Source organism: Tamandua tetradactyla, chromosome 3 (genome assembly GCF_023851605.1).
Source record: "Tamandua tetradactyla isolate mTamTet1 chromosome 3, mTamTet1.pri, whole genome shotgun sequence".
NCBI lineage: Eukaryota > Metazoa > Chordata > Mammalia > Pilosa > Myrmecophagidae > Tamandua > Tamandua tetradactyla.
In genome coordinates this window covers 183,546,618-183,618,706 of record NC_135329.1, presented here as the reverse complement: position 1 = coordinate 183,618,706, position 72,089 = coordinate 183,546,618, and the positions used below count along the sequence as shown (strand labels likewise).

The 72,089-nt window shown below is 39.2% G+C and overlaps 2 protein-coding genes and 2 pseudogenes across 4 annotated transcripts; 3 read left to right on the top strand and 1 right to left on the bottom strand.

The window, feature by feature from the left end:
* Nucleotides 1-691: 691 nt before the first annotated feature.
* LOC143676520 (gamma-crystallin B) lies at nt 692-3,372 on the top strand. Of its 3 annotated transcripts, none has more exons than XM_077152017.1 (3): nt 692-700; nt 794-1,036; nt 3,097-3,372. In XM_077152017.1, the coding sequence occupies exons 1-3, from the start codon at nt 692-694 to the stop codon at nt 3,370-3,372; spliced, it is 528 nt and encodes a 175-aa protein (XP_077008132.1). The 3 variants fall into 3 exon arrangements, with proteins under 3 accessions (XP_077008132.1, XP_077008131.1, XP_077008130.1); XM_077152016.1 differs by having other exon boundaries at nt 794-1,042; XM_077152015.1 differs by having other exon boundaries at nt 794-1,045.
* Nucleotides 3,373-15,535: 12,163 nt separating this feature from the next.
* LOC143675851 (gamma-crystallin C-like) lies at nt 15,536-17,914 on the top strand (annotated as a pseudogene).
* Nucleotides 17,915-23,478: 5,564 nt separating this feature from the next.
* On the top strand, nt 23,479-26,034 carry LOC143676519 (gamma-crystallin F). The gene is made up of 3 exons (XM_077152014.1): nt 23,479-23,487; nt 23,569-23,811; nt 25,762-26,034. The coding sequence occupies exons 1-3, from the start codon at nt 23,479-23,481 to the stop codon at nt 26,032-26,034; spliced, it is 525 nt and encodes a 174-aa protein (XP_077008129.1).
* A 5,446-nt stretch (nt 26,035-31,480) lies between these two features.
* LOC143676518 (BAG family molecular chaperone regulator 2 pseudogene) lies at nt 31,481-32,114 on the bottom strand (annotated as a pseudogene).
* Nucleotides 32,115-72,089: the final 39,975 nt, after the last annotated feature.

The following is a 72,089-nucleotide window of genomic DNA, read 5'->3' as shown; positions in this document are numbered from 1 at the left end:
TTAGGGTCAAAGACAAGTCTTGAAGCCTGCTGTATGCTGATCCTTAGCTCCCTTTTTGTCACAGGCAAAAATGAACAGAAGTGAATCCCCAGCCTCCAGGAGCCAAGTCAAGAAACCATGGCACTCAGGCTAAACCCCAAAATAACAACCACGATGATCTCAGAATCTTGAATCTGTATAAGCTTTTCAGAGCACTTTCATAGTTAACTTTACTTGATTATCTTTTCTTTGTCTGCATGATCTAAATTTTACTTTTTAAAAAGTTTGTTTTTTTTAAAAAAAAAACATAGTTTTTTACCTATGTTTAATAGGTAAGCATAACATAGCATAGTTTAATTACCGCTGAGGATTCAATTGAACAGAGTAGGCTATAAAATAAAGTCATGGCAAGATAATTCACTCAAACTTTTGCTCGACTAAAAGAGTAAAGACTTTTCGCTTTAGTGGCAACAATAGCTTTAGTGAATTAGAACAACCCGAACCTACCAGAAAGAATGAGAGTCAACCGTTCAGCTCACCCCACTGACCAGAGTGGAGGTGGGGAGCTTGCAAATCCCCTTACTCACCAAAATGGGCCCCTTTTGTGTGATTTCCTGCGGAGGCAGCAGTCAGGGCTGCTATATATATATAGTGACACTCTCCCCAGTCCCAGACAGCACCGAGAGACCGTCTCCTGCTTACTCTCTCCAAAATGGGAAAGGTAAGTCCCAGGTACCTGCTGCTTAGCCTGTGTCCCGATGCAGCACCTGGATGGGGCAAATCACTTCATCCTTTCTTATCTTCCACTTTTTAGATCACCTTCTACGAGGACCGGGGCTTCCAGGGCCGCTCCTACGAGTGCAGCAGCGACTGCCCCAACCTGCAGCCCTACTTCAGCCGCTGCAACTCCATCCGAGTGGACAGCGGCTGCTGGATGCTGTACGAGCGCCCCAACTACCAGGGGTACCAGTACTTCGTGCGCCGCGGCGAGTACCCCGACTATCAGCAGTGGTTGGGGTTCAGCGACTCCATCCGCTCCTGCCGCCTCATCCCCCACGTGAGTGTGGTCCTGTTTTGAGTCTCTTTGGGAATGAAAGTCATTTAAAGATGTCATTAGTAGACCAAATAGTTCCAACTTAAAAACAGCCGTAAGATGTTTCGTGTGTGCATTCCTGGGAGGATGCGAAGCCATTTTTTAAAATCAATTCTGTCCTGTCATCTTTTAAACACCTGTTCCCAGATTTTTTTTTTTTATCTTAAATCTAATAATTAAGTCAAAAGACTAAATAAGAAAAAGCAGGACATGGCAAACCAAACTTACCATCACTTCAAGTTGTAATGTGTTCTTTCCTCCCAGACCATCAAGCTGGAGATCCAATATATCAAAATTTATAAACACAATCCAAGACTGTTTGATTTTTTCTAAAAAAAAAAAAAAAAAATGCTTTTGCTTGCTTTATCTTATTTTTCTATGTGATTCTTCTTCTTGGAGGGTATAAGCCCCTACATATGGTTTCTAGTTCTAATGTAGTGGTTAGTACTGACTGGCTCACTTAGAAATCAGGAAAAATCACAATCCAAAGCTGAAGCTGGAGATTCCGTATTTTCTGGGGAGTGTCTGCAGTGTTCTTGGGGAAGTGGAGTGTGGGAATCATGTGATATGTGCCATCAAAACAGAGCTTAATGAAGATGATTCTTGCTGCAGGGGGAAAATTAATAAATTAAGGGCTTCCCAGACAGGAAGCTCAAGAGTCAGATAAGTTGAAATCTGAACTGAAACCGAGTTTATAAACACAAAGATAAAGTGTCATCATATTTTCACAAGAGCTTAATAGCCCTGTCTTGTGTTATACCCAAAAATCAGTATGGTAGTCTTACAGAAAATAGCTAAATGGTGATTCTTTTTAACAAGTGATCAAATCAAGTGATTGATAATTAGTTTTCCAATGACTGCCACTCTTCTTCATTTAGAAGGGATTTCTCTAATAGGAAACCCTAAAGTGATGTGAGTTTTATTTTAAGCAAATCATAACGCACAGGGACCAGGAACTGGTAGATAGAAGTGAACAGCTACTGGGGCCACTAGATGTGGGCTGTTGAGGCCAGAAAGCCTCCTCAACTCTGCAACATGATTGTTCTGGAAGCAAAACTGGGCTGGAGATTGTTCTGGGCAGGAGTAGATAGGGACGTACAGGGTCTGGAACTTAATTTCTCTTTTGTAAATTTAATTCTTTTATTAAAAATTATATAATTAATCTTTAAATTATTAAATTATTTTAACAAATTAATAAATACATCAATTCAAATTAGTATACTTAAATTTATTTATTAAAAATGAATCTTTATATTTTCCAAGTTTCCTCTGATATTTTATGCAGTATTTTACAAATTAAGTACCCAGAACGTGTAGGAAATCAGCACATTGCTATAAAAGTAGAATTACTATGTTCCCCAAAGCATGGCAGGCTCAAATGAAACATGCATAACTGGACCCTCCAAGCAGAGGTGTATTTTCTTGCTATTAGATTTCTTCAGTGTAATTTAGCTTAACAAAGGATTGTATATATTCTAGCGGCATTTACAGTTCTTTCTTCAATCAACCCAAAATACATCCAAAATGTAGCCTCTTCTATGAGAAGAAATTGCCTTCCCACAGCATTTCCACAGCATTCACAATTCAAATGAGTTTTGGAATCAAAGTGTCAGTTTTCTCTGTTTTCATATAAAAGAAAGTGGAGAGAAAAACATGATAGATGTACTCATTTGTGGGGTTTTTATTTGTCTGTTTTCGTGAAAAAAGGTCTGAATGTAAGCTAGCTTAGAATTCTCAGCCCTCCTCTGATTTAGTGCGACCTTATGCTCTTTAGGTGCTGGAGTGTAACTTGGACACTGGAGTGTCCCTTATGAAAAAGAAACATCAAAGAAACAATTTAAAAGCTACCTGGTGGTTTAAAGTGACATTATTCACAGTGCAAGAAGTCACCACTTATTAAACTGTTTTGTAAATTAATTCCATTGAGCAACTTTTAAGATAATATATTTTAATTTATTAGAAATAGACCTGTAATTGATTTTTGTTCATTTCCTTTTTCTTTTCTTCTCTGTCTGCCACTTCAGCATGCTGGGACCTTCCGAATGAGGATCTATGAGAGGGATGACTTCAGAGGTCAAATGTCGGAGGTCACAGACGACTGTATCTCCCTGCAGGACCGCCTCCATCTCAGTGAGATCCACTCCCTCCACGTGCTGGAGGGTTGCTGGGTCCTCTACGAGTTGCCCAGCTACAGGGGAAGGCAGTACCTGCTGAGGCCGGGCGAGTACAGGAGATATCTTGATTGGGGTGCCATGAATGCCAAAGTTGGTTCTTTCAAACGAGTCATGGATTTTTACTGAATAATTATATTCTCCATTTTTCTCCTTTAGAATCAAATAAAATACTTAGTTTCTGGCAATAAGAGAGTCCTGTCTTTCATTCATTCTATGAAGCATGGATAGGCAATATGGCAATTGTGCAGACATAATAACATGCGTTTTTAAGATGGAAGCAACTTATGAGGAGAATGAAGTAGAGGATATTATTTCCAGCAATCTTTAATGATCAAATCATGTAGGTTCAAAGAAAAGCTTGATTTATTTTGGCTAAAGCCATTTTGGGGGTTGTCCTATAAAGACATATTTGAAGCTACAATGATGAATTAGTACTTATTGAAACACCTCAAATTGTCCCTCCAGGGACACCATCTTCTTTATGTAGTCCAAGTTTCAGCTGTTGAGGGAAGTGAAGAATCTAGACTCTAACCTTAATTCTGTAATCAAATTGACTCTACCACCTGATGCACTCATTATCTTTTTAATAGCCATTACACCTTTTCTTCCTACTCCATTTCCAATGCCATTCCTCCATGAGATTTCCAGTTCCAATATAATTTATTCTTTGTTATATGTGTTTTGAAGAAGAATTTCAAGTTATTCACCAAAAATTCATGAACTTGGGAAAATGCAACTTCATATCATTTTAATAGGAAGTATTATGACTATACATAGAAAACATGTTAAATGGAAAATAAAGAATTGAAATCTTCCAGAGAAGTACATTAAATTGTATGTGTGCCAGTTTGAAGCTGTTATGTATACGCTATATCCCTTAATCCTCATTCAATATTGCTTGGTGGGATCTTTTTTATTGTTTCCATAGAGATGCAACCCACTCAATTGTGGCTGGCAACTTTTGATTAGATGGTTTCCATGGAGATGTGTCTCTAACCACTCAAGGTGGGGTTGCTTACTAGAGCCCTTTAAGAGGGAGCCATTTTGGAAAAAGCTTCAGTGTGGACAAAGTCCACATAGCCAGAGACCTATGGAGATGTGGAAGGAAGGCACCCCCAGGGAAACCTTATGAAATGAGGATAGAAAACTATCAGCTGTTGCTGTGTGCCTCCTCAGCTGAGAAAGAAACTGTGAACATCATCATTTCTTTCTTTGGAGTTAAGGTAGCTTTATCTGGATGCCTTAGTTAGGACATTTTCATGGCCTTAAAGCTGTAAACTTGCAACTTAATATATTCCCCTCTTAAAAGCCATTCTGTTTCTGGTATATTGCATTCCGGCAGCTTTAACAAACTAAAATAATGTTTATTTTTTAGAAAAGAAAAAGGTAGCTGACAAAAAAATATAATGTAATAAATTAAAGAAATTAAAAATAGGAGTGTGAGGAAATTGGCTCAGAGGTTAAACAAGAGAAGGAAAAATGAGATAAATCTAAGCATGAAGTTTGAACCCAAACTGTATGCTGTAAACAATTATGTTAACTCTAGATGGGTCCAGAATCGCCTGCAGACTATCTAGCAGTCAATGCAGAAAGGGAAACAAGATCAGTTCCATGATTCACAGAGTCTACAAGAAAATTAAATTTATTATTCAGGAAAAGCATAATCATTTCCAGTACTGACTTAAGAGAAAAATTTATTGTGACTCCTTGTAAAAAAGATATCAAGTAGACAGCATCCTCAATAACATCCTATAGTAATTAAATGTACATCTTAAGGTTGTTTCTTATAAATTTCCTCAGAGAAAGCTGGTGGTTTTGAGTCAAAATTCACTTGATGTACACCTCTTCTAGTTTGCTAGCTGCCAGAATGCAATATACCAGAAACGGAATGGCTTTTTAAAAAGGGAATTTAAGAAGTTGCTAGTTTACAGTTCTAAGGCCGAGAAAACGTCCCAAATTAAAGCAAGTCTATAGAAATGTCCACTCTAAGGCATCCAGGGAAAGATACCTTTAGAAGGCCGATAAAGTTCAGGATTTCTCTCCCACATGAGAAGGCACATGGCAAACAGGGTCAGGCTTTCTTTCTCGACTGGAAGGGCACATGGTGAACACAGCATCATCTCCTAGCTTTCTCTCCTGGATTCCCTTCACGAAGCTCCCTAGGAGGCATTTTCTTCTTCATTTCCAAAGGTTGCTGGCTGGTGGACTCTGTTTCTCATGGTTATGTTGTTCTGCTCTCTCCAAATCTCCTGAATCTCCTGGCTTTCTCTCTTGTCGTTCTCTTTTATAGGATTCCAGTAAACTAATCAAGACCCACCCAAATGCCTCCACCTAATCCAGCTTAACAACCATTCTTGATTAAATCACATCTCTAGGGAATAATCTACTTACAGTTTCAACCATACAATACTGAATAGGGATTAGAAGAAATGGCTGCCTTCATAAAATGGGATTAGGATTAAAGCTTGGCTTTTCTAGGGTACATACATTCTTTTTTTTTTTTTTAGTTTTTTATTAATTAAAAAAAATTACAAGAAACACAAACATTCCCAACACATACACTCAGCAATTCACAATATCATCACATAGTTGAATATTCATCATCATGATCATTTCCCAGAACATTAGCATCAATTCAGAAAAAGAAATAAAAAGACAACAGAAAATATAACAAACAGAAAAAAAATTTCTACATGCCATACCCCTTACTGATCCCTTTCATTGATCACTAGCATTTCAAACTAAACCTATTTTAACATTTGTTCCCCCTATTATTTATTTTTATTCCATATGTTCCTCTCATCTGTTGATAAGGTAGATAAAAGGAGCATCAGACACAAGGTTTTCACAATCACACAGTCATATTGTGACAGCTATATCATTATTCAATCATCCTCAAGAAACATGGCTACTGGAACACAGCTCTACATTTTCAGGCAGTTCCCTCCAGCCTCTCCATTACATCTTGAATAACAAGGTGATATCTACTTAATGCATAAGAATAACCTCCAGGATAACCTCTTGACTCTGTTTGGAATCTCTCAGCCATTGACACTTTGTTTCATTTCACTCTTCCCCCTTTTGGTCAAGAAGGTTTTCTCAATCCCTTGATGCTGGGTCTCATCTCATTCTAGAGTTTTTCTCAATCCTTTGATGCTGAATCTCAGCTTATTCTGGGATTTCTGTCCCACACTGTCAGGAAGATCCACACCCCCTGGTAGTCATGTACCACACAGACAGGGGGAGGGTGGTGAGTATGCTTGCTGTGTTGGCTGGAGAGAGAGGCCACATCTGAGCAACAAAAGAGGTTCTCTTGGGGGCGACTCTTAGGCTAAATTTTAAGTAGGCTTTACCTATCCCCTGTGGGGTTAAGTTTCATATGAACAAACCCCAAGACTGGGGACTCAGCCTATAGCTTTGGTTGTCCACACTGCTTGTGAGAATATCAGAATTCAACTTGGGGAAGTTGAGTTTTCCCCCGTTCTCACCATTCTCGGAAGGGGACTTTGCAAATACTTTTCCACTCACTGATCAAATCACTCTGGGATTCATCAGGGCATCACCTGGACAAACCAACAAAATCTCATGTCCTATACAAAGTTCCATGCACTTAAGGTGTTCAACCAACTATCTACATAAGTTATATTAGGAGATGCACTAGTCAAAGTATAGATTTGTACCAAATAAACATTTTTTGCTTTAGTCCCACACATTAGTTGAAATTTTAAAATATTAAGTACCATCTATTTTCAGCACACTGCAGTAATGACATTCTTTTGTTCTTCCTCATGCAAAAACATTTTTAAAATTTGTACATTTAGTCACTATCACTATACACTCTAGGCATTCCTAGATTACACCATTTCAATCTTTGTCTATCTTTCTTTGTGATTTCATTTATGCCACAGCCCTCCTCCCTCTATCATTCTCATATGCAGTTTCATTCAGTGTTTTAACATAATTGTATTACAGTTAGGTAGTATTGCGCTGTCCATTTCTGAGTTTTTATATTCAGTCCTGTTGCACAATCTGTATCCCTTCAGCTCCAATTACCCAATATCTTACCCTATTTCTATCTCCTGATGGTCTCTGTTACAGGGAAATATTCCAGGTTTATTCATAATGTCAGTTCATATCAGTGAGACCATGCAGTATTTGTCCTTTTCTTTCTGGCTAATCATACTCAGCATAATGTCCTTAAGGTCCATTCATGTTGTTACACACTTCATAACTTTATTCTGTCTTACAGCTGCATAATATTCCATCTTATGTAAATGTCACACTTTGTTTAGCCAACTGTCTGTTAATGGACATTTTGGCTGTTTCCATCTCTTGGTAATTGTTAATAATGCTGCTATAAACATTGGTGTGTAAATGTCCATTTGTGTCTTTGGCCTTGTGTCCTTTGAGTAGAGACAGTATATAGATGGGTCCTGTTTTTTAATCCATTCTGCCAGACTATGTCTTTTAATTGGAGAGTTTAATCCATTAACATTCAGTGTTATTACTGCATGGGTGGTACTTTCTTCTACTGTTTTGCCTTCTGGATTTTATATGTCATATCTAATTTTCCTTCTTTTTACCTTTACTCATAGTCTTTCTACACTCTTCTCCACACCTCTCTCTTCTGTCTTTGTATCTGTCTCTAGTGTTTCCTTTAGTATTTCTTGCAGAGCTGGTCTCTTGGTCACAAATTCTCTCAGTGATTTTTTTGTCTGAAAATGTTTTAATTTCTCCCTCATTTTTGAAGGACAGTTTTGCTGGATATAGAATTCTTGGTTGGCAGTTTTTCTCTTTTAATAATTTAAACGTATTATCCCACTGTCTTCTCGCCTCCATGGTTTCTGCTGAGAGATCTGCGCATAGTCTTATTGGGCTTCCCTTGTATGTGATGGATTGCTTTTCTCTTGCTGCTTTCAAGATCCTCTCTTTCTGCTTGACTTCTGACATTCTGATTATTAAATGTCTTGGAGTATGTCTATTTGGATCTATTCTCTTTGGGGTATGCTTCACTTCTTGGATCTGTCATTTTAAGTCTCTCATAAGAGTTGGAAAATTTTCAGTGATAATTTCCTCCATTAGTTTTTCTCCTCCTTTTCCCTTCTCTTCTCCTTCTGGGACAACCCACAACATGTATATTCATGCGCTTCATATTGTCTTTCAATTCACTGAGTCCCTGCTCATATTTTTCCATTTTTTTTCCTATAGTTTCTGTTTCTTGTCGGATCTCAGATGTTCTGTCCTCCAGTTCAGAAATCCTATGTTCTGTCTCTTGAAATCTACCATTGTAGGTTTCCATTGTTTTTTTCATCTCTTCTACTGTGTCTTTCATTCCCATAAATTCTGTGATTTGTTTTTTCAGACTTTCAGCTTCTTCTTTTTGTTCTTTCCTTGCCTTCTTTATATCCTCCCTCAATTCATTGATTTGGTTTTTGATGAGGTTTTCCATGTCTGTTCGTACATTATGAATTAATTGTTTCTGCTCCTGTATGTCATTTGAATTGTTGGTTTGTTCCTTTGACTGGGCCATATCTTCAATTTTCCTAGTGTGATTTGTTATTTTTTGCTGACGTCTAGGCATTTAATTACCTTAATTAGTTTATTCTAGAGATTGCTTTCATTTCTTTTATCTAGGGTTTTCTTGCTGGATGAATTTGTTGTCTATCTGTTCTTTAACATTCCGTTCAGATTTATCTGGACCTTTAGCTTAAGTTTTGCTTAACAGAGGAGAATTTTTCAGTTCTTGTTTTCTTGTTTCTGGCCCTGCTTGTGTGGTGCCTTTCCCACACACACACTTAGGAGGGTCTACTTAGATATTATAGACCCCAGCCAGATTTTCCCAGACCAAACTGGCCCCCTATCAGGAGGAAAGAGTCACCTGTGTTGGTTTTCCCTGAGGGTGAGACCCAGCAGGTTGAAAGACTTTCCTGTGAAGTCTTTGGACTCTGTTTTTCTTATCCTGCCCAGTATGTAGTGCTTGTCTGACTGCAGGTCCCACCAGCATAAGATGATGCGGTATCTTTAACTTTGGCAGACTCCCTGCTGGCGGGGTGGTGGAGACAGAGGAGAGGTTGTAGGCTGGTTTTAATGGCTTCAAATTACCAAGCCCTTGTGTCTGAATTCCTTGATGGAGGGATTCCACCTGGGCGGGGCTTCACCCCTCCCCTGGGGAAGGCACAAGCTCCAGATAAGCCCCCAAAAGAGCTCGCTTCTGCCTATGCCTGGGGAAGTTGCAGCCTGAAAAGTCCTGCTACTGTATCCAGAGGCAGTCAAGCCTTTGTAGATACACAGCCACAAAAACCTCTGTTTCCTTCTCCCCACCCCCCCTTTTTCTGTCAGTCCTGCCCCCTTGGTGCTGGGGCAAAAATGAGCAACCTCCACTTTGATCAGGTTCATCTAAGCTGGGGGCCTATTTTTAGTAGTCAGAATTTCTTAATTAGTTCCTCAATCGGCGTTTGATTGTGCTCAGTCCCTGCTGCTGGTAAAGTCCTTTCCTTTCCCCTTTGGGAAGTGGCCTGTGGGGGAGGGGCGCTGGCCGCCGCAGCTTTGGAAACTCACGGTTCTGGGAGGGGGGGCTCGCAGCTGGTCCAGCTGGTCCAGACTGGGATATGCTGTGTGTCCAGTCACTGATGTGGCCCCAGGAGCTGTTCTGTACTGTTTCTGGTTATTTAGTAGTTGTTCTGGAGGACGAACTAAAATGCTCACATTGTTAAGCCGCCATCTTGACCCGAAGTCCCCCATACATCCTTTTAAAGCAACATAACACCATTCTTTGAGATACATATATGATGGCTCAAATCTCATCTCGTGGTGGGTGGAGCCTCGTGTACCTGCTACTTATAATCCACATACACTCCACGTCTCTTGTAATTCAGGCACCCTCCACTCTGAACTCCTGTGTCATCATTAGGTGGATCAGCCTGTCATCCCCCCTGCTCTACCCCTTTCAGGTACTATACTGTCCCAGACTGAGACAAAGTCCCTTCTCCTTTACAATGGAACCATTTCTCACATAAGTCATTGCTGTGGGTAGCAAACTTAATTATAGAGGTTCTAGGAGGACAGATATGAATTATAACAAATAGAAGGTATAGTTTCAAATTTAATACTAAATAGCCCTGCTCTACTTGATCGACAGGCTCCAACCTGTTACTGTTGTCTTGGCCTTCTTTCTCTTCCTCGCTATTAACTATACCCACACCACTATTCTCTTGTCATAGGGTCTCCTTCCAACCCATACCCTCAAGGCCTTGATATCTACTGCCCAAGTGGTTTATAAGCAGAGTATGCATAAGATTTGTGGCTCAAACTGGGTCATTTCTGAGAGTGAAAAGATGTACTATTAATAATTATGCTGGGACAAGGGGCATGAAGTGGAACTATTCCAAGTAAACTGGAGGATATGTCTATACTATATACAAAGTTTTTTTCCCTGGAAAAGAATCAGATTCTAGGATTATTTCATAGTAACTCTTCCTAAATTCCAGTTCTGTAACCTTTAAATGCCCAGAACTAGTTTTCAGGAAAGACTAGCCAATGTCCTCTGTTTTGTCAATAATAAGATATCAAGCATGAATCAGAAAACCTTGGAGTGCTGAATTTTGCACTATTTGTCTAGCAGGCATGAAATGCCAGTATTCAGACATGAAAATTATCCTGAAACACCTGAACTGGAAATTAGGGTCCCTGGATCTCTTTGATGTAGTCATTCTCCTTAAAAATTCGTTGCTTCCATCTCTGGAGTAGAGGCAAAGAGGATGGTATACTCCCTCTAATTCCAACAGAATGAGAAAGTCAACAGTGTGGAATTTCCTTGGATGAGACTATACCTGATCCAATCCCTAACTCTACCCCTTATACCATCACTTTATCCTCTTGCTAAAGTGAAAACTAGAATATCAAAGAGGCAAGAGAATCTGAGATGAAAGCAGCCTTCAAAACTGGACTGGGAGGAGGGATGCTTCCCCATTAAGATGAACCAAACACTCCAGATAATTTCATGTCAGTCTACACACACTATACTCAACATATACTATAGACACCAGTATTTCCTGGTTCATAAAACTAAGTTATACTCTGGTTCGTAAAACTAAGTCCACATTTTAAATCTTTTTCTTCCTTTTCTTCTTTAGTTCTCTTTTAATCTAAAACGTCTCTTGCCTACTTAACCTGAAAAAAAAGAAAAGGCCCACCAAGCAAAGAAACTGAAGTAGCAGTTATTTTACAAAGGAATGCCAAGAGCTGCTGTGTTAAGGTATGCCCTCAGAGAGTTCTCATTATGGTTTCCTCCCCAGTCTTCCTGCTCCGCTGCTATACATTAGATCCTGTTGCTAGTATTCGCCCTATTGCCTCTGCTCCAGAGCTTGGAAGTTCAAATTTTCTTCTCTATGGATTTGTCAAGGTAAAAGTGCCAATCACAATCACCTGTTGCTTAAACAAGAAGAGGTTTGCTTTTAACTCATGTCCTCTTACACACTGAAAAGTGCAAATCCTAAACTTTGATGTGTGTATGTCTGTTGCAGTGAGCATTTGAAATAGGCTCTGTGGATTACGACAATGATGAATTGTAGACTAGAGATAACATTCATTCACCAAGCATTTGTGGAGTAACCTTTAGGTGCCCATCCATTTTGCCAGGTAGTGAGAATACAAAAATAAAGATAGAATAGCCCCTGCCCGCATGGGCTTCCCATCTGTTTCCAGAGACTAACAAAGCAGAGCCTGTCTAAACAAAAATGTCTAGAAAAATTATGTGTAAACAAAATAATTAGATAAATGATAATTACCATTAGAGTGGTTTGAATAAGATGCTTGGGGAAAGAAAGAGCTAGTACTAATTCAGCCTGGAGAATTAAAAGGGGTTGAAGAAAATCTTCACAAAAGGAACAGCGCTTGAGTTGAACCTTGAAGAAAGGGTAATTTCTCTGGGTGAAAAATATAGAGCTGATATCTCAGTGAGAAGAATCAATATATTCAAAAACAAGAGAAATGTGAAAATAACATTGTATGTTTGGGAAGCTACTAATTTCCCAGTCAGTTTTGATAGGACAGAAAGTCTGGGGACCGAGGATGCCAGGTCTGCTGTGTCATGCTAAGGTATCGGTACTCGATTCTGGAGCCAGCAAAGTGTTTCAAGTAAATGAGCAGCACAACTTAGAGTGTTTTGATTTTCTAGTCACTCTGGCATCCTGGTGGAGTACAGTTTGGAGAAAAGCAAGACTGAATAGAGTCACGAGATGACTGAAAGTCCAGCTGAGGTGCAATGGGACCCAAGGAAAGCAGTAGTGGTGGGTGGTATGTAGTGGGCTTAGGGGAAAGGAGACAGATCTAAAGAGAATTGTTAGGACTATACCATTTTGAGACTAAAGTTCAGTACTATGCTCTTTCTGAATCCTTTATCTCTTTAATTGTCTCACCAGCATTGTCATTTAAGTGCCAGTATTTCTATATTTATTCTCTCATTATGTGCATATGAAATTTTAAAGAACAAAGAAAGAAACATAAAACAGAGAGTATTTCTGCCTACACATTAAAGGAGAATGTTGATGCAATCACTAGTAAAGAGTGGCTAAATGATGTTTTCCTGATTAAAAAATGAAGGAATAAACCACCAAAGTGTTATCCAGCATATGATCCTAGAACTATCTGTTTAAAAATACAGATTCCTAGAGTTTCTCCACATGAAATGCTGCAGGATCTTGCACAGGGGTAGGGTCTGGTCATTTGCATTTTTCATAAGCATTCCCCCAGGGGATTCTTATGTACACTAGTGTTTGAAAATAACTGAACTGGATGATTTCTAAAATCCCTTCAAAGTCTAGCATTTTATGATTGCAAAATTCCTTCACAGAGGAGAATTTTTCCAGGCATTTTTCAAAGGATTGTTCCAAATCGGCTGAAGCTATTCTTAATTATGTCATACTATTATTTACAATGAACACTTATGGAGTGCTCATTTGTACCAAGTATGTGCCAAGCACTTTATATACATAATCCCATTTCCTCATGTCAGTGTCCTTTAGCCAGAGACCACCAAGAACACACATTGGGTTTGTTACTTGTGAAATGAAGGAGAGCACACTCTATGGAGAAGCACGGAGTGTCTCAGAAAGAGGGTGCTATTAAAGAACCTGTTATAGGATTTGGGCTTTGATTGGGCAATTTGGTTGGGAAGGGTCTAAAAAATTAGGGTGCTCTCTAGATTAAATGTTATAAAAAGCAGGATTAAATGTTTTTTATAGGAAGGTGAGACTAGAATGAGGACAAAGTTGTAATTGCTAAAGAAATAGCAGTTAATCATTTGGACAGAGTGGGGGATATTTGGCATTTTCTGGGTGGCACATTGACTTTGTTTTTGTCTGTACTTAGACAAAAATATGAAGTGGCTTTATGTTGCTGCATTTCTTCCTGGCCGCAGAGTAACCTTGTATGAAATTGATGCTCTGTGAGACTGTTTATGTCTATTGGGAGAACAGCATGGAATAATGGGTGTGCCAGGCCAGTTTCCACATGTCAGAGGCTGTTCTTTTTTTTTTCTTTCTTTTTTTCTCATCTATCACACTGTACCCCCATGAGATAAATACCATGAAATAAACTAAGAGGTTATGTGACTCATCAAATTCATGAGCTACTAAAATGGTCATCCTGAGTTCAGAGCCCACACTCTTGCTCATGAAGCTGTACTGCCTCACTATTTGGAAAAAGATAAATAATCCATGAAGCAAAACACTTCTCAGCTTTGAATCTAATCACTTTAGAGACCTTTCCATTGGTTCCTTTCACCAGGTGAAGACGTCCAGCTTAAATGAAGTGCCTCCATCAGAGAGGATGTTAATAGCTATGTCTTAAAGCATCCGGTAAGGGCAGTCAAAATGACCGAAGATCAGAATATAGATTTGCATCTTGCAGTGGACTGGCAAACTGTACGAAGGAACTTTAAGATAGAGTGTTAAAAGATAGGTCAAGTCTACTTAAAATTTAGGCCTAAGCTCTTTTGTTGCTCAGATGTGGCCTCTCTCTCCAGCCAATATGATGAGCATTCTCACCACCCTCCCCCTCTCTGCGTGGGACATGACTCCCAGGGGTGTGGACCTTCCTGGCAATGTGGGACAGAGATCCTGGAATGAGCTGAGAATCAGCATCAAAGGACTGAGAAAAACCCTAGAATGAGCTGAGAATTAACATCAAGAGACTGAGAGAACCTTCTCGACCAAAATGGGGAAGAGTAAAATAAGGCAAAGTGTCAATGGCTGAGAGATTCCAAACAGAGTCGAGAGGTTATCCTGGAGGTTATTCTTACGCATTAAATAGATATCACCTTGTTGTTCAAGATGTAGTGGAGAGGCTGGAGGGAATTGCCTGAAAGTGTAGTGCTGTGTTCCAGTAACCATGTTTCCTGATGATGATTGAACAATGATATAACTTTCACAATGAGACTCTGTGAATGTGAAAATCTTATGTCTGATGCTCCTTTTAGCTACTATATCAATGGAAGAGTAGAACATATGGAATAAAAATAAATAGCAGGGGGAACAGATGTTAAAATAAATTCAGTTTGAAATAGTGGTAGGTGAAGGCAAGGGGTAAGGGGTATGGTATGTATAATCTTGTTTTTCTCTGTTATCGTTTTATTTCTTTTTCTGTTGCCTTTTTATTTCTTTTTCTAAATTGATGCAAATGTTCTAAGAAATGATGACTATGCAACTATGTGATGATATTAAGAATTACTGATTGTATATGTAGAATGGAATGATTTCTAAATGTTTTGTTAGTTAATTTTTTTTTAATTAATAATAAAAAAAAAAGATAGAGTGTTCCCTGTGGTCAATGCCTGTGGCATTCTGCTTCCCCGCAACATCTCTGAAATCGTGGGGCACCTCTATAAAGGCATACATTTTTTCCTGGAAAATGCACCCGACATCAATGAGTCATTTGTGTAGAGACATGAATTTCAGTTCAAAAGTTCAGAAAAAGCTAAGAATACAAATGAAATCAACTCAAGATGCCCATCTGAACGGCACATTCAAGACAGCATTAGAATATACCAGAGAACGAGGGCAAAATCTACGATTATTTCCACTGCATGCAACATGTTCAAGGGCTCTGTGAATCCTCTTACTCGCCACGGCAGCAGCCATCCTGCTATATATATATCCACTGCGGCCGCGGGTCCTGTCCCACCGAACTCACACCATCCCTATCAGCCATGGGGAAGGCCAGCAGAACACAATCTAGTTACAAAGAACAAAGTGGCCTACATACAAAGTCTATTGGGAGCAAAGGGTAATAAATGATGCTTCCTTTGCGCATCACCTTCTAAGAGGACCGGGGCTTCCAGGGCCGCTGCTACGAGTACAGCAACGACTGCCCCAACCTGCAGCCCTGCTTCAGCCGCTGCGACTCCATCCGAGTGGACAGCCCTGCTGGATGCTCTCCGAGCGCCCCAACTAGCAGGGGTGCCAGTACTTCCTGCACCGCAGCCAGTACCCCGACTATCGGCAGTGGTTGGGCTTCAGCGACGCCGTCCGCTCCTGCTGTCTCATTCCCCACGTGAGTTCAGCTTAATTTTAATCATGGGCCCTGAGTGTTCCACTGTATTTATGATAGGGTTTAAGAGGGAGGAGACGTTTTCCTTTAAACCCACCTAAGGCTCCTGCAGAAGCATAGATAGGTAAATGCCCAAAAACAACAGAGATTAGGAGGAAGAATTCACTTAAGTGAAGATCTGTTTTTTATTTCTAGCTTTCACTACCATAGGATCAGTCAAATGTGGTCCATAACAAATGTAATATACTAATATGATCTAAAATAAAACTTGCAAATCAGGAATTCGTTAGGCATAAAAAGTATTTCTAACAAGTTAATTTTTACCTGTAGTAAAGGAATTTATAATGAATGAATTAGGTAGGTTCCACTGTGGACTAGTAAGAATAGAAAACTCTATTGTTAATATTGGTTCTTCAAAGATAGTGTCCAAGTTTGGAAAAGGCACTTCTCCTTAATCTGGAAAATCAGTTGGATTTTAATTCCACTATGGAAAAAAAGTTTAAAATCCTACTTTCATGGCAAATTGAATACGTATGTCTAAATTTGGTTTGATTGTTTATTTTTAGGGAGATAATACTCAAATTAAAGACTACTACTCAAAATGAATTATTCACATTTTCCCCATATGTAGGTTTTAGCTAACTCAGGGAATTAGGAATCGAGATACTTGAGTTATTGATGGATTCAGCAACTCTGTCCCCTCCTCCCGCCTCATCCCCCACGTGAGTCCGGCTTCATCTCAGGACAGAGACCCTTTGGGCATTGAGTGGATAGTTAACTATTGGGGTGTGATTATCGGGAGTATTTGGACAAAAGATAAGCTATTGTGAATTAGTTCCGTATAGCTTGTCCTCATCCCATAAAAAGCAAAGCGTTACCCAGATTCAGTCAACAAATATTCATCAAGCAGGAATGTGTGGGCTGCCCTGGGAATGTAGAAGACATAGGTTTCGTCCCCGAACCATTTACACTGGAGCTGTAGAAATACCACTAAACAGAAGAAGAAAAAATTAGGTGCTAAGTGTGAGGTAGTTACTGAGGAAACAGGAGTTGGAAAGCAGGCTTTTGCAAGGGTAATTTTTAAAAATCTTTTTCCTTTTTTGGTCCCCTTACTTTCACATGTTGGTTTCTCCCAATGTATTCAAATAAAAGCACTTTCCCTCAAAACAGAGCAACATGTATACATTTATACATGTACCACACATATTTATTTCATGCATGTGTTTTAAAATTGTGGTTCATGAGAAATTAGTCTGATTTTCCCTTCATTTTCCTCACTCATTCATTCATTCATTAACTAGTTTTCCTCAATTAATGAATAAGTCACTTTTGCCTGAGAGACTTAAGGTGTTTTATTATTTAATTTTGCTTTCTACAAAAACAGATTCATTTTGTTTTCAATTCATTCATTTTCTACAAAAATCCAGATTCATCCTGATTTTCCAAGATTTATTTTAAACTCAGTGATAGGCCATTCATTTCATAAGCTGACTTCATTGTTCAAACGTACATCCTTGAAAAATTAAAAACACTTCCTTGAAATGGTAGAAATAGCAATAAGTTGTAAAATATTTAGGATTCTCTATGGTACTTCACACTGAGCATAGGAGTCAGCTCGTCCTGGGAAATATTTGAACATATTAAAGTGTGAGATCTCCTTCTGAATTCTTTCAGTCATATTTTATGACCTTGAGAAGGTACTGAACCTCTGCCCTTGGAAACAGGGATTTTATAGATATCCAGAATGAATAGCTTCTTACCATATGTTTCAAAATGACTTGAGCCAGTTTTTACCAAGCTGGACTGTACGTATGTGTTGGAATCATGTCATGATTTTTTTTCTCCTCTTTCCATCCCTGGTGTGCCAGACTGGCTCCCACAGGATCAGACTCTCTGAGAAGGAAGATTACAGGGGCCAGACGGTAGAGCCTACTGAGGACTGCTTCCGCCTCGGGTAGCTCCGCTCCCTCCACGTGCCAAGGGCTGCTGGGTCCTCTACGAGATGCCCAGCTACAGGGGAAGGCAGTACCTGCTGAGGCCGGGGGGCTACAGGCGGTTCCACGACTGGGGGGCCACAGAAGCCGAAGTTGGCTGTCTGAAAAAAGTCATGGATTTTTATTAAAATACGGTCCCCTTCATCATTTATTAACCAATATTTTGTTTCCCTGGCACTTTGTTGTTTTTTTTTCCTTTTGTCCTACTTTTATATGTATATATATGTATACAGACATGCACACAGACGCACACACAAGATGCAAGTGGCAACCCAGATGTGTGACCCATAGACAACAAAGAAAATTCTCTTGATAGAAATATACCTTCACATTAAGCTGAACTTTATAGTTTGTAGGTCATTTTCATAATACATGATCTCATTTGACTCTCTGGCCAGTAAACAACTTGTTGCTTCAACCTACCCTATTAGAAATCTCTTCAGATTTCAGTTTTTCTCTGTGGCATGAGGATTCCAAAAGCCAATGTTCAGGACATACTTTTTTTTTCCATTTAAAAAAATATATTTTTATGAGAAATATACACACACACACACAGTTCAACCGTATTATACAATCAGTGGCTCACAATATCATCACATGGTTGTGTATTCATCACCATGATCATTTTTAGAACATTTGCATCACTCCAGAAAAAGAAAAAAAAAAGGAACTCATACATCCCATGCCCCTTACTCCTTCCTTTCATTGACCCACAGTATTTCAATCTACCCAATTTTCACCCTTTATCTCCCCCTATTACTTATTTTTAATCCCTTTTTTTCACTCATCTGTTCATAATCTGTTGTTCTAGTTTGGTAGCTGCCAGAATGCAACACACCAGAGATGGATTGGCTTTTAATAAAAGGGGATTTGTTTTGTTAGTTCTTCAGAGGAAAGGCAGCTAACTTTTAACTGAGGTTCTTTCTTATGTGGGAAGGCACAGGACGGTCTTGCAGGCCTTCTCTCCAGGCCTCTGGGTTCCAACAACTTTCCCTAGGGTGATTTCTTTCTGCATCTCCAAAGGCCTGGGCTGAGCTGTGGGTGCTGTGCTATGTTGCACTCTCTCATTTAAGCAGCAGCCAATTAAGTCAAACATCATTCATTGCAGCAGGCATACCTCCTAGCCGACTGCAGATGTAGTCAGCAAAAGATGAGGTTCATGTACCATTGGCTCATGTCCACAGCAACAGAACTAGGTGCCTTTACCCGGCCAAGTCGACAACTGAATCTAAGTACCACACCTGGATAAAGAAGCATCAGACACAAGCTTCTCACAATCGTAAAAGCTATATAGTTACACAGTCTTCTTCAAGAATCAGGGCTACTGAAACTCAGTTCAACCATTTCAGGTACTTCCCTCTAACCACTTCATTACTTCATGAACTAGAAAGGGATATCCATGTATTCCTGATATTCTCACCTCCAGGTTATTCTGTTTGAAATCTCTCAGCTATTGAAACTTTATTGTGTCTCATTTCTCTCTTCCCCCTTTTGATCAAGAAGGCTTTCTTATTCCCTTGATGCTGGGTCCCAGCTCATCCCCAGGAGTCATGTCCCATGTTGCCAGGGAGATTTACACCCCTGGGAGTCATGTCCCAGTTAGAGGGGAGGGCAGAGAGTGAAGCCACATCTGAGCAACAAAAGAGGTTCCCTGGGAGGTGATCCTAGGCATAATTATCAGTAAGAATAAGCTTTGCAGGAATAAGCTTCATAGGGATCAGCCCCAAGACCAAGGGTTCAGCTTGTTGAATTGGTTGTCCCCACTGCTTGTGAGAATATCAGGAATTTCCCAGATGGGGAAGTTGAATATATCTTCCTTTCTTCCCAGTCCCCCAAGCGGACTTTGCACATACATGTTTATTTTCTGTGCAAATTACTCTGGGATATTCTGGGACATCATACTAACCTGTACACACCAAAAAGATCTCACTCCCTATTCAAGATTCCATATACTTTATGGTGTTCAAGTAAACTGACCATACAAGTTAAATTAGATAATGTGTTACCCAAAATATAAATTTTGCACCAAATAAACATCTTTTCCTTTTATCTCACCCAGAGGGTGAAGTATGAAAATATGGGCCATATCATCCTTTACCCAGTATTCAAATTTACCTTAGTCCTATCCAGATCAGCTTCATTCATATCTCTAGATGAAGTCTGATCACTTTTTCAGCTTTTTAAACAGTTGCTGAATGGGGTAATGCTGATTTTCATAGCTTCAGTGCTCTGACTTCGAGTCTCAGGTGACAGGACCCACTTTTTATAAGGGATTCTAAGCCTGGGCACCATGATGGGCTTCAGAATATTTGCAAATCTCCTAAAATTATATGCAAAAGTTGAGTTCACAGATTTCTAGTCAAATCCTTGGCCACTGAGGTGACCATGCAACATTCTTCTAGCCACTGAAACATAAATGTAAGAATGCTGGTCAGGGAGGGGCAAGGGATAATTCTGGAAAAGCTTTACCTTCCTGAGGAAGAGGAAACAGCTGCCCCTGATTCCACAATTGCTGATTATTTCAGCCATCTTGCAACCAGGAGGTGACCAATATGAGGGAAAGACCATGAGAATTTCAGAGTACCAAAGAAAAAGAAAAAAGATAGAAAAAAAACCGGGTAGGCCACGGTGGCTCAGCAGGTAAGAATGCTTGCCTGCCAAGCCCGAGGACCCGGGTTCGACTTCCGGTGCCTACCCATGTAAAAAAAAAAAAAGAAAAGAAAAAGAATTTCAGAGTACCAGGAGTAAAAGAAACCCATTACTGTTTAATTCACTATAATTGAATGTTATGTTATTTGAAGCTCAATACATTTATGGTTGCTATACACTATATATGCATTTTTCTAGGAAGACTGTCAGAACTTTAAATGGAGACTTAAAGGGTTCCCTGATGCAAAAATGGAGGAAAAAAAAATTGAACAGTGAAACCATAACATGTTTTAGGCCTGGAGATCATGTAGTGCAGATAACTCATTTTATGGAGGTAAACCTGAGGTTCAATTCTAATGTCATACAGTCAATAATAGAGGTGGCAGTAGAATCCAGGACTCATCGCTCCCAAATCACTGATTTTCCATTATGGAATTAGGGAGATTCTTGTTAAAGTAATGACAGTTCTACCTTACAGATTCTTTGATGCAATTTTATTAAGGTACATTCACACACTATACAATCCATCCAAAGTATACAATAAATGGCTCACAGTATCGTCACATAGTTGTGCACACATCACCATAATCAATTTTAGAACATTTTCATTACTCCAGAGAAGAAATAAGAATAAAAAGGAAACCCAAAACATCCCTTACCTCTTATCCTCTTATACTACTGACCCCTAGTATTGATGTGGTACGTCTGTCACTGTTGAAAGAATATTACCGTTAACTATTGCACATAGTTTGCAATAGATACATTTTCCTCATACACCCCTGTATTATTAACTCCTCGTAATAGTGTTGTACATTTGTTTTAGTTGATGAGAGAAATTTTTATATTTGTACAGTTAATTACAGTCATTGTCCACCACAGGATATACTGTGTTATACATTCCCATGTTTTAACCTCCAGCTTTCCTTCTGGTGACATACATGACTCTTCCCTTTCCACTACATTCACCCACAATTCATTACTGTTAATTATACTCACAATAACATGCTATCATCACCTCTATCCATTTCCAAACATTAAGTTCGATCTAGTTAAAATTTCTGCACATATTAAGCAACCATTCCCCAATCTCTAGCCTCATTCTATATTCTAGATTTTATGTCTATGAGTTTACCTATTATAATTAGTTCATATTAGTGAGATCATACAAAATTTGTCCTTTTGTGTCTGGCATAATGTCCTCAAGGTTCATCTATATTTTCACGTTTCAGAATTTCATTCTTTCTTATAGCTGAATATTCCAGCATATGTATATACCAACTTTTGTTTATCCATTCATCTGTTGATAGACAGTTGGATTGTTTCCATCTTTGGGCAATTGTGCATAATGTCGCTATGAACATCATTGAGCGAATGTCTGTTCATATCCCTGCTTTCAGCCCTTCTGGGTCTATACCAAGTAGCCTGCAGATTTTTACTATGAAGCAATTTCAAACAACCAACCAGGAATTGAATGAAATATATCGGATAATTCAAAGCTGCATTTTCTCTCTTGCTCATTCTCTCTGTATGCGCATGTGTATACATACACACACACACTTATTTCTGAATGGTTTGTTTTTATATGAGACTATGGTTTAATTATTTTTCTTTTTTACTTCTCTATAGTTTCCAAAATTTCTATAGAAGTTAGAGTTCTTACAAGCAAGAGTTGTGACTGAGGCTTATTAAACTTTTATGGATCAGATGAAATTTGTTCAGAGAAAGCTATTTTTAAGTTATTAGGTTTGTGTAGCAGGAATCCAAACCAAAGAATGAGATAGGGAGTCTCAAGGTTGTATCTAGTTGAGGGTTAGCTTCTTTTAAAGCAGTTTTTAATGAAGGACATTTCTTCTTCACTCTCCAGGGGACATATGGCAATGTCTGGAGACATTTTTGATTGTCACTACTGGGTGGGGGTGGGGGTGCTCTAACGTTATGTAGTGGAACAGAGACCAAGGATGCTGCTAAACAGCCTATGGTGCACAGGACAACCCAACAGAGAATTTCTTGACCCAAAATTTCAAAATCTTACCATAGTTGAGAAAGCCTGCTACTAAAAGGAGTGGAAAAAGCACCAAGAGCTGCTGGGAGGATCTTTGGGGGAGAAAAGAAGTTCCAGTCCCTGGAGCTGGGTGGAGCCTTAGCAATCGAGGCTTATCCCAGAGATCGTGAAGGGAGAAAAGGTAGAAGTTTTACACGATTGTGGGATTTGGAATTTTGTTATATTCACACTTTTACTTGAATCTTTCAGTAGCCAAAGCAACTAAACTTAGCATTTAGCAAAAATATTAAGCAGAAAGTTACAAGTGTCAGTAAGAATTGTGAATGAGTCACTTCATATATTCCAAAGTTGAGGATATCATTGGCTGTGCGGTGGAAGTATCTAAGGCCAGGCCCCTCAATCTCCTGATGTCAGAATAAACAGGGCTTCCTCCAGATCCAACCACCTTCTCTTCCTTCTGCAGGTGTTACTGAGGAAGCAGCTTGCTGATATGCAGGTAGGGTCATCGAGAGGTTCTCTCGAAAGAGAAAATCTCATCCTACATTAAACGAAAAGGCAAGTTCATTCCAATGTTCTAAATTTTGACACATACCCCCAAAAGTTTTGTAATTGAAATGCCTTATGCTTCAGCCCATTTTGACCTCAGACTTGCCAAATGTGAGTTATTCTAAAAACATTATTTTGAAATTTAAAAAGCTAAGTAAAATATTTAATTACAATCATCAACTTGGTTAAGCGCCTTTGTTAAATCCCAATTTCCCAAATAAGCTTCCCAAAAAGGCCTGAACAGCACCAAGAGAAGGTTTTAACCAGGGTCATCAATTCGAAAGCTCTGGAAAGTCTAAGAGGACACGTACAATATAACCCCCACAGTCATTAAATAGAAAGAAAGAAAAAAAAGGAGAGAAAGAGAAAAATCCCGTTCTCACTCCCGCAGGCCCCTTTTGTGTTTTTCTTGCCAACGCAGCAGGCGCCCTTGCTACATAACCCCGCGCACGGGGATCCGTGTCACACCGAACTCCATCGTCCGCTCAACCAGCCATGGGCAAGGTGAGGCCAGCGTGGGGGCCCCGGGAGCAGCAGGGCCTGGGAGCCAGGCCTCTGAGTCCTCTCCTCCCCTTGTCCTTGCAGATCACCTTCTACGAGGACCGGGGCTTCCAGGGCCGCGCCTACGAGTGCAGCAGCGACCACTCCAACCTGCAGCCCTGCTTCAGCCGCTGCAACTCCATCCGAGTGGACAGCGGCTGCTGGATGCTCTACGAGCTCCCCAACTTCTCGGGCTGCCAGTACTTCCTGCGCCGCGGCGAGTACCCCGACTACCAACAGTGGATGGGCCTCAGCGACTCCATCCGCTCCTGCCGCCTCATCCCCCACGTGAGTCCAGCTCCACCCGGGTCTTTCTGTGCTGTCGAGTCACGCCAGCTCTCCAGATGTGTTAGTCATACCACAAGCGGCAGGATGGTAGATCTTTTTCTGGCTCCTACTGTATTCTCTTGTCCTTTATTAACATCTCCAGGGTTTCTCCTCCACTGAAAAAAATATTTACTTTGCTAAAATTAAATTGACTTCTACTGGGAATAAACAGTGCAGGGTATATTAGCTCAGAGTGTCTACGGGGGGCGGATTAATAAACAGGAGATTAACTCCTTACCATCCAGTGGCCTGAAGTTGATTATTTAGGCTTTGTCTCACTTTCCTCAGCTGTAAAGTGGGGCGGATAAGAGTAGCTAATATAGAGAGAGGGTGGTGAGGGGGAGGAGAGGAGAGGGGGAGGAGAGGAGAGTTCCTGGCACCTGGGGAGCCACCCCCTCCCCTAAGTAGTAACTTTGTTATAAGCCTGAAGGTCCTCCGCCTACCTTTTGATTAGACAAAACGAGCAACTAACAATGTGATTCCAGTAACTCCCACAAAGCTCCTGCTACCCAAATAAAGCCCCATCAACCTGATGTTCCCTCTTAGAGATTCTCAAATGGATTCTGAAAACGTCCTATGGAAAATGCACTGCATTTGTGACGATTGGAAACCACTCAGAGGGTTTAATAGTTAATAGGACCCAGACTGGCCATAGGAGCTTAAAAACCCCGGTTTCCAACTGTCAAGTCCTGGCTCTTGTAATTACAGATTGTACACTCTAGTAATGCGTTTACTCATAAAAAAAAATAATAAGACTTATAATGGTTGTTTTGCATATGCTCGACTGTTGTGAAGATCAAATTAGATAATGTTCATGAGACTTCTTTGTAAACCGTGGAACACTGCTCAAATGTGCGATCCCTTATTTGCAGGTTTTTTTATCCCTCAGAATGAATCGCTTGTGAGAACCTTTCCTAAAGAAGGATTTTATAGTATAACAAGGAAGAGATTGAGCCATGAGTACCTACTACGAAAGAACAAAAAGACGAAGAAAAAACAAATGGTCAAAAAAAGAGAGAGAATTTGTTCAGGACAAACAGTTTAGCTTTCTGTTTTTCTTCGTCTTGTGTAGGCCTCCTTCCTGATCTTGCTTATTTTTTTAAAATTACACAAGTATATTTATATTATATTGCCTTTTTTTTTCCTGCTTATTACCTAAAACAGATTTGCTGGAGCATAAATTTGAGCTGAAACTGAAACATTCTTGCTTTTCAGGATTTGAGAGTGGCAGGTTTAAAGAATAAAGGAAGGGATTAAGGGATTGCCTGGGGCAGACTCTCTTCCTGAATTGTCCCCAATCTGTGGCCTCACTTTGTGGAAAGCAATTCAACTTCCTCTCCCCCTGGCTTCCTCTAATGTAACTGAGATTCAAAATGCTTTTTTCGGGGGATCCATTTGTCTTTTTATTTTTATACTTAAATAATTTCATATCATCCAAGTTGAGCTCTAGGTCGCCATGTATTTTTGATGGAAAGAGCAAAACAAAATACATAAAAATCATTATTTAAAAATAATACTGGGGGCAATTGTGGCTCAGTGGCAGAGTTCTCACCTGCCATGCCAGAGACCCAGGTTTGATTCCCAGAGCCTGCCCATGCAAAAAATAATAATAATAATAAAATAATACTGAACAGGGCCAGCACATAGCGTCTATGCAGGTTGTGGCATCAGAAACTCTAGGGTGCACCATTCATATCATGTTAATGATCCCTCGTGAATTGTGCAGTGTACAACCTGCGCAACTATGCATAGCAGCCCTGGTGTTGATGGTCTCTTTCTTTTAAGTCTTTCATTCACCTTTGCTATAGCAAACATAAAGAAATGCTAATTTCCTAGGAAGGTGTGTGATCTGTTGCTAAAATAAGATCGGGTTTTCTGACGTTTCCTCATTTGCCTTTGCGGAACCCACAGACGAGCTCCCACAGGCTCCGTGTCTATGAGAGAGAGGACTACAGAGGCGAGGTGCTGGAGCTCACCGAGGACTGCTCCTCTCTCCAGGACCGCTTCCACTTCAGTGAGCTCCACTCCTTCAACGTGCTGGAAGGCTCCTGGGTCCTCTACGAGATGCCCAGTTACCGGGGACGGCAGTACTTGCTGAGCCCTGGGAACTACAGGCGGTACCACGACTGGGGGGCCGTGACTGCCAGGGTGGGCTCTCTGAGGAGGGTCGTGGATTTCTATTGAAATATTTTTACTCTACCTCTTTCTCTATCGGGAAGCTAATAAAGTATTTCCTGTGTGTTTCATGCAATATGCAGTCCTCTTTTCTGTTCAGGCTTCTTGGCGGACTTAGCGAAAATAAATGTAGAAATAAGATGGGTTTCCTCACACTTATCCCTGGAAAGGGCATTATGGGGTAGGAGTTACCACAGGTTCTAGGTTCCTAGTGCCTGAGTCCAAATCCACTCACCAGCTGTAGGTTGCTGGCCCTTCTGCTTCTGTTTCCGAATTTGTAAAAACAGGGCTAATAGTTTCCACTTTATCGGGTTGTGATATGAATTAAATGAGTGAATATATGTAAAACCTTTATAATAGTACCACGTATGAAATAAATACTTTATAATAAGTATTTGTTACTTAGGTTTTAGTATTGTTGAATATTTGAGACCTTATAAATCAGAACTTTTCCAAGTATCCACAATGGGTTGACGATCATTTGCATCAGAATCAATCACCTGGGATACTTATTAAAATGCAAATCCCTACACCCCACTTCTGGCTGATTCTTACGCAAATTAAAATTAAGAATCAATTCTAAATCTAATTCTTTTTTAGTACAGAACCACATCCTAAATATTGTTTGAGCACCTCTGTTTTAGACCCTGTTCTCTGCACTGGGAAATGAGTAGAAGAGCAGACTTTCTCCTAATGGTTCACAGTTTAGTGGGGGAGCAGAACATAGAAATTTAAAAATAATTTTCCAAATATAGCAATAGAGGGGACGCTGAGATGCTCCTGACATAACTTGCATTGTCTCCAGAAAGGATTTTGAGTGTTCCCAGTACAATATTGAGAATTGTGAGCAAGTACCAAAGACACTGCTCTAAAATATATCTAGTGAAATTTTTATCAGAGTGCTAGTGCTAGGAAAAAGAAATAGAAACAGAATCATCAAACTGATGTGACAGGCCATGTAACAGAAGGATTAAAACTCAAAGATAGGATTAAGATTAGAGCACTTCGGTTTATATTTCAACTGTATCTTGTATTAGCTAGGTGAGAATCTTGGGTTAGGTTCCCTCAGACCCAGATTGTGAACCAAGGCCTTGGGAGGAGGTGACTTGTTGGGAGAAGTGCTCCCAAGGAGAAAAGGTGAAGGCGCAGGGGAGCAAGACAAGAAGAGGAAGAAGCCAACTCAGCCTGATGGCTTGGCATGAATCATACCTCAGACAGAGTCTCTCCTGCCTTGATTCAAAGGATTTGAGTGCTTGTGTTCCAAAGTAGGTCCCATCTTTTATTGTCATGATGGAAAGGGGACACAAAATGCCTAAGCACTTTGGTTCACCTTTCTAGTGAAGGGTCACCCCCCTTGGAAGGTGGCAGGGCAAGCATTACCAGCCTAGCATGCAGCCACTGGAGGCTGAGCACACAGAGCTGGCAACCAGTACCAGAGGGGATCTGGACAGGATATCAACAGTGTATGCCATCACAAGTTACTTAACTTTTTGGTACCTTGGTTTCCTCATCAACATAATAGGGATAATAAAAGTATCCACCTTATACAGTTGGAAGGTTAAAATGAAATAATGCACGTGAATACTTAGCACACAGCCTGGCACATAGTAAGCACAACCAGATGCCTACTACGATAGTACAATGCTGTGATCCCTCCTCTCCAATTAAGGTGCTGTTATTGAGGCAAGCTTCTCTGCCTGACATTTCTTCTCTTGGGATAAATTCTCTCCCAACGGCAGGACCAGCCTGCTGTCTGGTCAACCACGCCCAGATACTGCCAAGTCTTGAGGGCGAACCCCACTTAGCTGCAAGTGGCATCTCTGAAGCCTTCTGCTCTCCTGTTGGAGGAAACTCTGGGGGTAGGCCTGCTAAACTGAGAAGATGGAAAGGTAAGCAGATCTGACTCTAAAGTTGAAATACATTTATTTAAAGAAGAGGAAGAGGAGGTGGGGGAAACAGCTCTGTTGTTTTTGTTTGTTTGTTTATTAGTTTGCTTACAGATGGACAAAGATAAGGATATTAAACTCTGGGAAGATTTATGTTGATTTGGCTGAATTTCTCCAGTTATCATTGGAGAAATTTGAGTATTAAAGAAAAATTGTTCGAGGATGGTATCACTCAATCCTGATATCTCCAAAACTGATATTTCAAATTAATATGGCCATCCTCTTAACAATGATAAGACATGAAAGAAACAAATGCAACTTTCACATAAAAAGGCCAGAGTTATTATTTTACAAGTTGAAAGTCGTATCGATAGGAAGAATTTCAGCACCTCATATAGTCTACTCTGTAGTCTTTTAGACAAATGTTTGAATAGCAGTGCCTACCGCTAGGTCATTTAAGAGAACACTGCACTATTACATGAGAAGGTCACTGTCACAAGGAATGAGGGCAGAGACTCTATACAAGGAGGCAGAGTGAAGTATAATAAAAACACAAGGAACACCTGTATACACACCATCTAGATTTCACCATTACTAAGTTGATTTTATTAGATGTCATCATCTAACATCTACCCAGCCATCATTCCATCTTATCTTTGTTGCGTCCATACACATCTCCTTAAATACTTCAGCATGCCAAGCATTGTTGTCTTAATTTACCTTTCTGTGAAGACTGAATGATGGTAACCACTTTTTCAGTGCTTTCTCGTGTCTTCTTTTTGAAGTATCTATATAAATATTTGTTGATTTTTCATTTTGCTATTTTCCTTTTTATTATTGCATGGTAGGAGCTCTTAAATATATTCTGGAGAATATGAATCCTATGTTAGATAAATATTTTGTAATTGTTTTCTTTCAGTCTCTGGCTTATCTCAACGGCATTGGTTTGTAAGCAGAAGTTTTTCATTTTGATGAAGACTAATCTATCACATTTCTTTTCTTTCTTCTTTTTTTTACTTTACAGTTATTGCTTTTTGCACCCTACGAAACATGAATTTTCTTTTACTTATGTTTATACAGCCTTATACAGTCTTGCCAATGTCATTAGAACTATCAATAGATTTATTACAGGAATGGCAGCAAGGCTCATACATACTCAGGGCTACTGAAAAGACAAGAAGACCATAGGAAGCACTGCTCAACTGCTTCCTGCTGAGTTAAATATCAGCAGATTGCTACTGAGACAACAAAAATAAGAGATATTGTATGCTTCCATTACCCAATAAAGGAAAAAAAATAAAAAGAATTTGGGGTATATGAGAGAATTTGTACTTGGTAGAGAGTTTATTGTGGTAATGAATGCCAATACAATCAACCCTCTCTATCCATAAGACTTAAGGAATAGAGACACTCACTTTTTTTAATGCAATTTTATTGAGATATATTCACATAGCATATAATCATCCAAAGTGTACAATCAGTGGTTCACAGTATCATAGCTTAGATGTGTATTCATCATCACAATCAATTTTTTTTAACATTTTCATTATTTAAAAATATATATATATAAATGAAAAAGAATATTCAAAACATCCCATGCCCTTATGCTACCCTGTGCTGGTTTGAAAGGATTATGTGTCAAGAAAAGCCATGTTTGAATCCTGATCCACCACATGGAGGCAGCAGTTTCTTTTCATCCTTATTCAGTACTGTAATTTGGAAGCCTGATTAGATTATCTCCATGGAGATGTGGCACACCCAGTTGTGGATATTAACCTTTGATGAGAGGGAGATGTGACCCCATCCATTCCAGGTAGGTCTTCATTAGTTTTCTGGACTCCTTTAAAAGATGAAGCATTTGGGGTTAAGAAAGCCACAAGAATCACGAGAGCCCACGCAGCCAGAGACCTTTGGAGATGAAGAAGGGATATGTCTCCGGGGGAGCTTCCTGAAACAAGAAGCCTGGAGAAACAGCTAACAGACGTCACCATGCTCACCATGTGCCTTTTCAGTTAGAAACCCTGAACTTCATCGGCCTTTTTTAAATGAAAGTAACCTCTTAATGGTGCCTTAATTTGGACATTTCTGTAGCCTTGCTTTAATTTGGACATTTTTCACAGGTGTAGAACTGTAAATTTGCAACTTAATAAATTCCCTTTTTAAAAAGCTGTTCCATTTCTGTTATATTGCATTCTGGCAGCTAGCAAACTAGAACACTCCCCTATTATTATCATTTTTCTGTCCTTATTTTTTTACTCACCTATCCATACACTGGATAAGAGACACCAATTTTACCAGCAAAAACTCATAAATTGCAAATGTACTGTGATGTATGGCTCTCCTAAAATCTCTGTACTGTATAAACAAACTATATTGTAATGTTAACTTTTTTATTTTTTATTTAAAAATAAAAATTTTTTTTTTTTATTTTTTTTTTATTTTTATTTTATTAGAAGAAACTTAATACACCATGTTGGAAAGATTTCAGTGAAATCAGTACATTTTAATTACTGATGATAGAATAAATTCATGTCTCATACAAAACAATTTAGAAATATGTATTAGGCAATGAAAATGTACATGCCATGCTTGACCTACTAAATCCCAGTGCTAGAAATTTATACAAATAAAATTTATACAAATATACAAATAAATAAATTTTATACAAATAAGATTTTTTAAAAAAAAACAGAAAGCTCTATGTACGTAATGAAGGTTGCAGTAATAGTAACAAATTGAAAACAACCTAAATATCCAGTAAAACAGGAATAGGTAAGTAAATTATGGTATAGCTATACAGACTAACCTACAGTTTTTTAGGTTGGCAATTAAGCAACTTTATAGCAGCTCTTAAAAAACTAAAAGGAGGTTACAACATTGTATTTTTGTAATTATTAAAGTTTTATAGAAATTATGCATTTGAAAAAAGATAAAGTGAACATATAATTGTTCACAGTGGCAAAATTATGGGTGGTTTTTTTTCTCACCTTTTATGTCATATTTTCATGTATATCAAAAGTTACATTGATATGAAACATATTTTTTAAGTTCAAAAAATTTTATACAGATGCTCCCACATTTTTTGTTGAATAATACAACATATTGAAACGATCTTGTTTTGCAATTCCTTTTATCCCTCTAAACACAGTGGTTTGCTAATAGTACATGCACAGTGTGTGCTGTTTAAGGTAAAGAATTTCTAGTCAACTAAATACCCCGTGTGCCCAGTTGTTTCCATTCCAGGCAAAGCAGAAGAGCAGTGAAACCTTTCTCTTTTTTTCCCCCACAAACTATGTATTCATCCACAGAATAGTAAAAATATATATATTAGGTTCTAGGTATTTATACAAATGAAAAATTCAATCTAAAAATTAGAACTGCAAATAGTTAAATTTTTAAAGTATAATTGTGTTATTCACAAAGCTCATGACCCTGGAATATTTTCCACATCTGAAACAACTTTCCCTATCAAATGGGCACTTACGCCTAACATAAAGAACTAGTTATCCCTTAAAATAGTATTTTGTCATTTTACCATCACTATTTGTTACTGCTCTTAGGGTTGGAAACTAATTAAATCTGCTCTCAGCATTGTGTTGTAGAGTTTTGGGATCTGCTCCTTTAGAATGCTCTGGCAGCTTGATGGCCTTGTCAGAGTTTTCAGTATTTCTAAATAGAGTCTTTAATCTTCTCTTAATTTTCTTCTGATCTTCAAGAGCACAGCCAGTTACCATGGATTGAAATTTCTGATCAACACGCCCAGGTGGTACCTCAGATGAACATGCGCTGTACAGTGACATTAAATGGCTCTTGGCATTTCCCAGATCATCCAGAAACTCACTGACCAACTCAGCGATAATCGTGGTGCCGTGCTTTAGAGATTCTTGCTGCTGAGGGTTCCTCATTGTTTCCATTGAAACTTCAACGGTGAGAGTTTGTCCCATCAAGCCATTTACAGTTAGATTTATTTCTTCTCTTTCTTCTTCGCTGTTCTGCCTCATGTCCTGGCTATTTTGGATATTGTGGATCATCGCCAAGAGGATTTTTCACTCTTGTTCAACAGCAGCTGCTGCTTCTCTCAACGCTTCAACCCTGAGCTCCAGCTGCTTCAGGCCGTCCAGCAGGTGGCTGGAAGGTCAGCCACGGAGGAGGAGCAGCAGAAGCGACCCCATTGGCTTTCGAGTCGCTCTTCACCTGAGCCATCTGAGCCCCCTAAACCGGGCAGCCAAGAGGTCACCGGCCCCTGGCAGCAGTGAGTCAAGTGTCTCTAAGGTTAACTTTCTAAAAATATTTGTATTTTTATACATATGTATGGTATACATTGAGCACTTACTATATGCCAGATGTCAGGCTATGAGAGATTCACATGTATTTTACCCTCTCAGCACACAAAGTATTTTAATTTCCATAATGTACTATTTAATACTTAATGTATCCATTATTTAATAGTTACTGTATTTATTATTATCTTCATTTTGTAGACTTACAGAGATGAAGAAACCGACCAAGTCCACGTAGTCTGTTCATAACTCATGTTCACCATAGAAGTTTGAGTAAGGCAAAAGATCTCAAAGAAAAATATCATCAACCAGAATCCCACCACTTAGAAAGAACCACTGTCATTGTTTTAGCATATATCCTCCCGGGCTTTTTCCCCCCCGCATATCTTTTTTAAAACATTCTTTTCTCCAAAACAAAATTGGAATATTGTATACAATGTGAATGTGAATTTTTAAATTACTATTAACTGCTAAGATTGTTTGAGGAAACTTCAAACTAAAAAGGTATTTTTGTAAAGGCTTTTTAGCCAGTTCCTCAGACTAGATAAGGCTAGAAACATCAAAGACACAGGAACAACGCCCACATAATTAGAGAAGTGGAATCAAAGTGTTTTTTATCCCTTTCAATTTTCTGCTTATTATACTAGAAGGTACTACAAAGCAATCATCAAGTGAACTTGGAAAACTGTAATTAGTATTTTTAAATGTCGTGATGACTAAGCACCCATATTTAGACTTATTAAGAGGGAGGTTAAGGATTTTGAATTTTTTAGTCAGTAGAGATTCGGAGGCCTGGTGCACAGCCGACTAACTAGACTGACTTAGGGCAGCATCTCCCAGGCACATGTGTCATGAGAATCAGCTGGGCACTTCCAACGCAGAAATCCGTAAACAAACCGCCTCAGAAATCTCCAGAAAGCGCCCTGTGCGCCTGCGTGGTTCATCGGCTCCCTGGGTTAAGTGTAACGGCTTGGAACATTTGGGGAACACTGAGGGAACGCCTTTCCTTCCGAAGTGTGGTATGAACCGCAGGACACAACAGAGCTCGCTGGATCTCAGGTTCTGCCCCAGAACTGCAGAGGCAGAATCTGCACTTGAACAAGATCCCCGGATGATTCTTATGCACATTCAAGTTGGAGAAACCCTGGGTTTAAGGGAACCCGTACCCCTAAATCCAGTAACGTGGAGGACATTGATTCTCAAGTCTGGCTATACATTAGACTCACTAGTGGAGCTTTTAAAAATACTCATGCCTGGGCCCTCCACTCAAAGATTCTGATTCAATTACACCATTTTCAATTACTATCTCTCCTCTGATTTAAAATTTACCTCTTATATTATCTTATTTATCTTAAGGATCCAAATACCCCTACTATTTTAATACTGGTAAAGTTTGATTGGAAAACTATGTTGGGGCTTTCAACTTCTCTCTTATCAACTTGGCCTAATTGCCAGGCACAGGTGGGGCAGCTGTCTGATAGCAGCCTGTGCCCTTTCCAGCAGCAGGGCACACCCTGGTGGCAGAGTCAGACACAGCGGGGAGAGTGCAGGTGGCCTGGGCAGAGTGCCTCGCAGAGGAGCCAACCAGAGACCCAATGACATGTGAGCAAGGACCCTTTCCAGTCTGGGCATTTTGAGGGTCAGACCATCTGAACCTGAGCACCAGGAGATGTTTATCTTGCTAAGGTACGAGATATTTCAAATGTGAAGTCTAGAATCCAGCTACACTTAAGTTCACTATCAGCTGAGTGTATTATTCATAAGTGACCTCTCTGTTCATTTTTCCTCCCTCTTTCTCTGCATGTTGATTCTCACATCTGTCTTTATTAATGATTTATGGTTCCCCTAACTTTTTTATTTTTTAGTGAAAGTTGGAGACCTCTCATGCCACACAAGTGACTAAATGGATAACATTTCCTTATGCACAAACTCTTTATAGTAACTAACTTTTTTCCATTTAGACAACGCTTTTACTTAACTTAGGTAAGAGCTCCACCCAGTGTTCTTAAGAAGGAAAGCAAGCTTGGTTGAAAAACCTTTTCCAAAATTATGAGAGATATGAGAAGATCTACACCCTTTAAATATTTTTGCACCTTTTCAATGTACTCTGCTAAGCACTGTATGAAGAGTAAGCTTATAATTTAGCCAAAGTTCTTATTAAGCAAATATGAATCTTATTTTAAAAGAAGATGCTCATGACACGTCATCAACACTTCATAAGAGACGGTGAAGAAAGGCATGACAGTGGCTCTTCTGTGTTCACTGGAGCAAGTGTGGACCCTTTTAGCAAAGAGTCCAGCATTTGCATTGTAACTTTTGTCTTCTTCCTCCATCACTCAACATCTGACAGATCCAGTTCTAATTTATGAAACTTTGAGTTCCTGACTAAGATAGATCCCGTATCCTTGTTTAAATATTTCCCCCATTTTACCTTCAAGTTCAATCCTATCTACCTATGATTTCTCTCAACCAACTCTATTTCATATACTAAAGATTTTTCCTTTGTTATTATTGTTTCTGAATCATTTTTTACTGAAGTCTTGATTCATCCCTTTTAGAAAAAAGAATACTGTTCCAAATCTTGACTGGCTTCCTCTGTTCCTCTGACCCTCCTCTGACATATAGGGGTATCTGCATCCCCCCAGTCTTCGAATATCCCCAATCAATCTAAATAGCTTCAGTAAGGAATAATGTGCAATGTGATTCCTCTGTTTCCCCATACTTTTATTTAAAAGCCTTAGCTCTTTAGTTGAACATCCAAACTTTGCATCTTCAGGCTTCTTTGAGTAGTTTAACCTCCATGTGATGTTTGTCCTTTGCCTGGCTCTCCTACTCCCAGTGTACCCTGGTCATGAATATGAGAATTGGAAATTGTCGATATAGCTCACAAATACACTTTATGTTCTCATACTCTTTGGGCTTCCTTAAGCATTTCAGAAAGCCTACACCACATCGAAGGAGAAGTGTGGTGGTTTGAACCTGTATGTATCCCAGAAAACCAGATTCTTAAGTCTAATCCCTCCCTGTGGGTACAAACCCACTGTAAGTAGGTCCTTTCGATGGGGCTGCTTTAGTAAAGGTGTGACCTACCTCATTCAAGATGGATTTTAATTCTATTACTGGAGTCCTTTATAAACAGGATGGAGAGAGAGAAAGCAAGAAGCTAAAAACAACAAAACTCAGAAGAGAAGGGAGAAAGCAGGAGTTGCTGCCATGTGTTTTGCCATGTGGCAGAGCAGCCCTCTGGCAGCTGATCTTTGGAAATAATAGTTGCTGCTGTTGATTTTGAGGGTAAAATGTGTACTGTGAGGAGGAATAAAAGCGTTTTAAATAGAGCCTGATTAAATAAATATTAAGAGAAAGAGTATGAAAAACAGAAGAGTATCACAAAATGGGTGAAACAAGCAAGCTGTGGGACATGGAAACCAGGGAGAAGAACCTAGAACTTGGGGCAGGGAGCGTGGTCCACGAAGAGTCTATCCATTTTCCTAATGGATAATGATCTTGAGCATCTTTTCATGTGCTTATTGGCCACTTGTATATCTTTGGAGAAATGTCTATCCAAGTCCTTGGCCCAGGCTTTAATTGAGTTGTTTGTCTTCTGTTGTTGTATTGTGAAAGTGATTTATATATTCTGAATATTGGACCTTTATCAGATACATAATTTGCAACATTTTTCTCCCATTCTGTAGGTTACTATTCTCACTTTCTTGATAATTTCCTTTGATGCACACAAGTATTTAATTTTGAGAAGATCAAATTTGTCTCTTCTGCTGCTCATGTTTCTGGTGTCATATCTAAGAATTCATTGCCACAGGAGATGGTTTGTGAGAAGCCCTTCATAATTCTGATACTTCATAGTCATTTTAGTAATAATCACTTTGCAATGTCATACCTGGAGGAGGCAGCAGGAGCTGAAGCAACTGAGGCACTGGCCAGGAAGACTCCTTGTACCCAGTCGGGTCTTGGACAAGTGTGCAAGAGACAGACTGGATCCTGGTGGAGAAGAGCTGCTGGAGCATTGCCTTGTGTCCCATCAAACAGATTCCCATGAACTTCTTCATTGTGTACATGGCTGACAATACCATCTCCATCCTTCCTACTATGTTGGTGGGGATGATGATCTGGAGACCCTTCAGGCATTCTAGGCCATTTCAGCCACTTTCAGTATGCTAGAAAGTTCAAGCCAGTAGTTTCTTCAGGGTTTGGTCTATCTCGCTGAGAACCTGATGGGTTTGGTATTGGCTATTTACACGTGCCAGTCCATGGGACAGCTGCATCAGACTGGGTAACCTTCATCAAGCCCCTCCAGAGAATGGAGTTCAGTGGTGGGGACTGCTTCTGTCACTCTGAGAAAGAAGTACCTGGAACCCTATGTATTTGGATCTCATTTAAAAACTACTTTAGACCCAATACACATCTTTACAAATTCTCATGCTGAAAAGAACCAAAAGTTCTATCACCCTTACAAATTATCCTCATGGTATAAAGAACCAAATGTTCTCTTTTCTCCATGATGAGGAAGGAAACAAATCCTAGAAGGACTCTATCCATATGGCTACAAACACAAAAACTATACCTCAATCCTGACTAAAAAAATGAAGGTAAAAACTTTGTTTCCAATACAGAGCAAAAGAACAAATAAAACCATAACTCTACATAAACAAAGACTAGTTCCTGCTAAATCAGGAGCCACAGCAGCATCTCTTCTCGATAAATTGCATGGTTGAGAACAAAAAACTTGCAGCTTCCCTTAAATATTTTGTCCTTAATATTTTCCTTCTATTTAACATGAGCTGTGAGATAAAAATTCTGTCAGAGACAGTGGAAAATGTGAGAAACTAACACTGGATTCAGATTCTATGTGACAAAAATAAACCAGACAAAATGAATACATAAAAAACAGCAAGATTTATTTATTAAGAAAAAAAAAGAAAGACTTTAAGGTAGCTAGCAGTACTGAGTAGTGCAATGGGCTGCTTTTCGCAGCAGTGAGCATCCAGTTCAATGAGGCACTCAGACATTCACTGAAAAATAGAATTTCTTTGTGGGTGGATATTGAACTTTGAGGTCTCTTTTTACTCATGGGAGTTAGTTTACATGATTCTAGGGCAAAATAGTCTAGACTCCTTTGCTTTCACCTGACAGACACTCAACTCAAATTAGTTCAACCTGAAACAGGATTAATTAACTTGCAGTAGTAGGAACCCATGGCTGTTGTCATGCAAAATGATACAAGGGTTCAAACAATGACATGTTTTTCTCTGTACGGGCTTCATCCTTAAATAGGTTTTCCCCAAGTATTCTGCAGAAGCTCCAGGATTACCTGGTATTTTAGTTTATTGGGCTGCTCAAGCCAAAACTATGAGATGGTTCAGCTTAAACAATGGGAATTTATATGCTCATTGTTTTGAGGCTGTGAAAATGTCCAAATCTAGGCATCATCATAGGTGATGCTTTATCCCCAACAACTGTGGCATTCTGGGGCTGGGTGCTGACAATCCTTGGCTCCTTTGTCACATGACAATGCACATGGCAGCTCCTCCTGGTCTCTTCCTTCTCTTCCAGGTTCTGATTCAGCTTCTCGCTTCCTGCAGCTTTCTGTCCATCTGAATTTCATTTTCTTATAATGGACTTCAGTAATAATATTAAGACTCATGCTGACTGAGGTGGGTCGCACCTTAACTGAACTTATCTCATCAAAAGGGCCTGTTTACAATGGATTCACACCCACAAGGATGAATTAAATTTAAGAACATGTTTCTCTGGGATACATACTGCTCCAAACCACCACAACTGGTTGCAAGTGTCCAAATTCCCTGTCTCTCTCCCTGACTGTCTGGGTCAGGTCTCTCAAAAGGATTTCTATTGGACTTTCTGGGGTCATATGCCAGTCCTGGGCCATTAATACTTCCCAGAAGATGGCATAATCAGGCTAGATGAGATGGGACCTTGTGATTGTCAGCTTCACCTGTGGAGGAGCAGTTCTCAAAGTGAAGAGATGCTGGGATGACAAAAAGTAGCAGATAGATTGTATATGTAGAATGGAATGATTTCTAAATGTTTTGTTAGTTAATTTTTTTAATTAATAATAAAAAAAGTAGCAGATAACTGTTATAACAGGATTATTAAATAGGCAGGTGAGAACCACTTTGCTCCCAAATTCTCTGGGTCACCCCAAGAAAGCCGCTTCTCCTGTAAGATACTATCCATCCATAAACAGGAGCCTTCGGTTCTATAAGCATTTTTCTTTTAGGCCCTGTTCTAGTTTGCTAGCTGCCAGAATGCAATATACCAGAAATGGAATGGCTTTTCAAAAGGGGAATTTAATAAGTTGCTCGTTTACAGTTCTAAGGCTGAGAAAATGTCCCAATTAAAACAAGTTTATAGAAATGTCTAATCAAAGGCATCCAGGGAAAGATACCTTGGTTCAAGAAGGCCGATGAAGTTCAGGGTTTCTTTCTCAAGTGAGAAGGCACATGACGAACATAGTCAGGGCTTCTCTCTCGGCTGGACAGGCACATGGCAAATACGGTGTCATCTGCTAGCTTGGTCTCCTGGCTTCCTATTTCATGAAGCTCCCCGGAAGGCGTTTTCCTTCTTCATCTTCAAAGGTCACTGGCTGGTGGACTCTCTGCTTCATGGTGCTGCAGCATTCTCTGCTCTTTCTGAGTCTCTCTGAATCTCCAAAATGTTTCCTCTTTTATAGGACTCCAGTAAACCAATCAATACCCACCCAAATGGGTGGAGACATGTCGTCCCTTAATCCAGTTTAACAACCACTCTTGACTAAACCACATCAACCAGGGAGATGATCTCATTACAGTTTCAAATATACAGTATTGAATAGGGATGATTCTACCTTTATGAAATGGGACTTATATTAAAACCTGGCTTTTCTTAGGGGACATGCTTCTTTTCAAACCAGCATAGGCCCATATTTTCATTCTATAGAAGGTTTATAAGGGTAGATGATTGTAATGAGTAAAGCAATCTGGAAATAATTTCCTTCTAGGAATAATAACCATAGCAAAGTAGAAGCCAATTACATTCAATTTGGTACAAATGAACTACAGATTGAAAAGTTAGTTTACAGGAGATTACTCTGTAGACAACCCAGAAATTTGCCACAGTCTCCATATTAGTTTGCTAAAGCTGCTGAAAGCAATATACAGAAACAGAATGACTTTTAGAAAGGAAATTTGTTGCATTACAAGTTTACAATTCTAAGGCCTTGAAAATGTCAATTAAGTCAGCAATAAAAGGTTACCTTCACTCAAAAAAGGCTGATGCAGTCCGGAACACCTGTCAGCTGGGAAGGTACATGGTGATGCCTGCTAGCTTTCTCTCCCAGCTCCTCATATTGCAAAGCTTCCCCAGAGGTGTTTTCTTTTTTCGTCTCCAAATGTCTCTGGCTGTGTGAGCTCTGCAACCTTTTTTCAAAATGGTTCCCTTTTAAAGGACTCCAGTAAGTGATCCACCTTGAATGGGTGGAGACACATCTCCATGGGAACCAGCTAACTAAAAGCTGCCACCCACAACTGGGTGGGTCACATTTCCATGGAAATGATCAAAAAGATCCCACTCAACAATATTGAATTAGGATTAAAGAACATGGCTTTTTGGAGGTACACAGCAGTGTCAAACCAGCGTACTGTCCCGGTAGGAGAATAGATCGTAGAAGTATTGGAATAGATAATTATCCAAAATTTTTTAAAATGCCTTTTACATAGGAAAGTTTTGGGTAAAAAAAAACCTCTTTGCAGTGACATCTGCTTCAAATATCAATACCACCTAATTTCAATTGATTTGTGTGTATGCTTCCAATCCCAAATAAAAGTTTCTGCTCTGTTTTCTATCTCTGTGGCATTGATTACTGTTTATTAAGCACCCACCATATCAGTGATGTTCATGCTATTGATATCAGATTAATGAAAGGTTTTGAGGCTTGATGATTTTAGGAAAACTGTCACATTTTTTAAATTCTCACATTGTTTAGTACATATGTGCCAATTGGCTATTGATGATGTGGGTCTGTATTTATTGACATGGAAATCTGTTCATGATATTTTGAGTAAAATAACAGTTGCAAAGATACCATGTAACATATGATCCCATATTTGTCTGTGTGTGTGTGTGTATGTGTGAACTAGTCCAGAACTTTACAATTTTGCCTCCTAGCCAAACTGCTTTGAGTTTGGTTTTTGTTTGGTCAGGGGACCAGTACAACTCAATATTTGTTGAGCAGTTATTAAGGTCTTCTATATACCAAACATTGTTCTAAAACCCCAGGGTATAAATATCATGCAGACACAGTTGTTGATACCTAAGACATGTAGTCACAAAAGTGATTTATAATAGGGGGGAAATAAGTGCTGTGAGAGAAGTTTCACACATTTCTGTGGAAGGGCAGCAAAGGGAGATGCCCAAGGAGGTACCTGAGGACCGGAAGCGCAGAGACGCAGCCCATCAGAATAGATGCTCTCTGGGTGCCAGTGCAGGTCCTGAAGTCCAAACCATGATCCTAAGGGGTGGCGGGGGGGGGGGGGGGCAAGGCTCTCAGGGTGGAGGTGATTTGCCAACCAGAATGGAATTATTTCAGTATTTTTACAGCCAGTTCAGCGAGGTGGTGGCCCTGGAATTGCACCTTGAGATTTTAGTGCGAGGAGTGGCTGTGATGGAAGAATACTGCAGGCAGAGGAAAGGGGGGAAGGGCTGCGGGGATGTCCCACCTATTTCCCAAGATGCCCCGCGCACAGTTAGGAATGACATGGTTCCTCGTTAACTGCTGTTGGCAGGGAGGAATAAGCACCCTAAGAACAACCACCACTGCCTGCCCCTGCCCCCTCGGCCCCTCCCAGCATGCTCAGGAAAGGGATCCCCATGGGGCACTTCAGTTGGTGGTGGGAAAGGTAAAAGTAGCTCCTGACAGCTCACACCTGGGCCATGGTGTTTTCCCATTGAGCACAAACAGCTTTAGAGAGAACACCGGCATCATTGAGGTCACCCTGAGGCTGTGATGGGGCAAGAGAGAAGAAAGACCACTTTGTAATCACGCCTGAGTACCGAAGACAAGAACAAGAACACAGTGCAAGTGGCAACAAGGGCCCAAACACCCCCTCTCCCAGCTAACAAATAGGGTCCATGATTTCTTTCCTAGTACAGCTTTAGCCCCACTCCATTCCTCCCACCTCCTAGATGCAAATTATTGAGACATGTGGTCATACCATCGCCCTCTCTGACAGCACCCGACCTCTGCTTCCTGGAACTGACTCCAAAAGTTCCTAACACAAGCCCAAATCCTGTAACGGCCCCTACTAACACTGCCTTACTGTGATGCCCCCGGGGTCTGCATGGTATACAGTCTCCCTTGTTGGAATAAATATCAACAAACTCAACCTTGCTCAAGAGCAGGTGTGTTCCTGGCGATCTTCAGCTGGAGCGCACTGGCAGTCACTACATTGCCAGGACTGGGACTGACCATCACACTCACTGTGAAAACTTTGGGTATCTACTTATTTAAAGCTAATATTTATTGAGCAGGAGGCTGATGGGAAAGGGATGAAAAGAAGGCAGGGGGAGAGGGAGGTGATGAGAACAGTGTAACAGGGATGAGAAAGGATTAACCCTTCTCTGAATATATCTTTTTGTATAACTCGGATTCTTAGAACCACAGCAACATTTCACATACCCACCACATGCTCCCAAACTCACCAACAGTTAAAACCAACCCGGATGTGGGGGAAACTCAAATGCAACACAAACACTAACACACATACCTAACCAACTTTCAAAGAAATAATAACTACACTGATGGGGTCAAGAAGAAAAGAACTAAGTAGCTGTGGTAATTAATATCTTGACTTTATATTAGAAAGCAAACGACAAAAAGAAACGTACATAACTCTCTGTAAGCCCAACTCTGCAAGTGAAACCATTGCCCTCCCTACTATGGGGGATGTGACATCCAGGGGTGAAAGTCTCTGTGGCACCGTGAGATCAACAATGCCATATGGACCAAAAGGGAGAAAAGAAGTGCAATAAATAAGGCCTCAGTGGCTGAGAGAGTTCAAATAGAGTCAAGAGGCTACTCTGGAGGTCACTTTTACACAAGCTTCAATTAGACATGGCTACCTATCATAACTTGCCAAACCCCAACCAAAACCATTCCTGACAACCCTAAAGAATACCTAGGGCAGTATATAAGATTCTACAAAAGTTCCATGCACTAGGGAAACTTTCCAGAAACCTGCAACCTCCAGATGGATCCCTGGACCAGATAAGTCCTGAAACCTAGAGGGCTCAGCCTCTCCAGAACATCAGATGGTTCCATCCCCCTATCCCATATGTATTAGTTAGGGTTCTCTAGAGAAACAGAATCAACAGGGAACACTTGCAAATATAAAATTTATGAAAGTGTCTCACGTGACCGTAGGAACGCAGAGTCCAAAATCCACAGGGCAGGCTGCGAAGCCGATGACTCCAATGGATGGCCTGGATGAACTCCACAGGAGAGGCTCACCAGCCAAAGCAGGAATGCAACCTGTCTCCTCTGAGTCCTCCTTAAAAGGCTTCCCATGATTGGATTTAGCATCACTAATTGCAGAAGACACTCCCCTTTGGCTGATTACAAATGGAATCAGCTGTGGATGTAGCTGACGTGATCATGACCTAATCCTATGAAATGTCCTCATTGCAACAGACAGGCCAGCGCTTGCCCAATCAGATGAACAGGTACCACAACTTGGCCAAGTTGACACCTGTCCCTAACCATGACACCATATTATCAACAGCCCCTTCCAACATGAAAAAGATAGAATGGGCATAGCCCAAACATCTCTAAAGAGTGAGAGAAAGATCAAAGCTGATGATGGAGTTATACAGAGAAGGTAGGGTTTAGCAAATGAGTATGATTGCTGAATCATTATATTGATATTTCTTTTAGTCTCTAGTATCTTAGAGCAGCTAGAGGTAAAAACCTAAAATTGTGGAATTGTAACCCATACCAAACTCTGAAATCAGTTCTATAACTAATTGTTACGATGTGCTTTTAAGTGTATTGCTTTTTTGTATATATGTTCTTTTTCACAGGAAAGAAAAAAACTCAATCATGGTGATAAATGCATAGTTATATGATGCTATTGTGAATCACTGATTGTACACTTTGGATGATTACATGGTATCTGACTATATAATACATAATCAATGAAAATAAAAAAGAAATGTACATAAATGCTGTATCTAGTTAACAAAATTATTTCTCACAAGGGTATGAGTTACTAATTCTGAAACTACTGTACTTGTGCAGTTGAACAAATAAATAAAAGGATTATAGACAGCGAGAAATAAGTTATATAAGACTGAAATGAACTCCATGGTGTCAGATGAATAATATAAACTCACAGATTATTTTTTAACTTTTTTTATTAATTAAAAAAATTAACAAACAAAACATTAAGATATCATTCCATTCTACATATACAATCAGTAATTCTTAATATCATCACATAGTTGCATATTCATCATTTCTTAGAACATTTGCATCGATTTAGAAAAAGAAATAAAAAAACAACAGAAAAAGAAATAAAACAATAATAGAGAAAAAAAAGATTATACATACCATACCCCTTACCCCTTGCTTTCATTTACCACTAGCATTTCAAACTAAATTTATTTTAACATTTGTTCACCCTATTATTTATTTTTATTCCATATGTTCTACTCTTCTGTTGATATAGTAGCTAAAAGGAGCATCAGACACAAGGTTTTCACATTCACAGAGTCTCATTGTGAAAGCTATATCATTGTTCAATCATCATCAAGAAACATGGCTACTGGAACACAGCTCTACATTTTCAGGCAGTTCCCTCCAGTCTCTCCCCCATATCTTGAACAACAAGGTAATATCTACTTAATGCATAAGAATAACCTCCAGGATAACCTCTTGACTCTGTTTGGAATCTCTCAGCCATTGACACTTAGTCTCATTTCACTTTCCCCCTTTGGTCGAGAAGGTTCTCTCAATCCCTTGATGTTAATTCTCAGCTCATTCTAGGGTTTTTCTCAGTCCCTTGATGCTGAGTCTCAGCTCCTTCCAGGATCTCTGTCCCACGTTGCCAGGGAGGTCCACACCCCTGGGAGTCATGTCCCACGCAGAGAGGGGTAGGGTGGTAAACTCACAGATTTTAATAGGTAGATGATACATACATACATATATCCATACATACCTACATGTATAGATAGCACAGAAATACAGATTTGTGTTTATCTATGAATTAGACATACACATATTTTCTATCTCTATCTTCCAAGAGGGCCTAGAAGCAATGACATCTAAGGAAGCATAAGCATATATAATGCCCAGATATTGGTCTTTAAATATCATTCTTCAATAAAAGAAACCGAAGTCTTAGGAGAAGCAGTTAATTCCAGGGTTGAGGCAGGGAAAATACAAGATAAATCTGGAGCATCCAGAACTCATGATGGAAAGTAAGAAAATCCCCCTTTCTCCTCCCCCTGCCAAAAAAAAAGGGGGGGGGACACAGGAGCTAACCTGATAACCAAAGCCAGAAGGATGTAAACTGCTATTTCTGCATCAGCCTATGCAGGGCCCATGTGGGGTGAGAATTCATTGTTACTCTTACCCTACAAAGAGCTTGGGTTTTTTTGTTTTATTTGTTTGTTTTTAATAGTGGGAAGTGGCCTCATCCTTCTTATTCCTCATTCTACCAACTTCAATATCTCTATTAGCTCAGAAACAAACCAAAACTCCCCATGAGCTGTTTAATACACATCATTATAATTCTGGAGATAAAGCCAAGCTGGCACTGTTCAGATGATTCTCTGCTGAGGCTTTCTTCCACAGGAAAATATTGAAATTCTTTAAGCATCTGGAATATATTTCTGGATATGAAAAAAACTGGCTTGTTAGCACCGTATAATGTAACTCACACATCAGTGAGCAAGGACTGAGCAGCTGCTGAAAGGACAGCAGCTTTGGGAGGCTGTCCTGCTGCTTTTATGTTTCTTTCTGCCATGCAGCTCATAATAATAATTGACAACATTTATAGACTGTTTCCAGAGTGTCAGGCACTGTGCCAATCACTTCACATCCATTTGGTTGTTAAATCCTTTCACAACAACCGTAGGAGCTGGGTAGTAATAGTCTCGGCATTTAACAAGGACACAAGTTCAGAAGAATTACGTGATTAATCCAGTGCCACACACAAATAGAAGGAGCAGAGCCAGGATTAGAAGCCAGATTTCTCAGATTCCAGAACCCACGCATTTCACCATTAAGTTATACTGCCTCAGCATAAAGAGATAATTGGACATGGGACAATGGGGGATGGATGGCAGAGAAACATGTCTACCATTTCCTGGGCACGGCATTTCTAGCAGTAACTTACTCCAAGTTTGTAATCATCTCACCCAAAATGAGGAGGAAAGGGGAAGAGGGAGAGGCAGGAAGACTGGAAGAGAAGAGAGGGGTCTTTGAAACTGAGAGACGCAAGAATACCCATAGGTAAGACAGGGTACGGTGCATTAGGCAGTGAGGAGGCCAGAGGGGGCACAGGCTGGGAGGGGTAGCTGGAAGGGAAGGGCCAGAGAAGACACAGAAAGGTGGGCTGGCACCAGGTGTGAAGGATCTGCAGGCAGTAGAGGACCATGGGAGGCTTTAAGCAGGCTTCATGTGATTGGACCTGTATCTCCTTAAAACCAAAAGATTGGCAGGTGGGGAGAAGGACTGGAGCAGAAAACCCAGTAAGCTCAAGAACATTTGCAAAGAATTGGGCCAACTAAGATTGGACAAGCTCCATCAAAACGGGGCAGCCCATATATGACCCCTGCCTCCCTTCCTGGGGAAATGAGGGCCCAGGGGCTAGACCTTCCCAATTTTCATGAAAATCCAGAACTGTGTGTTCTGATCTTAACTCTCTACCCCCGCCCCTATTATCAAACTTTTAGAAATCACTGCACAGGGCAAGAAAAATGCATCCTCAGTTAAACTTCTGTACAGCTAGAACCAAGAAGAAATTGGAAGTACCCACAGGATAGTTTGGTAATTGAACCCTGGAGTCAGACAGACCCGAGCTTAAGCCCTGGCTTCCCCGTTAATCAACCAGTAGTTCTTGGACAAGTCAGACAGCCTCTGTGAGCCTCATCCCACAAGAAGGCTGATGGGATTGTTGTGGTGGATAAATAAAACTATCCATTTAGCACAGGGCCTGGTATATAATAAGTACTCATATATGTAAGCGTCTATGTTATTGTTACTATTGCATCTATTGTATTATCATAATTGTATACTATATCATTGTCTAGTCAATGTGTTATGTTTCTTTTCATAGGTTAGAGTTGAGTTTTTACTTATATTTTAAGCACCATAAATAACCACTACAACCTAACAAGAAATCATATATTTTCAACTTAGTTTTGATACCCATAGTATTAAGAAAAGTACGAAAACTTTACCTGGCATTATTTTCCCTCCCCTTAGAAAAACAAGCCAGAAAATATGGACCTGAAATTAAAAGGGTCTTTCTCTTGAGAAAATGTGCTAATTGCATCTTTAATGAGCTTCATCCTTTCTCTTCCCTTTTTTGAAGCCTTGCAAATAAGTTTTTAATTTTACAGAAATTTTTCCAGCTTAAATTTTCAATGATAATAGAGTTCTGTAGACATTCTCAATAGCCTATCTGAACTTATAATTAAAGGCAAAACTGACTACTTAAAGAAGCCTAATGAATAAATACCTACCTGCAAAAGACAAGTATTAAATGTTTTATATTTAATCTCCAAAATACTTTGGCTCCAAGTTTGCTTAGGGAGCATTCAGTAGAGGATAAACAGTAGTTATTATGCTTGATTCTACCCTTGGGTTTCAGTCCAATCTTTTAGCGAAATAGGAAAGTTAAGATAAGCCTACATAGGGTCAGAATACAGGTAGCTCTGAGCTGAGATCACTGTTTTATTGGATTGGGCAGGAGGACTCATTCAACCGCAAGTGACTTAGAACTAGCTCACACAAAACTAAACAAAAAAGAGAGTACATTGGCCCATGTAGTCTAAAAGCTTCAGGCATGGCTGAATCCAGGGGTTCAAACAAGATAATCAGGAATGGTACTCTGAATTCCCCTACCTATGTCAGCTCCGTTTTACTCTGTGTTGGCTTCATGCTCAAAAGTACTCTTTCCACATGGCGGTGATCAACAGCTCCAGGCTTGCGCGATCCTATATCTTATAATCCTAAAGTGGAGTTCTGTAAAGTCTAGGCAATGAGTCTCATCAGCCTAGTTTGAGTTCATTTCTCTTTCCCTGAGCCAACAACTGAGGGCAGGGTGACATGGTCAGGTCATGTGTCAATTTGGCCAAGTGGTGGTACCTTTTTGTCAGGTTGGGCAAGTGCTGGCCTGTCTGTTGCGATGAAGACATTTCATAGAATTAAATCATGAGCGTGTCAGCATCCACAGCTGATTCCATTTGTAATCAGCCAAAAGAGAGTGTCTTCTGCAATGAGTGATGCTTAATCTAATCACCGGAAGCCTTTTAAGGAGGATTCAGAAGAGACAGGCTCTCTTCCTGCTTCAGTTGGCGAGCCTCTCCTGTGGAGTTCGTCCAGACCCTCCATCAGAATCGTCGGCTTCACAGCCTGCCCTGCAGATTTTGGACCCTGCATTCCCGCGGTCATGTGAGACACTTATAAATTTTATATTTGCGAGTGTTTCCTGTTGATTCTGTTTCTCTAGAGAACCCTAACTAATACACAGGGGAATAGAATATTTTAAATGGCCAAAGCTCAAAGCTGCATCTGGGCTAACCCCTGGAATGGGGAGACTGAGTCAATGAGATTTAAGCTACTTGGAATGAGAATGATGAAGGCTGTTCACCTAAGGAACCTAAGGAAAAGAGGGGTACTAGAAGGGAGAGTGACTTCTGAGCAGGAAAAAATTAGCAGATGCCTATTACCTCATAGAGATGGCCACTACGAAGTCCAAGGGAAACTGATGAGTTGTTCTGTGCTATGGCATGTGGGAAAACCTTCTGCTAATAAATGAATGGGGAAACTAGCTCCATCCTTCACTAGGAACACGAAGCTGACAGTGGTGTCTACTGTTAGCACCTCTGACTTTCCAGGTCAGCCCCTATCAACTGCAGCTTTATGATGCAGAGCATGATTTCTTTCTTGAATTTAGAATGCTTCCCTTCCTTCTTCTTTCCTTTGTTCCCTCCTTCCCTCTTTTTCTCCTCCCTCCCTCTCTCCCTTCCTTTCCCTTCCTTTCTTCCTTCCTTTTTTTTTACATTTTGTTGGAAGGATTTACAATTAGGTAAGAACTACCTGTTGATAAAAGTGAGTAAACCCTTGAATGGAATTCCTGCATAGGGCTGTAAAATTTTTTCTACAATAAACTGTCTAAAAAATAGAGCCAATGAACTTGCTGATCTTTTAAAGGCAAATCACCTGCCTTTATGCTCAACTCTGAGTCTCAGTATCCTTTTCTCTCAAACACAGGAATTCCTTCCCTAACTCTGGATTTAATGAGAAGTGAATTTGAGAATATTCAGGAGGCCACTATGTAAACTAGTGAAAGCTTGTCTTTATGTTAAGGCTCACACATGGAGTTATTCTACAATAAAGCTGCTGCATACCGAGCCCCTCAACTTTACATGCATTCGTAATCTTCTTGCAATTCATATTTAAATATTTTAATAAATGCTGATAGAATTAAATTTAAGACTTAGCCTGCCTTCCTTTTAGAGAAATAAAGTAATATTTTTCTTCTTTGAGATTGAATTTTAATTCCTTTCTTTGAAATTAATCTATAATTATCTTCAGATTACAGATGAGTTTCTTGAAACAATTTTTAAAAATCTTTGGGCCGCAATTTTCCCATTTTGAGTTCTTAAATCCTTTTAGTTGATAATGCATCACTTTTCCATAGCTGGTAAATTTTCTACAACTTCATTAGCAGTATTCTTCCTCTTATCTTATTTCCTCTGTTTGTTCTTTCAGTGCAGAACTCCATGCTGTCCCTTCTCATCTTCTAGGCCTTCCCTCTGGGACATTCTACCAAAGCAGTGGTTTGCAGCCCTGGCTGCGTGTGTAAGTCACCTGGGAGCTTTCCAAAAAATACAGAAACCTGACCTCCCCTAGAGAATCAAATTAAATTAGTTTGAGGCTGGGCCCAGGCATCCCAATGTTTTTGAAGTCCCTCAGTGATTCCAATGTGCAATCAGAGCTGGGAACACTGTGGTAATTTGGCTTCTGGATGAAGTTTTTAAATACTATCATCACTGCAAACAAGGCTAATAATGTTTTCCTAATTCAATTTACATCTTTCATCTTTCCCTTTTCCTGTCTGTCTTGGCTATTCCATCCTGTTTGTAATATTCTTGTGTTCTCAAAGTCAGTAAAATTATTATTATAGATAAAGAAAATATTCCCTAGAAGAAACAACAATAAAAGAATGGTTCTCCCTGTTTGTATTGCTTATTCTGTTATTGCTAATACATTGAGTTCCTTAAATATCTGAATGCTGCTCTTCTTTTTAAAATAGTCTGGAACCTATAATAGTGTTAAGTATTAACTACAGTATTATTAAAGATTTATGCTTGTATTCTGTGGCACAAAATTTATAATAACTTTTATTAATTCATTCTTTACTCCATTCATTGAGTATATACTGTACCTGATCCCTTACTGTGCTCTGAGAAGACCAAGATGAATAAAATATGCTTTGAGATGGTGGCCGAAGCCTGGAAGAGACAACATGTAAATCAGTCAATACAGAACAATATATCAAGTGTTCCAAAAAAATAAGTACAAAGACATCCCAGACTCTTCTTGGAACTTAACCCATTGGACAAGGGGATAGAGGGCAATAGCAGTTTGGAGGCTGTTGCAATAGTCCAGGCAAGAAACTGCAGTGCTCAGATTGGAGTTCAGTGTCGATCATTACTCACTAGGATTATTGCCATAGGCTCCTGGCTGGTTTTCTTGCCTCCAGTATTGTCCCCTTAAATCCATCCTCTATATGTAGCCACATTAATCTTTTTAAAAATGAAGCCTAGTCAAGTTGACACCATCCCAACCCCTGTTTACAAACATGCAATGGTCTCCTGTACCTCTCAGAGAGAACATCCAACCTCCTTCTCCTGAAGGCTCCCACCTCTTCTTGCCTCACCCTTTCCCCTTACCCAGAGCAGATACCTGACAACTATGTTTTAATGATGAATGAGGGGAGGGCTAGGAGGCCTTCCCAGAGGAGCACACACACATCATCTGGGTGTGCTCAGGAAACAGAAGAAAGCATTTGTAGTATTGCCAAAACACAGGGTATAAAGCAGGGATTTGGGGAAAACAAGGCTAGACAGATAAACTGGTACCAGCTCATGAAAAGCTTCAGATGCCAGGCTAAAGCCTCTATTCCTCAGGTGATAGGGAACAACCACATAAGGTTTTCAGTGGAGGACCAATATTTTCACAGTCACTAACAACTTTGAAGAAGACATGTTGGAGAGAGGAAACATTGAAGGTAGATGTGCTGGCTTGAAATGATGTATGGTCCCTAGAAAAGCCATGTTTTAATCCTAATCCCATTTTGTAAAGGCAGCCGTTTCTTCTAATCCCTATTCCATATTGTATCTTTGAAACTGTAATCAGTTACTCTCCCTGGAGATGTGATTCAATCAAGAGTGCTTGTTAAACTGAATTAGGTAGAGGTGTGTCTCCACTCATTTGGGTAGGTCTTGACAAGATTCTGGAGCCCTATAAAAGAGGAAACATTTTGGAGAATGAAAGAGATTTCTGAGAGAGCAGAGAACAACATAGCCATGAGAAGCAGAGAGTTTACCAGCCAGTGACCTTTGGAGATGAAGAAGGAAAATGCCTCCCAGGGAGCTTCATGAAACAGGAAGCCAGGAGAAGAAGCTAGCAGATGATGTTATGCTCACCATGTGCCTTTCCAGATGAGAAAGAAATTCTGACTGTGTTCGCCATGTGCCCTTCTACTTCAGAAAGAAACCCTGAACTTCATTCGCCTTCTTGAACCAAGGTATCTTTCTCTGGATGCCTTTGATTGGACATTTCTATAGACCTGTTTTAATTGGGACATTATCTTGGCCTCAGAACTGTAAACTAGCAACTTATTAAATTCCCGTTTTTAAAAGCCATTCCGTTTCTGATATATTGCATTCCAGCAGCTGGCAAACTAGAACAGCAGGGGACTTCATTTAGGTGATGATTATGTTTTGGTGAAAATTAGCTGAAAATTCTAATGGGGAGGTAGAGTGGGGGATGAATCAGGACATATTAATGATGTCAATTTAACAGAATTTCATAACCTTACAGTTAAGTAATTGTTTCATATGGGTTCTGTTTCCACAGTGTTAGTGGATTTGTAAGGGTGGTCTCACATCTCTAAAGTGGTGGGTATTTTCTACCATGATCATCCATAACCAATACTAAAATTATATATATATATATATTTATATATATATATATATATACACATATATATATTTATATATATATATATACACATATATATATATATTTTTTTTTTTTTGCGTGGGCAGGTACCATAAATTATCTTTTTGAGTGTGATGAACAGGACAAACTCATGTCCAGAACACTTATTGCCATGGCACTTTGTAGTGATCAACACTGTAAAAAGAAGCAGATGACAATTCAATCTGGATAAACTAAGGGTATTTTAATAAAGAGGTGATTTATAAGAGTGTGGGCAAGATCAGGGAAACCCATCATGGGAAGCTTTTACAACCCCTAAGCCTGAAGGGCCAAAGGGAAAAAAAGCAGTTACTGCAATCCAGAGAGGTCAGCCATGTACAGAGACTTTGGGCAAGAGTTCTGTGCTTCAGTGAAGGGATCCAGCCAATGTGGAGACACCGCAATGATGGAGGCAGGTGAATGAATATCCTGATCCCATACTTCTCCTGTCTTAGGATGCCATGCTAGCAGTCCCTACTGGACAAACTCAACCCAAAAGCCAAACAGAAAAATGGAGTCCAGACAGATCAGAAAGAAATTTGTTCTGCTAGAGCATGGAAAGAATGGCATGCCCATTTTATTCCTTGCTTGCCACTTTTCATGTCGTTCTCCCTCTGCCACATGACGATAACTGATGCCCCAAAAGTTCAGTGTTTAGTTGGGTGAGCATTCTCATTGGAAGTCTCCAGGAGCAGAGGGTGCACATGACCTAGCTTCTTACTTCACTCAAATGAAATTCGGACCAAACCATCTCCCTTCCTTACTTTAGGAGCCATTGATTGGTCGTCCAGAGCAAGGTTAAAAGTAAAAATTTATTTAATTGATTTCATCATTGAGATTGGTTCTGAAATTCTTTGGAATGATTTAAATATTTGGTTCATGACTCCATAAATATTTATTCAAAATCTATGGCTCGGGTAGTCTGTGTGTGGCAATGAGAAAAGACACAAAGGTGTACAAGACATTACTGTCAAATAAAGTATTTTTTTATTCAATAAATATTTGTTGAGGGCTTTCTATGCACCAAGTGCTATGTTAGATTTACAGACTAGTTGGGGGTTCAAATAATGACAATAAACAGGACGACTGTAATACAATGTGATAGTATTATAATAGCAGTTTCGGTGTATAATGTTATAAAAGCAAAAGAGAACAGCTCTCACGGTTTATTGTGCTGTGGAGCTGATGTTTGAATAAGAACCACACAGAGTGTGGTATTCCCAAAGAACAAGTCTTTTGTCCACACCATTAAAAGCAACAAATGAAAAAATGGGTCCTTTTAGAACAGCTATATAATAGTAATGCTTTGCCTTTATATAACTCGCAAAATTTTTTATTTTCACATGACTTTGTAATGATTTGATTAGATCATTCAGTCATTCAGGATTTCCTGAGCACTCACTATAAACTGGCAACTTGCCTTAGTTCCCACAGTTCTTGAGTAGCAAGTTTGAACCCAGCCTGACTTCATAATCCACAGCGGTTCCTCTAGAGTGAGGGTGGAATGGGGAAATGTGTGAGGGAGCAGATTGGGCCCAGAACATGAGGGATTGACATTTTCGTGAAAGAGGGAGAAATCAGGATGTATGGAGTCAGGAAAATAGAAGCCACACTGTCTTTCAATCTTAAGGAATTTAATACAAGAAATAGGTTAGAAAAGTGATTGAGGAGCTAAGAAGACAAACAGACATGGCAAACACCCCAGAGATTAGCCACAGCAACAACTGGCTAACCCACCCCAGGGAATTGAGGGGTGACAGGATAAGATGGTGTCATCATAGTACAGAAGCTGGCGTTGTCTGAAACAGAACAACCATGGCGACTGCCTTATGTGGGTCTGTGGGTCTGGATCACGCAGTGGGGAGCTTCCACAGGGAGCTGGAACCACGAAGGAGATTCGGTGCTGGAGGAGACACCACGGCAGAGAGCACACCTTCCATCCCCTCCTCCTGCCCAGGTCTCCCGCTGGAAGAACATATATGATCACAGAGAGGGATGTTTCACAAATACACTTTCCCATAATGCAGAGCACGGGAAGGGAGCGGAATCAATCTGCAGCTATTGAGAGGTCTAGCCAGGGAGCTTCCAGGAAATACTATGGAAGTTCTTGATCTAGTCAAGCTAATTACCTATCAATATTATCATTTTGTTCAGTATTCTGGGTCTCACTTCTGGAGAAGACAGGACCATCTACAGAGTCATTCCATAATAATAAACTCTACATATGATTAGGGTTCACAATTTACAAAGGGCTTTCTCAGACAGTCTTACTCAATCCTCACGCTAACTGGCAACCCCATTTTAACAGCCAAGACTCAGAGACTGAATGACTTGCTCAAAGCCTTAGAAATAGTAAATGGGCAAGTAAAAGCTCAACCGTAGTCTTTCTGACCATGAGCTTGGTGCGCCCTTCACCTCAACACAACCTCTTCCCCAAAGAAAAGGAAACATCTGTGTTCATTTCCATTTTTAGAATGCAGCGTTACAGTAGCGTGAATTTCATCTTGTGTTATTTTAGCTACCTGTTTTATTACTGTGATTTTGGTATAAACCTCAAAGCTTTACCAAGAAGCATTGTTAGTAACTGTGTTCATCTGGTTTGAAAGTGTGTTGCAACGAGTGTACGTTGCACATTTGTTAAGGGAAAAAATGTGTTGCAAAAAGAATTTTATGGCTTCTGTTTCTTTCACTATTTGTTTGAATTCCTTTTCCCCCTTCTCTCATACCTTAACACATCCAGCTTTAGACTCATCACCTAAATCCACCTTCAGTGAGAAAATGAAAGACGCAAAAAAACATGAGGAAGAAGCAGCATTAAGGTCAAAAAAAACAGGAAAATTAGAAAGAAGACTAAGTCCAGGGGATCCAGAGATGGGTGTGGACATTAGGATAGAATGCCAAACATTTGGACTACGAGAAAAATTGCCAAACAAGTTGAATAGAATGAGTTGAGGAAGGGAGCTGGAGGGTTCTGAGCCATCGCCTAAGCCTAGAGCTATTTTTATAGCTTACTTCTTTGGCTGACCAAGTGCTAATGAAGAGGTGTTTGAGCCCAGCCTAAGACACACTGCTTGTGTTATCACTTAGGATGATTTGGACAGCTTTTTGTAGTATTTATGAGAATGTAATTTTTTGGCCTTTAGATTCAATTTTTAAAAAGTGGTGTCATTCACAACAAATGGATGAAACTCACAAATGTGACATGGTGTGAAAGAAGCCAGACACATGAGTCTGACATGTGACCCCATCTATGTAAAACATAAAAACTGGTTAAATGAATATATACAGTTAAAACTCAAGGGATAGTGGTTACCCTTGAGTTGGGGAAAGGGGCACCAGGTGGGCTTCTGGGGTTCCTGGAAATGTTCTGTTTCTTGATTTGGGTGCTGGTTATATAAAGGTGGCCAGTTTGTGAAAACTACTTGAGCTGTACACTTAGGCACTTTTGTGCATTTGTGTACTTTTTTGCATGTATGTTATACTTTAATGAAGTTTTTAAAGTTGCATAAGTTGCTTTAAGAACTTTTTGAGCACAGATGCCCTGAATTTCTATTTTTTCCTACTCACAGCAGTCAGTGAAGAAGTACCTAAGGCTTTTCACAGCTAAACCTTTCATTCCTCATCTATCCATTCATTTACCACATGTTGATTGAGGAGGGGCAGCAGGCACTCTGACGCAAATTGGGTTCCTACCCAATTTGGAGAATACAGCCGAGTTTAGAGGCTCAATCCAGTAATCACACAAAACAATATATAACAGATAGGAAGGAGGGAGCACCACAGAAGGCCTCTCTGGAACCTGATGGGTGAATAGGCACCTGGCAGAAGAGAGAATTAGAGAGTGTGTCGGGGGCCTTTAGGTTTACATGGCCCGCTAGAGGGCGCTCACAGATAGGCATTTGTGGCAATTCCTAATCCGGTCAAGAAGCAGGAGGCTGAAAATGTACTATCCAAAATATGTTGGTTCAGCTTTTGCTTGGCTTCATCTTTCCTTCACAGAATTTGAGAGGCATGTATTACTCTAAAGAAATGAAAGATTTTGCTTCGCATAATGTAAATGTTGCTATATTGTCTTGCCCATAATGTAATGCATATTCCTACTGCATGCCTAATGATCTTAAAAAGAGCTCAAAGGTGGAAAGGTATGATCAAAGGAACCCCTCTAACTTGCCTTTTACATAGCCTGAAAGAGCTGATAGGAAGTCACAGATACACTTGCTACTTCTTTTTTATCAGTTTACCCCTGCCCAAGTCCCTCGTGGCTGCTGCACTCCACAGCCCCTATGGAAAGCTTTTCATGGTGGCTCTGGTACATGATCTTACCTGTTTCTCAATGAGGCAGATAATGAGGAGCTTTAATTTTATTAGTTGTCTGTAGGAAAACAAAAGACAGAAGAATCAAATCATTTGCCTTATCATTTTAATTGATCAGAAATGAAATCCAGATTAAAATCAAGCTACCTTCAGTGTATTCAAGAGTAGATTTCTGTGTGAGACTAAAAGGAGTGATGTTTATTTGGTGCAAAACATATTTTGGATAGTACATTTCCTAATTTAGATTGTATGGCCAGTTTAGTTAATACCAAAAGTACATGGAACCTTGAATAGGTGAGATTTTATTGGTTTGTCTAGGTTGGTGTGATGCCCCAATAAATTCCAGAGAGATGTGAACAGTGAATAAAGAAGTTTTTGCAAAGTCCCCTTGGGAGAATGGGGAGAAAGGGGGTAATATTCAACTTCCCCATTTGGAGAATTTCTGATATTTTAGCAAGCAGCGGGGACAACCAAATCAATAGGCTGAGCCCTCCATCTTGGGGTTCGCCCCTATGAAACTTACTCCTACAAAAGATAGGCTAAACCTACTTAAATTTAGGCCTAAGAGTCACCCCCAGAGAACCACTTTTGTTGCTCAGATGCGGTCTCTTTCTCTGAGCTGATATGGCAAGTGAACTCACTGCCCTCCCCCTTTCTACGTGGGACATGAGTACCAGGGGTGTAAACCTCCCTGTTAATGCAGGACAGAAATCTCGGAATGAGTTGTGACCTGGCATCAAAGGATTGAGAAAACCTTCTTGACCAAAAGAAGGAAGAGAGAAATGAGACAAAATAAAATGTCAGTGACTGAGAGATTTCAAACAGAATCAAGAGGTTATCCTGGGAGGTTATTCTTACGCATTATATAGATACACTCTTTTGAGTTCATGGTGTATTAGAGTGGCTTGCAGGAAGTACCTGAAACTGTAGAGCTGTGCTCCAGTAACTGTGTTTCTTGAAAGATATAGCTTTCTCAATGTGACTGTGATTGTGAAAACCTTGTGTCTTCTGTTCCTTTTATCTAGGGTATGGGCAGATGAGCAAACAATATGGATAAAAAATAAACATATAATGGGGTAACAAAGATTAAAATAATTTGGGTAGATGGAAATATTAGTGGTCAGTGAGAGGGAGAAGTGAGGGGTGTGGTATATATGAGTTTTTCTTTTTCCTTTTTTACTTCTTTTTCTGGAGTGATGTAAATGTTCAAAAAAATGATCATGGCGATGAATACACAACTACGTGATGATATTGTGAGCCACTGATTGTACACCAGTTATGGAATGTTTTTATGTTAAGAATGTGTGTTTGTATGTTGTTTTATTAATAAAAAATATATATATTTTTAAAAGTAGATTTCTTTAACATATTTTCAATGCCAGGTATTCTCATAAGCATGCAAGGCATGTCACTCCCCTCCTTCGAAATATATTCTCACTGCAATTAGAATTTTAAAAATCAATAAAAAAGAAAGACAAGCAAAGCTCTGATTTTGAGCAATAAAGGACTATGTAGTCTAGCCATCGTCCATCTCTCAACCTCATCTCCGCTCATGCCTTCCTTACTCACCACATTTCAGTCTCACTGCCTTTCTTGTTTCATGAAATGACCAAACAGGCCCCAACTTAGAGCTTTTGCATGTGCTGTTTTCTTTGGCTCCTTCTTGTCATTCAAGTTCCCTCTGAATTTTCACCTCCTAGGAAGATTTCCCAGACCACTCACTCTTGTCTGTGCCACTGTACCAGAGATTACTAATTGCCCTTCCCAGCACTGGTTCTTGTCTTCTGCATATCTGAACCCTGATCTTTAGCTGGGCACCTTGCTGCCTTATTAACACAGCATTCTGTATTTCCCAGCCTTGCTAGCAGCTGGATGTGGCCATGTTTCTGGCTAATGAGCTCTAAGTGAATATGTTGAATGGGACTTCCTGGAAATCTTAAATGGAAGTACAACCCTTCTTCCTATTTTCCTCTCCCCTTAACCCCCTATCTAGATTGCAGATGTAAAGGCTAGAGATCCTAGGCCCCCCTTGAACCAGAAAGGTGGGAATCCCAGAAGATCAGAGCCTGGAAAGCTAATGGCACTGGAGAGTGGTGGTGGAGTGTGCGTTACCAGCACCGGACTGTTTTTTTCTTGTTATCTTCAAAATGGGAAAGAAAGAAAGAAACTTCTCTTATTTAAGGCACCATTGTTTGCAGCTTTACTATTACATGCAGCTAAGCCTCAATGCTAACTAAACAATACCCATCCTCAGACCCATCACTTTGTCATCCTCAATGTCCTTTCACCTACCTGAAATATCTTGTTCATCTGCGTTCTTGATTATTGTCTCTAGAATGTAAATTCCATGAAAGCAGGGACTTGATCTGTCTCATTCCATATCTTCATCCCCAACTATAGTAAAGTGTTTCCACGTGGGAATCTCTTCCTAGAATTTCTTAGGAAATTATGGTTTTCCAAAGTATAAGAAAAACTAGTGGAGAAATCAGGGAGAATAATTGTTATTCTTCCTTCAAAAACTAATTCTTAACAATCTTTGTAGTGATGCTACTGGTTTGAAGAAATCCACCAATATCAAGTTGAAAGCAAGAGCCTGAAATGGTGACACTCATGGTCAAAGGTTAAGGTTGACATTTTCCAAAAGCAGGGCATAAGCTTACTGCATCTACTGCTAATCAAACAATTTAAGCAATTTAAAATATGGCTCACAACTTCTTAAGAGTCCTCTTTCCATAATTGCCCTATCTACAACAGTCATAAAACAATTTTTTATAAAATGAAGTCTTAAAAATATTTTGGTTACTCTTTCTAATGTATTCCAACACATTTTGCAGTCCAAAATCAGTTGTCTCAGGGATTTTTCCCTCACTCTTGTTGCCAAAGAGAATTTCTCTCCAGAGAATATTTAAATGGTTCTATAATTTTTATTTTAAAGATTTCCAGAAAAGTATCATCTTGCAATTGTACTGATTAGCCCCAGCTATATCATGGGATGTAGCTGATCAAAAATTCTAAAGGAAAACAGAATTCTGCTTCGAACAGTATGCTTTTAAAAGAAATTAGAAATGCAAAAAGAAAGACCTAGTATTTCTCATCAAATATTTAAGCATTGTAAGTTGTCTATGTAAGATGGACAACTGTTTTTGCTGTAGCAAACAAGAATGAAATAGCTCAATTAGCAAAATCATTCATGGAAAGACTTTTTGAAGGAAAGTGTGCTTTAACAGAAGAAATGCAGAGAAGTGAATGCTGTGGGTTTGTCTGACATCAAGTCAGAAATTGATCTAAAATCTGAATTAGCAAAAGTAATAACAATTTCAGGGGCAAAATCAAAAGAAGGGGAAAGCAAACAAATATTTTCAACATTTTAAAAAAAGGAATGGATTTATAAGAAGCAGCATGAATACTAACACCCAACTTGATGATTCTTCTAGTAATTCAAGTAACATCAACACAAAATAAAAGAAACTTCTGCATCTGAAATATTTGTCATGAAACAGAAATCAAGGCTATCAAATAGGGCAACTAATGTTTTGGGTGTTTTTAAATTTCATTTTAAAGATAATAACTTTTAACAACTAAATTCTGTGGTATTTTCTTCCAATTATCAGCATGATTTAATTTGGCATTTATTTTATGTTAATGTCCCTTTCTTTTAATATTTTCTTTTATGAAATGTCTACATCAGACAGAGATTATTTTCACGTCATTGAAATGTATACTCTTGTCCCAATAAATAGGTCCATAATAAAAACCATACATTAATTTAATGTAATTTGATTTTGACAACTAACTTCTGAAACTCTTAGTGTAACCCTATGACAGAAAAATGGTTCACTGTTTATCATTATAGTTAGTAATGGTCATTTAAAAGCATGTAAATAAGGTGCTATGGAAAAATATAAAATTATTGTGATATCATGAATTCCCAAGAATTTCTGGGAATTCCAATTTCTTGTCCAGAAATCTGGAAGATTACTGTCTTTTGCGAATTTGAGAACACTAGTACAGTGCCTCAAAGTAGATACTCAGCATACAATTTTTTTTCTTCTTTTAAAAAACATTTTTATTGAAATCTCTTCATGCACCCTACAGTCCATCCAAAATATACAATCAATGGCTTGCAATATCATCACATAGTTGTGTATTCATCACCATGACCATCTTTAGAACATTTGTATCACTCCAGAAAAAGAAATAAAAATAGCACCTATAAAACCTATACATCCCATATCCCTCACCCCTCCCTCTTACTGACCGCTATTGATCACTATTCAATATAACCAGTTTATTTTTAACCCTTATTCCTGGTTTTTATTTATTTATTTTTATCTTTATTTATTTATTTATTTTTTTACTCATCTGTCCACAACCTGGAGAAAGAGAACATCGGCCACAAGGTTTTCACAATCACATGGTCACATTGTAACAGCTACATAGTTGTACAATCATCTTCAAGAATCAAAGCTACTGGAATACAGTTGAAGTTTCAGGTACTTCCCTCCAGCCACTCCAATACATCATAAACTAAAAAGGGGTATCTATATAATGAGGAAGAATAACCTCCAGGATAACCTCTCAACTCTGTCTGAAATCTCTCAGCCACTGAAAATTTATTTTGTCTCATTTCTCTCTTCCTCCTTTTGATCAAGAAATTTTTCTCAGTCACATGATGCCAGGTCCCAAGCTCATGCCCAGGAGTCATGCCCCATGTTGCCAGGGAGATATATATCCTTGGAAGTCATGGCCCATGAAGGGGGGAAGGCAGTGAGTTCACCTTCCGAGTTGGCTTAGAGAGAGAGAGAGAGACCATAGCTGAGCAACAAAAGAGTTCTCTTGGAGTAACTCAGGCATAATTATTAGTAGACTTAGCTTCTCCTTTGCAGGAATAAGTCTCATAGAGGCAACCCCCAAGATTGAGAGCTCAGCCTATTGAAGTGGTTGTCCCCACAGCTTGCGAGAATATCAGGAATTCCCCAGATGGAGAAGTTGAATATTTCCTCCTTTTTCCCCAGTCCCCCAGGGGACTTTGCACATACTTTTTTATTCTCTGACAAAATTACTCTGGGATGCATTGGGGCATCACAATAACCTGTACAAATCAACAAGATCTCACTCCCTATTAAAGATTCCATGTAACTGAAGGAAAGATAGATGATAAAGACTGAGATGGTATAATTTAGGAATGCCTAGAGTGTGCAATGATAGTGACTAAATGTACAAATTTTAAAATGCTTTTGCATGAGGAAGAACAAAGGAATGTCAGTATTGCAGGGTGTGAAAAATAGATGGCCATTCGTATTTTAAAATTTAAACTTCTTTGTGAGACTAAAGAGAGAAATGTTTATTTCGTGTAAAATTTATATTTTGACTAGTGCATTTCCTAATTTAACTTGTATTGTCAGTTTAATTGAACATCATAACTACATGGAATCTTGAATAGGACATGAGATTTTGTTGGTTTGTCCAGGTTAGTGTGATGCCCCGATAAATCCCAGTATAATTTGAACAGTGAATAAAGAAGTATTTACAAAGTCCCCTTGGGGGAATGGGGAGAAAGGGGGAAAGATTCAACTTCCCTATCTGGAGAATTTCTGATATTCTCACAAGCAGTGGGGACAACCAAATCTATAGGCCAAGCCCTCAATCCTGGGGTTTGCCCTTATGAAACTTATTCTTGCAAAGGATAGGCTAACCCTACTTAATATTATGCCAAAGAGTCACCCTCAGAGAACCTCTTTTGTTGCTCAAATGTGGCCTCTCTCTCTCTCTCAGCCAACACAGCAAGCGAACTCACTGCCCTCCCCTGTCTACGTGGGACATGACTCCCTGGGGTGTAAAACTCCCCAGCAACATGGGACAGAAATCCTGGATGAGCTAGGACTTGGCATCAAGGGATCAAGAAAATCTTCTTGACCAAAAGAGGGAAGAGAGAAATGAGACAAAATAAAGTGTCAGTGGCTGAGAGATTACAAATGGAGTTGAGAGGTTATCCTGGAGGTTATTCTTATGCATTGTATAGATATCCCCTTTTTAGTTTGTGATGTATTGTAGTGGCTGGAGGGAAACACCTGAAACGTAGAGCTGTGTTCCAGTAACCATGTTTCTTGAAGATGATTGTATAATCATATAGCTTTTTCAATGTGACTGTGTGATTGTAAAAACCTTGTGTCTGATGCTTCTTTTATCTATGGTATGGACAGATTAGTAAAAAATATAGATAAAAAGTAAACAAATAATAGGGGGAACAAAGGTTAAATAAATTGAGTAGATTAAAATACTAGTGGTTAATGAGAGAGAGGAGTAAGGAGTAAGGGGTATGGTATGTATGAGTTTTTTTCTTTTTTCTTTTTTCTTTATTTTGCTGAAGAGATGCAAATGTTCAAAAAAATGATCATGCTGATGAATAAACAACTATGTGATGATATTGTGAGCCCTTGATTGTACACCATGTATAGAACACTTGTATGTCAACAATGTTTGTATATTTGTTGTGTACAATTAAAATATTTTAAAAAAGAAGATTCCATGTAATTACGGTGTTTGAATAAATTGACCATATAAGTTAAATTTGATAATGTGCTACCAAAAATATAAATTTTGCACCAAGTAAACATCTCTTCCTTTGGTCTCAAACAGGAGTAGAAGTTTTAAATACAGGCTATATATTTACCCTGTATCCTGATTCACCTTAGTCCTATCCAGGAGGAAGTGGAAAGGAGGGTAATTACTTAATGGTTACTGGGTTGTGATACTTAATTTCATGTGTCATTGTGGCCAGGTTATGGTGTCCTGTTGTTTGTTCAAGTAAGCATTGGCCTGATTGTTACTGTGACAGTATTTCATAGATGGATTTGTATCTATAACCAGTTAATTGCATCTACACCTGGTTGCACCTATAATCAACAAAGAAGATTGTGCTCAGTAAGATGGGGTATCTCATCATTCAATCAGTTGGAGGATGATTAACAGCCAGAATTGAGGACTTCAGAATAAGAAAGAAGATATTTTGCCTCTACTTCAATCAGCTTCCCCTGGGGAATCCAACTTCATTTTTAGAAGTTTCCAGTTTGCAGCCTGTCCTACAGAATTCAAACTTGCCTGTCTCCACAGTCATATGAGCCAACTCCTATAATAAATCTCTTAATACATGTATGTATCTCCTATTGATTCTGTTTCTCTGAAGAGCACCGACTAATATAATGGTGTTTTTATGGTTGGTGAAAAATTTTCAAACTGGAAAAAGTTGGTGGTTGCACAACATTGTGAGTACACCAAATATCACTGAACTGTATACTTTTAACAGTTAATTGTATGTTATGTGAATCTCAGCTCATTTAGAAAAAGATGATGATGAGAAAGTTCTACTAGGCTTTTGCCCTTAAATTTTTCTGGCAAAATATTCTACAGCCACACCCTGGATTTTATTTTAGCCCTAAAACCATTTATTGCTCTGGAAATCTTTTAAAGGGAGGGACTTATTTTAGTAGCCAATAAATTCTGGCTTCTTTGTATTTCCTTCAAATTTTGCTAAGAACTTGGACAATTTCTTCCTTGGGTCATCTCTGTGATCTTGTATTTATCATAGGCAGCTAGAAGAAGCCAGCCAGTACTTCCTACCTTCAGATTGGATATCTTCCCAGGCAAAACCATGAGTTATTAAGAACCCTTTTAATTTTCCTCATTACAGCAGATGACAGTGTTGCCACACTTTCTGCCACTATATTAAAAGGGTCCTCTCTTCTATTGCCTTCAATATCATTTCCTTCACAGTCATTCATGTCCTCACCAACAATCTCATATGTTTTTTCAGTTTCTGCCTGCCACCCTGTCCCGAAGTCAAGGCCACGTGTCTATGCTATGCCAGCATCCCACTGCCAGGCACCAAAGTCTGTTGAAGTTATCTATCAGTGTATAGCAAACTTAATAAGTTAATGACCTACAATAACAATTTATTATCACTGCATTCAAATAGGGCACAGGAGGGACAACTCATTTCCATACCAGTATGCCGAGGGCCCCAACCATGATGAGCTGAAACAGCTAGTGGCTGAACTCCTCTCCCTCTCTCTCTCTCTCTCTAGCTAGTCAGACTTCTTCTATGACAGCTCAGGCCTCTAGCATCAATGTCTCAAGAGACTGGAAATGGAAGTTGCTGAGCTTAGGAACTGGTGTATTGTCATTTCCATGATATTTTACTGGCCAAAGCAGTCAGAGCCCACTCAGACTCAAGGGAGGAGACATGCATCCTGTATCCTATTTCTCAATAGAAGTAGTGTCAAAGAACGTGTGGTTATTTTTCATCTGCCACACTTTATTACTAGGGTTATAATAATATAGTAAAACCACCTGACAATAGAAGTGAAGACATAGCTCACCTCCTGCCTAGTCTCCATTCTTGAAATTGGGTGGCCTCAAGTTCTTATCTTCAACAGAGGAATATCTCATGGTCATTTTGAGACTCAAAGTTTTGTACATGGCACACACTGTGTTTGAAATAATCATTATACTGAAGATTTTCATTTGTCTCTCCAGATGGTGTCTTTAATATCCTTGACCTGCTCTGTGCCCCAGGAAGCAGATCTTGACCTGGTTTCTGGTTGAATTTGGCCACTGGATGATGCCAACAGGAAGTCAATGGGTGTTGGTGAGTGAGCTCAGCAACCTCTCAGATGAGTCACAGTGTTTTGGCTATGTGGCTGCCCAGGCAGCCTTCTCCATTCAGTTACCCATATTCTCTAGAAATTCTTTCAAGCCAATGCATGGTAATGGCTTCTAGGTTCTTGCTAGCCCCAGGATACTGTACCATTCCTTACCAGTTTCCCTCATTTCTGATATATATTCAGCTCTCCTGATTTAATCTGTTTGGGTCTTCTGCTTCCTAATGGAGACTGATACAAATGGTCTATTTCTTATATACTATAAACAAACACTGTTTTCCCCTTTTTTTGTAACAGAATTTGTCATTCAATATATTTTTCCTGTTTTTCTATCAGGTTTTTGTTTTTTGTCCTTCCATTTTTAAGAGTTCTTTACATAGTAAATGGTTCTTTGTCTATTCTGTACCTTGCAAATATTTTCTCCCAATTTTTTGTCTTTTGACTTAATTTATAGTGGATAATAGCCATGCCAAAATTTTTTTTCATGTATCAAATTTATCGGTCTTTTCTTTTAGTGCCTCTAGATTTTGAGTCTTTTCCTAAACCAAGGTAAAAAGAATTTCACCCATGTTTTATTCTATAACTTGTAAAAATTTAACTTCTGATATTTAAATCCATGGCTATTTGGAATTTATTCTTGAGTATGGTGTGAAGTATGGATTTAATTTTATCTTTTTCCAAATATACTGTTTGTCTCAGCATCATTTATGAAAGAGTCTGTGTTTCCCCCAGTGATTTGAGATGCCACTTTTCATGTACCAAGTTTCCAAGGGCATTTTGTTCTATTTCTGGGCTTTTTATTCTACTTCATTAGTGTATTTTTCTAGTTATAGGATAGTACCATTCTGTTTTAATTATAGAAGTTTTATAGTATGTTTATTGTGATTTTTATTGGGATTGTGATAATTAAAAATAGACAGGGAGAGTTCACCACAGTGGCTCAGTAGCAGAGCCATGCCGGAAACCTGGGTTTGATTCCCAGTGCCTGTCCATGCCAAAAAAAAAAAAAAAAAATAGACAGGGAAAATTGACATTTTGATTCTGTTGAGTCATCCTCTCCAAGAATAAGGGATGTTTCAATTATGGAAGCTTTACCTAATATTTAATATCTGGTAGAACTAAATCCTCCTCAAAATATTTCATTTTTTACTGTTTTCTAGACTTCCCTGCATGTTTATCTTTCCATACAGGCTTCAATATAAACTTGTTTGGCTCCATTAAAAAAGCTTGTAGCTCCTTTTATTCGTATTGTGATAATTAATAAATCGACTTATGGAGAACTGAAATGTACTTCAAGTCTGACCACTTTGAAATAGGTATTTTTTATTTGAATGTACACACACATGTGCACACACTAGATTCTAAAAATTCATGCCAGACATAGAGAGGACCAATTTAATTCAATTCAGCAAGAATTTACTTATCACCTACTATTTGCAAGTCAGTATCATAAAATATACAAAGATGAATGAGCCATAGTCTCTGCCCTCAAGAAGACAAGCACCCAATGGGGGTGTTAGGCACTTAAACTTAGTATTGATATTAAAAGCTCTTTGGATCCAGTTTATTTTGACTGTAATAAAGCCAGAAAAAAATAATGCAGGTTAAGCATATGATACTTTTTTGTTTGTCATGTTTCATATGTTCATAAATGATTACAGTGCAGCTTACACAGCATTGAACTTGGCATATCTGTTGGGATGGCATCTCCTTGAGCCATAGAAATTTATAGCCCAAATATTCACACAAAGAACTTACATATATCTATGATGATCCATATAAGAAATAGAGTTTGTTTTCTCTAGCATATACTGCAGGCTATTCATTATTCCCCAGGTATTCCAAACACCTCTAATACTAATCGTCATGCCTGAAATGTTCTCCCTCATAAAAGAAGAAAAAATAAACCATTCATTTATTGTACAAGATAGACCACAAAATTTCATGCAGTGACCAGGGCAATGAAGGAGAGTGTCTTAGCTTCCTGGCTACTATGAAAAAGACCACACAATGAGTTGGCTTAACAAAAGGATGTTACCGTCCAAAGTTTCAGAGACTGGAAGTCTTGTTTCCTTCCAAGATTGGTAATATTTTGGCTGGCTGGTAATTCTTGGGTTCCTTAGCTTTCCTGTTCCATTAACATGTCTTCTCCTTTCTTGCCCAGGTTTTAGTTCCCTTGACCTTCAGCTTTGGGCTCCTCCCTGTGACTTTCTCTCCACATTAAGACTCATCCTGATTCTGTTGGCCACACCTTAACTAAAAATAACATCTTCAAAAGTCCTAATTACAATGGGTTCACACCCACAGGAATGTGGGTTAAGATTAAGACCATGTTTCTGCTGGGTTACGTACCCAATCTGCCACAAAGAATGACAGGAAAAGGAGATGAAGGGTGAGCCACCATTTTAGACAGGACGATGAGAGTCTTTCTGGTGAGAAAGTACTTGGGCAGATATTTGAATGGTTTGAATGGGTAAACAATGTAAGTGCCTTGGAACAGAGACTTCCATGTGCAAGGGAACCTCTGCAGAATAAGGGACAGCTTGGAGGCCAGTGCAGCCAGGGGAGAAAGTGAGGGAGAGACTGGGAGCAAAAAGAGCTGAGCAAGTCAGCGCTTAGATAGAACAGGGTCACTAGGCAAATTTTGTTCTGTGAGAGATGATGCTTTTGAGCAGAGCATGACATATGTCATCTGATCTATGTCTTAAGTCTGGCTGCCACGGGGAGAATGAATTACAGTAAGGGTCAAAAGTGGGAGTTGTATGGTTCAGGCAAAAGATGGCAGGAGCTTGGACTAGGAGGCAGTGTGGAGAGGAAAAGAAGAGAAGTGGAAGGATGTAGAGATTTAGGGCAAGTGAAGCTAAGAGAACTTGCTGACAGACTGAAGTTAGAGATGAAGGAAAGAGAGGAGCCAAGGATATCTCTGTGGCTTTGGCTTGAGCAACTGGATGAACACCTGTACCATATATTGAGAAGGGGTAACTAGTAGAGGGGCAGTTTCGGGCAAAACTCTGGAGATCTATTTTGGACCATTACTTAAAGATCCTTGGTTACTTCCCACTAATTTTTTAAATTTTAATTTCTATTGATATATATTATATAATCATATACCATGTAATAATACAAAGTATGCAATCAGTGGTTCACAATATCATCAAATAGCTGTGCATTTATCACCATAATAGACTTTTTCTTTTTATTGAGAAATAACACATATATAAAAAGCAATACATTTCAAACATAGCAACAATTAGTTGTAGGACAGATTTTAGAGTTTGGTATGGGTTACGGTTCCACAATATTAGGTTTTTACTTCTGGCTGCTCTGAGATAATGGAAACTAAAAGAAATATCAATATGATGATTCAGTATTCATACTCATTTGTTAAACCCTAACTTCTCTGTATAACTCCACCATCACCTTTGATCTTTCCCCCCTCTTTAAGGGTATTTGGGCTATGTCTATTCCAACTTTTTCAAGTTGACTTCCCCCTAGTTTTTAATATCTCAATATAAGTTATAGATTCCTTTAATGGAAAACAGAGTTGTTCCCAGGAAGATGTTTAATACAGGCATAAGAGAAGACATGATAAATGATTGCTTGATCATTTTGCAAATTCTCAAGCATTATCCGTCTACTAATAGGATTAAATTGATATTAGAAACTCTTTAGATCTAGTCAATTTCAACAGTAATCAAGCAGGAAAAAAATGGAGATTAAATTTAGGATCCTTTAAAAATTGTCTCCAATGTTTCACTTATCAGGAGCAGAGATGAATTTGAAGCTAAACAACTGGCTCAGTTTAAGCCTATGATGCACCCTCACAGGGCCCTCGTTATCTGGTAGGTGGAGGCCTCGAGATAAAATGAAGTCCTGGTATCATCTCTGAACTAAAGTCCAATAATCCCAGAAAAATGTCACAGCACTGGGGACTGTCACCGCGCACGATGCTGTGGCTCTGCTATTGCTTCTTGGGCACATCTTTGTTTTCATGTTTCTTAGATCATTTGAGGTTTGTCCGTGGAACTGTGAGGAGCTTTAAGACCAAGCATACACCTTAATGAAGCCAGAAGGGTTAAGGCTTGTGAAGTGCTTTGAGGTCTTCAGGTGAAAGACTCTCCAAGGTACCAATTCATATTATCTTTACCTTGAAAGAACTCTTAAGCAAAACAGTAAGGAAAACATGAGTGAAAAATTTTTAAAAAGGGTTGTGAAGAGGATATTCTTTATAAAGAACCTTGAGTTCTATGGTCAATTCTTTCTTGGTTAAATGAGAATCCCTGATATTTTGCTAATGATGAGGGAGCACAGCTTTTCCAGGCTCCCACATTTAATCTTAGTAGGTAGTAGAGAGGGCAGAACAGCTATAGTTTTTGTGAACTATAAATTATTATTTTGCATTTTGTGGGGAAAAGAACAGTGAGGTGGAGCAGAGTATGACTGATTTACTTTTTAAGTATCAAGTGATTAATTTTTTCTAAAAGGAAAAGCTCTTTTACTGACAAGAAAAGTAATACAGACTTAACATAGAAAGTTAAAAATACGTAAAATTATTTCTGAAATGTTAATTACCGATAACCACCACTCAGAGATTATCATTGTTAATATTTGATTTATATAATCCAAAGACATATATATATATATGTGTCTCTCTGTATGTATACATTATATTATCTTTTTGATCTTTTAAGGTTGACTTTTTAGAGTGTATTCTTTAAGAGAATGTGATTTCAAAACTGAAAAATCACCTTCTAAAGGTTTCTGTGTTAGGGTGAAAATTTACCTAGCATAGACATAATGATGTGTATTTGCATTTTATAACACATTTGATGTGCATTTCCTTTTATTCTTAATGATAATAGCTATTGTTATTAACAGTAACAATAATTGAAATATTGATAACAGAGGAAAAAATACCTTGCTGGGAGATGTAAGTTTCCATCTCCAGCTTTGATTAGATACAAGACAATTAACTGCTTTAGGCCTCGATCCCGAGTGTAAAACGAGAGTCTTGAGCTAGATGAAGCCTGAGGCCTCTTCCGGTTTTACAATCCCGTCCAGTCTTGTTTTGAAATATGGGTACTTATACTGAGATGCATCTCCTGGGATGCAAATTTTACTTTCAAATATCTTATCTAAAATGCACCTATTTTCAAGCGAAGGAAAATGGATCGCATTTTGAAGAAAATTCGAGTGCTTTGAAGATGGGGCCTATTTACAGAGACCAATTTGTTTCTCTGCATTATTTTAGCATGCACCTCTCCTTCAGTCTTGCAGCCTCCTAAGTATCTGAGGTTTCGAGAAGTGGGGGTGGAGGAAGCTTATTACCATGGAGATAGATGGGAGCAAATGGTCATATCATCAAAAGCAAACTAGAAATGTACAAAGCTTTTGTGATGCTGATCCTTTTTTTTTTATAAGTAAGAAGAAGAAGGAAAAAAGGCACAAATAAAAGGACAGATCTCACTCATTAAATCCAACACTAATTTAGTAATCAGTGAAATAAAGGTACTCTTGAAAGCCCGCTGCCAGAAAATACAGAACAACAAAGAAGCACAAAAGGTTGCTGGCTGCCAGGTGTAATTTCCAGGTACTCCAAGTGCATTTGGACTCCCCATTCTCTTAGCTTTTCTTTATAGATTGGCCTTGCTCGGGGTGGATTCGAACTATCCATTTAGTCACCCTCGTCTGTTGTCCAAATATTTAGGAGGAGAAAAATTGCAGGAAAATAACCTTTAATTTTATGATTCTTTAAAGGAAACTGTTCAAAATTGAGAAGCATGAGGGGCTACGAATGAGTGCTAATTTATTTTTCTGCTTATTACCTATCACTTTAGATGATCTGCAAATAATTTTGGCAGGATGATAAGAGTCCAAGTTGGGATGAGAGTCAAATTTTTCAAAAAGCAACTTATATCAGAAGAAAGTCGCCATCAGTTAGGTTGCTTGCAAATATACACAGCCTTCTATCAGCCCCATCTATTACTTCATTTTACTACAGCAGAAGCTGTCAAAACACCTGGAGGCAGGAAAGAATTTACACCCAGTTCCCCATAAACAGGCCAAGGAAGAAGCATCATTTAAGAATGATTATATAAAGTTAAAGAACTTGGCCAAGAGTCTGCCTTGAACTTGAGGTAATGTTTTCAAAGTGTTTTGTGCTGTTCAGAAGAAAGCTGCAATTTACATTTTATGTTAAAATATTAATTATGAGGAAAATTGTCTCTTCTTCTTTCTTCTCTTCCTCTTCTGCTTCTTCCTCCTTCTCCACTTCAGATTTTTCCCTCCTTGCCTAGAGCATTAAAAGATAAGACTATTCTCAATTAAAAAGACACAGATTTCTTTAATTGATCTACAAATGCAATGCAAAGTCAAATAAAACACGAAGGCGATTTCTTTTTTCTGGAACCTGACAAAATAATACTAAAGTTCATCAGATAGCATAAATGGGTATTCTAGTTTGCTAGCTCTGGAAAGCAATGCGCCAGAAACAGAATAGCTTTCAAAAGGGGGAATTTATTAAGTTGCAAGTTGTAAGGCTGTGAAAATATCCCAATTTAAAAAGGCAAATGTCCAATCTAAGGCATCCAGGGAAAGATCCTTAGTTTAAAAAAGCAGATGAAGTTCAAAGTTTCTTTCTCAACTGGAAAGGCACATGATGAATATGGTGATGTCTGCTAACTTTCATGAAGCTCCCCGGGGATGTTTTCCTTCATCTCCCAAGGTCTCTGGCTGTTTGGGCTCTGCAGTTATGGCTCTCATGGCTTTCTTATTGTTCTGAAGCTTTCTCCAAAATACTTCCTATTTTAAAGGAAGATTCCAGTAAACTAATCAAGACCCACCTGGAATGGGTGGAGCCATATCTCCCTCTAATCAAAGGTTAATACCCACAATTCAGCAAGCCACAACCCTGCAGAGATAATCTAATCAAGTTTCCAATATGCAAAATCAGGTTAGGATTAGAGCGTGGAGCAATAATGCCATCCTGACCAAAAGAGAGTAAAGAAGTTTGACAAATGGGATATCAGTGGCTGAGAGAGTTCAAGTAAAATCGAGAGGCTACTCTGGAGGTCACTCTTATGCAAGCTTCAGTTAGACATTGCTACCTATCATAATATGTCAAACCCCAACCAAAACCATTCCAGCCAATCCTAAAGAACACCTAGGTCATCATATAAGATTGTACAAAGGTTCTCTCTTTTGTTGCTCAGATGTGGCCTCTCTCTTTCTCTCAGCCAATACAGCAAGCAGACTCACTGCCCTCCCCTTCTCTATGTGGAATATAACTCCCAGGGGTGTAAACCTCCCTGTTAATGTGGGACAGAAATCTTAGAATGAGCTAGGACTTAGCATCAACGGATTGAGAAAACCCTCTTGAAGAGAGAAATAAGGCAAAATAAAGTGCCAGTGGCTT

Excerpts from the sequence above, each read along its gene's own strand:
- LOC143676520 (XM_077152015.1), top strand. Across the intron at positions 1,046-3,096 it reads TCATCCCCCACGTGAGTGTG|CATGCTGGGACCTTCCGAAT; the intron begins GTCCTGTTTTGA and ends CTGCCACTTCAG.
- LOC143676519 (XM_077152014.1), top strand. Across the intron at positions 23,812-25,761 it reads CCTGCCGCCTCATCCCCCAC|ACGAGCTCCCACAGGCTCCG; the intron begins GTGAGTCCAGCT and ends CGGAACCCACAG.